The following is a 72089-nucleotide window of genomic DNA, read 5'->3' on the forward strand; positions in this document are numbered from 1 at the left end:
GATGATAAGGAAGATTATGATGCATTTGAGAAAATCCCAACTTTTACCTATCCTGAAAATAGAGTAGAAGATGATGTGAATATGTCGGAGAACTATATGCATGTAGATCACACGGAAGGGATATACATGTTGTTTAAGATTTAAGAAATCGCGGAAGGTCAAGAAATCATGAGACATATACTCACGTATGTCTAAGTTGTCCACTTCGTACCTAATATTATGATTTTTTGGCCTATTCTTGTTGTTGGTCGAATTTCGGGAACGTTAAATGTGCTTTTAGGCCTACATGGCAAAAGAGGGAATGCAGTGGGGTGGTGGTGGTTGTGGAAGTGTTACAAATGTGGAGAGTCGGGTCACATGGCATTCGAATACCCATATGGTGCTCTCCACATTTATAACATTTCCAACACCACCGCCGCTACCACCTAATTGGCATTCCAATGCCATGTGACATGACTCTCCACATTTGTAACTAGCTAATAGATTATTATTAGGTTTGCATTAGTTGGTCGAATTTCAGGAACATTAAATGTGATTTTAGGCCTACATGGCAAAGGGGGAATGCAGTGGGGTGGCAGTGGTTGTGGAAGTGTTACAAATGTGGAGAGTCAGGTCACATGGCATTGGAATTGCCATCTGGTGCTCTCCAGTCTCCACAGTTATAACACTTCCAAGACCACCGCCGCTACCACTTAATGGGCATTCCCTTCCCATGTCACCTGAGTCTCCACATTGGCCTCAGTTCCCACCACCTCCGTCGCTACTACCAGATGGACATTCCAATGCCATGTGACCTTACTCTCTGCAATTGTAACTAGCGAATAGATTATTTTTAGGTTTGCATTAGTTAGTCGAATTTCGGGAACATAAAATGTGCTTTTAGGCCTATATAGCAAAGGGGGAATGCAGTGGGGTCGCAGTGGTTGTGAAATTGTTACAAATGCGGGGAGTGAGGTCACATGGCATTGTAATTCCCATGTGGTGCTCCCCACATTTGTAACATTTCTATGACCACTGCCGCTACCACCTAGTGGTCATTCCCTTGCCATGTGACATGTTTCTCCACATTGGCCTCAGTTCCCACCACCTCTGCCGTTACTACAAGATGTACATTCCCTTTCCATATGACCTCACTCTCCGCATTTGTAACTAGTGTGTAGATTTTTAGGTTTGCATTTGTTGTTAGTCGAGAACGCCAATGTGCTTTAAGACCTATTTCGGCCTTTTCCCTTCCAATTTGTAGTTTTCGAGTCATTTAACCCCAAATTCGCTTTGAATATGATGATATGAGGTATTATATAACTAATAAGTAGATTTTTAGGTTTGCATTAGTTGTTGGTCGAGTTTCGGGAACATCAATGTGATTTTAAGCCTATGTCGGCCTTTTCCCTTCCAAGTTGTAGTTTTCGAGTCATTTAACCCAAAATTCACTTTGAACATGATAATATGAGTTATTACATAACTATTGTGTAGATTTTTAGGTTTGCATTAGTGGTTGGTCAATTTTCGAGAACGTAAATGTCATTTTAGGCCTATTTCGGCCTTTTACCGTCCAATTTGTACTTCTCGAGCCATTTAACCCCAAATTCTTTTTGAACTTGATAATATGAGGCATAATATAACTATTGTGTACATTTTTAGGCTTGCATTAGTTGTTAGTCGAATTTTGGAAACGTAAATGTGATTTTAGGCCTATTTTGGCCTTTTCACGTCCAAGTACTAGACTTTGAGTCATTTAACTCCAATTTTTATTTAATATAACTATATAAGGTATAATATAACTAGTATGTATATTTTAACCTTCAATTTATTGTTGGTTGCATTTCGGGAAGGTATATGTAACTTCCTAAATTATTAACTACGGTAAATGATTGAAGTCTTATAGTATGTGTTTTATTCCTTGGTTGTTTTGAAAGGTTTATATGAATAGAAGTTTGAAGTGCTTCACCATGGAGGAATTAAATGAAGTTCGAGATAGGTTGATGATTTGCCTTTGTGACGATTGCTTATGAACATTTTGGGAGGATTTTGTGATATTATTTTCCTAATAATATGTATTTTGTCAATTTTATGTACACTTTATACATTATTTGAATTTATTTTTAAAATTATTTACAATTTACTTTTTCATTGCATTATTTCGATATTTTTAAAGGGCGGTGGTCGGCGGGGGAGGGGGCAGGTGGGCGGGCAGGGGTGTAGGGAGGTGGTTAGGTGGGTGTGGGCAAGGGTAGGGGGAGGTGGTCAGGTGGGTGGACAGGGGTGTGGGCAATTGTCAGGTGGGTGTGGGCTAGCGGCAGTAGAGGGTACTAGGGGGTATGGAAGGTGGTCTAGGGTCGGCAGGTGGGTCGACAGGGGTGTGAGGAGGTGGGTGGGTAGGGGTGTAAGGAGGTGGGCAGGTGGGTGTGGGCTGGAGGCAGTAGAGGAGTGTTGGGGGTATGGGGTGGGTAGGTGTTGGGAAGTGGGCATGGGTGTATGGCGGGCAGTGGGGAGGTGGTCAAGTGGGTGTGGGATGGGGGAAGCAGGAGTGTTGGGGGGTGGGAGGTGGTCTGGGGTGGGCAGGTGGGTAGGCAGCGCTGTGGGGAGGTGGGTAGCTGTGCGCAAGGTTGTGGGGAGGTGGGGCAGCAAAGTGTGCTGTGGCCTTTTTAAAAAAAAAAAATTAAAAGGGTTGCGGTTTTGGGAATAAACCGCAACCGTTCTATTTTTGTAGGACTGCGGTTTATGAACTAACGCAACCCTTTTGGAAATGAAGGGTTGCGGTTTATTTTAAGCCGCGACCCTTCAAGTACTGAAGGGTTGCGATTTGGTTAAAACCTGCAGTCCTTGCTTTTGGGTGAAGGGCTGCTAGAGCAAGGGCTAATTACCAAATACGCAGACCTTAGGGTTGTTTTGACCGCAACACTTGCATATTTTTCCACTAGTGGCTCCTATTTCTTCCTCGTCAACCTCATTATATCCTAGTTATGTTTCTTTAGCACTTACATCTGGTGTGGCTGCTCGGAGCTCATTCATCCATGAATTTTCAAGCGTTGGTAGAATACAGTGGATGGTATAACCATCCAACCTAGTGCTCTCTACATCGTTTAGGTGCAATACAAATTTCCCGGTGTTAGAGATGGTTATCATTTTTTGATCACCAGAAATAGTCAAAGCACCCTAATCAATAAGAAGTTTTACCTTTTGATGTAGAGTAAAGGCTACTGCTCTATTTTCATGTAGCCATGGTCTTCCGAATAAGAGGTTGAAACATGCTTGAATGTCAATGACCATTAATTCCATCGAATAAGAGGCTACTTCTCTCTTAGCTTTATCATATGCTCTGACCACCTGGTTGGATGGTACCATATCTTCTTTTGAATACCTGAGTCTTGTTAGCACACGCTGAGGGCAAACATTGGTTGTGGAGCCGTTGTCGATCATCACAATAGGTATCTCCCATCCATTACAACGTACAATGATGTGCAACGAATTATTGTGGTTGATATTATCAGGGAGATCATTGTCTGTGGACATGAGAGTTTGATCTAAACTGTGAAACATTAGCATTTACTTCTTTCATGTGCTTGATACCATCATCTTCCTTGCTACTATCCTTTGTCATTAGCTCTTTGCCCTTTTGCTTCCTTCTCAATATCTCCAAAGGATTTTCATCCTCCAAATAGGATTGCTTAAAATGGCGACCTGCTCTAGTCGAATGAGATATATCCACGAACTCCTCATCACTGAGATCATAATCCAAGGTTCCACACATGTCAGAGAATGGATCCTTGTCGAGAGTAAAAGTAGAGTATTTACAAGGCATCATTGTTTACTTTTTCTTGAGTGGAATAGTCATAGACCAAATACTTGTAACCTGCAGCTATTAGCGTTTCATACATTTATGGAGCTGTCTTGCAGATTAGTTGGAGAGGATCGCATCGATATGAAGCAGCAGAGATGACATTAATGGCAAATGAGGGCTTATGATTATTAAGGGGTTTTTTTATGATGTTGGGCCGAGAATCATTTGGTTTGCTGGAAATGTATCGCAAAGAGAGTTTTACATCATCCACAAGGTTTTGAATTTGATGCTTTAGAGCAGTGTAGTTTTCAATATTATGCCCCGGCCGCGGGCTATGATGTTATTCACAATTTAGGTTTGGGTCATAACCCAATTAAGGGTTTTTAGAAGGTGGACGTGGATTCAATGGTTGAATGAGATTGAATTTAATTTAGCTCGGATAGGGCTTGGGAATAAGTCATGGTCAAAGGAGTAAAAAGTTCCTTTGTAGTCGTAATTGGAATGTAGAAGATGTGTGCCAATAGCATGGATCGCATTAGTTATCTTAGGAGCTACTGAATCATTGTTTGGAGTTCTTTTGTTATTTCCAACTTTTGCATTATAAGTATTGCCGCTAATAGGTTCATCTTTCTTGATGTCTCACCTTTTCACAGCATCCTTAACTAGAGTTCCCATAGGAATCAAAGCTTTGAAGGTCGGAAAATATTGTTATGCCATATGCTTCTGATAGATAAGAAGAAGGTTCTTCACAACCATTTGTAGTTGTTCCTCCTCATTAGGCCTACTCATCAATTTGGAAGCCTTGTTTCTCCACCGAGTGATGAATGAAGAAAATGTCTCATTAAGGTTTTGAGAAGTGGTCTCCAAATCCTAGTAACATCAATTTCTTCATTATACTTGTATTGGTTTGAAAACTCTCTGTCTATGTCAGGCCAAGTGGATTTTTTTGTGCTTTCAAGGTTGAGGAACCAATATGCTGGAGTACCATCTAAATATTGTTGAAATAGTTGGGCATCAAGGATTTTTCCACTCCCTAGGGACTCATTGCCCCTACATACATTTTCAAGAAATTGGTGGGGCTACCAGTCCCATCAAACATTGTCATATTAGGCATCTTGAAATCATAGGGTAATCATGCCTTCGAGAAAAGAGTTAACCCATTAATATCCATCCATGGTTCAGTCTTAGTCATGCCTTTTAATACTTCTTTAAGCTTGACTAATTCTTCCTCGAGCTTCGTGGGAATTTCTCTCTCATTGTTCAGAGGCTCAAGGTAAAAAGGTGAAGCTATTCCCGACTCCGGAGGACGAGGAGGAGGAGGCATCTGAGCGCTTTGGCGCATTATGCCCAACATAGTTTGCTCAAAACTATCTTGTCGGTCAAGCATAGCCTGGACAAGTCCTCGAAGCTCAGTCATTGGATCAGGTGGAGGGCTAGAGTTCTGTTGGTGCTCGATTTTCAGAATTTCAAACATGTTGCTGAGACGTGTAGCAGAGAATATAACCTGTGTAGACAAGGATGACATTATTACTAACAAAGAACATTCGCTATGGTCAGAATTTCGCTGAATCAACCAAGATCCTGAGCCGGCCTAGGAATTTGTCCAGACTTTGTTTCTTATTTTTTTGTCTTTTTGTTTGCGCAGGCAATGAAAGAAACGATATCTTTGGAAAAAAAATTATTTTACCCCAATTTCAATTATCATCTATACCCATTTAAAAGCGAAATCAAGTTACTATTCCTTAGGAATAATGATTTGATAATTTTACCCTTCACTCTTCACATATCTACTTCCCTTCCCTCCCTTTGCCACGTGTGTCCTTTGGATGCTGCTTTACCTCGTGGCTCCTCCAGCTTCTCTTCCCCTTTCTTTCCTCCTCCTCTCCTGAATTGTTCCTTTCTTTTCAAATTCGTAAGGTTATCGATTGAAGCTTGAATTCGTCTAATCGAAAATGACGATGCAAGCATGAAGTCAAGGGATTGACCCAGCAGTGTTGGACAACATTATCGGACGACTTTTGGAGGTTTAGTTTCTAGGGTTTCCGCCATTGTTATTGATAGATCCAACAACTTTTGCATCGCTTGTCGTGAAATTAAACTTTGATGCACCCACCTAATCTAACTCTTTCTCTTCTCTTTTCCCATCGAGTTCTTCCACCAACCTGATCGCAAAGGTAAATTTCTTCGATTTTTCTCACAATCTTCTGTTTTAGGTTTAATTAATTTGAGATTTTATTTTTTCGATAATAATTTTGGTTGATTTAACTTTAAATATGAAATTTTGGCTTCACATGTAAACCTATATACAAATTCATTATATTTTGTGATCTAATTTTGAGCTTTGCTTTTGACTGATTGATTAAATATTAGGTTGTTTGTACTGAAATTGGCGTGCTTTTAGTTATAATGAATTAGCTAAAGATCTTGATGTATAATTTTTTTTACGTTTTTAATATTATTGAAACTTTTGTTAATTGAGTGTAATAACTGTTTTCCTTGTTTCTGTCAGAACCCATAAACATAGATGATTTAGAGAATTTTTTAAGAGGAAGGCGTGGATGCTTTTCATACCGTTGTCGATGACGGGAGCATCTAGGAGGTTGTTTCTTTCTTCCACTTTTAAATATGTTTCTTTTTATTTTCTCACCTTTTTTTATTAAGTTACTTGTCGTTAATTGTTAACTTAGATGAATTCAAATGAAATGATATAAGATTTGTTGTTATTAGTTATGGGTTAATCTATAATTTAGAGCTCCTTGTAATATGGTGTAGGTGGCAGAGTAATTGACGATTGTGCATGAAGATGTGTTTGGGAGGTGACTATCAATCAATTCAGAAATTAAAGCAAGTGAACCCGATGTCTTATACTCTTGTAAGAAAGGTAATTTGGCATTTCTAATCATGTTTTTGTGTGTTGATTAGGCTTTAGATCATTGCAAATTACATTTGAGGGAGAATTTAGGGCAATAGGTGAAGCGTATATGCTATGTGACTTTAATTTGTATCATGTACATGTCCATTTATTGATGTTTTTGGCAGGATGAAATTTACATGAGCTATGATGGTCTCGAAATGTGCTTCTTTAATAATAGTGGGTAATATATTGACATTCTTATCTATTATGAAAGCAAATCGTAAAGGAGCGAGGATCAATATATGTTTGTAGTTTCACTAGCTATTTATGGTGGGGTTAGTTGTAAAAATAATAAGTAGGCTAAATACTTTGTTATTGAATAAGAAAGCCCTTGTGACTAGAATAGTTTATGGGATCTGAAATCTTTGTTTAGAACAATGTTTTTTATTTTCTTTTTAAAATTTGTACAATAAGAAAGCCCTTTCAAGGTCTTTGAACTCGATCTTTTTGTTTGTAGAGAAAGTCATAATGGCGAATGATGTAGATCGAATTGGATCCCAAGTCTTAAGCACTATCTTCCAAGACTTTAACCAACTAAACTAGTTGACATCTACCATTCGACTTGACTAATTTACGAAATATCCTAGCAAAGTACATTGTTCCTAGAAAAATAATTTTAGATTGCTACTTCATGAATTATTGGGCTATTTATTTTTTTCGATTTGGTCCTAGAAAAATAGATATAGATTGCTCTTTATTAGGGCATGTTCTCTTCGGCATAAAACAGCTGAACTGAACTAAATTGAATTGAACTGAACTGAACTGAAGTCAAGTGAATTGAACTGAACTGGACTGAATTGAACTGAACTAAAATGATTAGTGATATGTGAGAGTAAAAGTATTGTCCAGAGCTGAAGTGAACTGAGTTGAACTGAACTGAACTGAAAATAAGCTGGGGAGAACAGGCCCTAAGTATAGAATTTTTCGATTTGATAATTAGTTCTCTAGGTAGGGTGACCATATTTTGATGCTTATGACGGGTCTCCACTCGTCTATACGTTGATTTTTTAGTTTGTACTAGTAACTAGATTTATCTTGATGCAGACCTAGTATATGTTTTGCTCTTTATTTCTATTATATAAGGGAAGGGGAGAGCTATAGTGTCCCCCAATAAGTTTACTTAATTACCCCTTAGTAAATCAACTACTCTACCAAAAAAAGATGAAAGAAAATCAAACTTAAATATAATATAAAAAAATTAACAAAGAAAAGTATATCAATCATATATTTGATCAATCAATACACAATCAAGTAGTAAATCAAAAAGGGAAATATAATCAATTAACAAAGTCAAATGATTTAATTAAAACAAAATACTTTGTTGATATAAGAAATCCTTAATAAATTTGTGTAACATTCTTTTATCGCTCATCAGTTTTAATTTTAAAAATCTTAAAGAAAGTATAAATAAAATAAATAATAAAAGACAGGTTTGGTTAAGTGATATAGGCTTAATCAACAAAATTAGCTAGCCCAAAAACATGTTTAATTTCCAAAATTTACCTTTGTTTATGTCCAAAAAAAAGTTATAAATTATGTTCAAAAAAAATGATGCACGCATCGCATGCAAAAATTGCTAGTAATTTTTTAATTGCATGCAAATTATGAGAATATGCGGTTTAATTTTATCATAAATTTAGATAAACTCAAACGTGCATTCTCTTAATAAGCTCATTCATTCTAACTCTAACCCGACACTATCCCTAGATATCTCGTACCAACCAAGTTGTCCCTTGTCTTTTCTTTTTGTTTCCCTTTCAATCTCAAACTACAACATACAATTTAAAGAAAGGAACCAGACAAACTTGCAAAATGAATCAAACTAGTCACTAGATGAATTAAACTAATCATTATATGAGTTAAAAGATGTGATTATTAAATAGATTTTTTTTTTCTTTTTTTTTTTATAAGGAGAACACACTTAGACTAACCCCCTAATCTGGGGGCCAGCCTAAAACATCCTTTCGGATGATGAGGGAAAAATCCAAACAATATGGCGGGAACCAGTACAATAAGGAGGGGTAGGCATGAGCCTTTCTAGCCATGAAGTCAGCAGCCGTGTTAGCTTCGCGGAAGCAGTGCCGGAACTGACAGTCCTGAAACCATCGTGTAGCCACACCTGCATCTTTCACAATGTTAGAAATTTCCCACGGAATACGCCAATCATTCTTCATAGAATTAATAACAGTTAAGTTGTCTCCTTCAATAATAATATTAGAAATAGCTCCTTTAACTCCTTCTCTAAGAGCCCAAGCTTCAGCTTGCAAAATAGAAATATGGGGCCCCAAAGACTTGGACTCATCAAATTAAACTAGTAATTATATTTAAAGATAAAATATTCTCTTTTTAATATTTAATTTATGTTGTTGCCTTATTTTTAAATTAGATGTACTCTGTAGTGAGGACCAACTTTTAGTTGCAAGTAGGACCGAGTGTAGGTGAGACGTAATATCAAATCAAATATCAATCTGTACCTCTGGCCGATTTTGTACTTTGACGAGGTAAATATAATACGATTCTTAGGCTTAGGCCTTAGCATATCCAATCAATAAAATTCAAATGCTTGATCCCCAAGGCTTAAGTAAACTCAAAATCTCCTTAAAAACAAAAAAGAAATTCAAAATAAGCACTCTTTCTCCTTTTTATATATTTATATTTTATTTTCTTCAATAACTCTCGTAGAGTTTATGTAATAGCCAAATATTTCATTTGACCAATATCTTGATTCTTTGACTAATTATAACTTCTTCAATTTAATATGAATATGCTAATCTATAATAATTAATGAAATGTGTGAGGTACGCATATTAGATTTGCATGGAGCAGTATATATAGAGCAAAAACCAAAGAAGCCAACGAAAACATAGAGAGAACAATTGTTTGTTATCATATGTTATATATATAAAACAAAGTTGTAGTTCAGGCAAAAAAATGGGACAAGAATGGTGGGCGTGACTTAGAGCATTCACTCTTCACTGGGAATTCTTCCGATAATTGTAAAGGAGTTTGAGAAAACCTTCTTCGATTTTGGTAAGTTCATGGTTCTTTTTAATAATTATTCTTACTTTTAAAGGTGTATTATTATTATTGTTATTATTATTATTATTATTGGTAGTATTATATATTATTGTAGGGTAGGTTTATTGTATTGGCTGTTTGAGTTATGCTTTGTCCAAAATTGTAAAGATGCATATGCATGGCATAAGCCAGGAATAATTCTTATATATCCATCCCCATCCCATGAAGGCATGAACTCTATGGAGACACTTCATTTCATATATCATTTACACATATATTTATTAGAAGGTGTTGTTAAATAAGTCTTGACTTCTACATGTAATATCCCTTTTGCACCGGTTTCATCACTCTATTTCATTCTCATACGTTCTCTAAAAATCAAAGTAAAATTATAGTTATTATAAGTCTTAAACTTACCGCCACAAATATAAATATCAATAAGGACTTTAATCCAATATAGTCTCATACTTATCGTGTCTCGACAAATAAAAGTAATAAAAATATAAGAAAGAAAAACTGAAAACAATGGACTAAATCGTCAAGTTTCATTATTGTAGTTTTTTTTTTGTTTTCTATAAGTAAGGCCATGATCATAAGTGTGTCCCATCTAACTATCCAAGTATTGCACAAGCACAAAAATGAAATTTATCTCAAAATGTATAGTTCATTGACTTTAATTTATAACTTGAATATTGCTTACAATTTCAAAGTAACGAGGGTATATCTATTGTTTTTCTTCGAAATTTATTATTTAACTCCTTTTAATGAGCTAGAGTTAGTATATTTTTTCCACATATTTTTTTTGGGCTCCTACTGGGGACCTCATGGTAAGATGAAGAGCCTACTAGACCGGAATTTTTAGCAGATTAATCCGGTATGGGTTTGTAGGCTAACAGTTTTAGAGTGGGAGATGGTAAGAGAAAACCCTGATCTCCTAAAGTATTCCTAGTGGGATCGAATCTCCAACTTTGAGGTTGAAAGGATTTTTTCCACATATAGAAATATGACTAGTCTTATGTAGTAGTAGTATTATTTGTGTAAGCTAATGTATTTGAATATATTAAAGTAAAAGGTTGGAGTTCAAATTAATCTATGATGAAAGAATAGGAATAAAATTGTACGTTTTGCCATATATATATATATATATATATATATATATATATATATATATATATATATATATATATATATATATATATATATATTGTTGGAACATTTATAGGGTAATGGGTTTGAAACTCATGAGGGTATGTACTAGAAGAGGAGGAGGTCTAGTATGCAAAAGGCTAGAGTGCATCAAGTGGCAAAACGCATTGATAAACCAAGGGAGACAGAAGACTGGCCGCGAGTCGCGACAACCGTCGCGAGTCGCGACTAGTGGCCCGTCACGAGTCGCGACAGGCGTCGCGGGTCGCGAGCGACCAGCGCCTCGCGACTCGCGAGCTTTTTCGCGAGTCGCGACGTGTCTTCTGCCTTGGAATGCGAAAAGTTGCCTCGACGGTTTTATATCCGTTGTGATGCTTTGTTGATCATTTTAATGACTTTTAAGGTCCTTTAATCAATAGATTAAAGACCTTTGATGAGTGATTAAGATGGGGGTTATGTGATTAACCTCTCTAGTCAATGTGATTAAGATGGGGTTATGTGATTAACCTCCCTAGTCAATGAAAGGTTTATTCTTCCTATATAAACCTTGGGATTCCTATGAGTGAGAGGTTAGAAAAAAATCAGATTTTCTATACTCTCAATACTTCTTGCTTTGCTTAAGAGAAACCTTGCAATCTTCTCTTGAGTGTTCTTACAAACACAAAACACAAGTTCTTGTTGATTCACTTAGAAGATCATCTAAGTGGATTGTTTCTCTCCATTGTATCTCATTAGTTATTTCGTGTTAACCCGGTGATCCTAGAGGGGCGAAATTAAACTAATAGGAAAGCGTAGTTTCCGTGCCTTGGAGTGGATATCCGGTTCTCTATTGATCACATCACTAACAATCTATTAGTTTAATTTTTTCTCTTTTCGGATATGGCTCAACACTCAAGGACATGACTATGAACTTCCAAAAGTTGGATAAGTTTGAGGGGGTGGGCTATCGAGGTGGCAAAAGAAGATGCACTTCTTGTTGACCGCCTTGAATGTGGTGTATTTTTATCAACTCCTATGCCACCACTCCCGGAAGATGGAGAGGAAGAGCCTCTTGAGACTACTAGGAAGAGGATAAAGTGGGAGAATGATGACTACATTTGTCGTGGTCATATTCTCAACTCTCTCACCGACCCGCTTTTTGATCTCTACCAAAATGTGGAGAGTGCAAAGGAACTTTGGGATGCTCTTGAGGCCAAGTACATTTCGGAAGATGCTTCAAGTAAGAAATTCCTTGTTAGTAATTTTAATTCTTTTAAAATGACTAATGATCGGCCTATTATGGAGCAATTCCATGAGGTTCATCATATTTTGAACCAAATAAGATCACATGGTATGGTGATGGATGAGGCAATTGCGGTTGCCTCAATCATTGACAAATTACCAAATTCTTGGAAAGATACAAAACATCTTTTAAAACATAAAAAGGAAGACATGTCCATGGAGCAATTAGGAACTCATCTTCGTATTGAAGAGGGGATCCGGGCTCAAGATGGGGTTAAGGATACTACTCCTAGTATTCCTAAATCTACCGTTAATTTGGTAGAGGTTGGTGGGTCTAGTAAGACCAAGAAATCCAACAACAACAACAACAACAACAATAACAAAACCAATGTTGCAAACAAGAAGAGGAAGACCTCTCTTGTTGGATATGCAATGGTCCTCATCTTAAGAGGGATTGTCCTTCTAACAACAAGAAGAAGACAAAGAACACACAACCTAGTGTTGTTCAAAACCAAGGTAACAATGCACATGTTAATGTAATTGAAGAAATGCATTTTGTTGCTATGATTTCTGAAATTATGTGTGTGCAGGTTGATGATTCTTGGTGGATAGATTCGGGAGCCTCTAGACATGTGTGCAATAACAAGGATTTCTTCAAGTCTTTGAAAGATTTGGATGATGGTCCAATCTTGTATATGGGGAATGATTCTACGGTAAAGGCTAGAGGCATAGGCCAAGTAGAATTGTTGTTAACCTCGGGAAAGACTTTAACTCTCCGGGATGTTGTGTATGTACCGGAAGTTAGGAAGAATCTTGTGTCAGGAGTCTCTTGAATAAGTATGGTTTTAAAGTTGTTTTTGAGTCGGATAAATTTGTACTTTCCAAGGGTGGTATTTTTGTTGGACAAGGTTTCTTTTGTAATGGAATGTTTAAATTTAGTATTGATAATAAAATTGGTACTAGTTCTATTTACATGCTTGATGTTTCTTCTCTATGGCACAATCGTTTATGTCATGTGAATTATCGTAGATTATATGACATGTCTAAAATGGGGTTATACCTCCTTTCGATTTAAAGTTAGAGAAGTGTCACTTGCGTGCTAAATAAAATTACAAAAAATCCTTATCCTAGTGTGACTAGACAAACGGTATTGCTTGAATTGGTGCATAGTGACTTGTGTGACTTTCATAGTTCACCTTCTTTAGGAAATAAAAAATATATTGTAACTTTTATTGATGATTTTTCAAGGTTTTGTTACATATATTTATTATTTACTAAAGATGAAGCACTAGAAAAGTTTAAGACCTTTAAAATCGAAGTGGAACTCCAACTTAATCAAAAGATTAAAAGACTTCGAACGGATAGGGGTGGTGAATATTATAATCCAAGTTATTTTAGTTCCATTGGTGTAATTCATGAAACAACCGCCCCATACTCACCTCAAAGTAATGGTATAGCGGAAAGGAAAAATAGGGTCCTAAAAGAAATGGTTAATACCATGCTTTCTAATTCGGGTCTTAATGACGGTTTTTGGGGTGATGCAATTTTAACTGCATGTTACATCTTAAATCGAGTTCCTAATAAAAGGAATAAGACAACCCCTTATGAACTTTGGTGTAATAAAAAGCCTAATCTCAATTACCTTAAGGTATGGGTTGTAGGGCAATTGTCAAATTGACGGAACCTAAAAGGAAAACTTTAGGTGAAAAAGGAATTGATTGCATTTTTATAGGCTATGCGGTACATAGCAAAGCCTATAGGTTTTATGTCATTGAGCCCAATGACTTTGTCTCTATTCACTCCGTGATAGAGTCAAGGGATGCAATATTTGATGAGACTAGATTCTCATCGATTCCAAGACCAAAGACATGATACCTAGTACTAGTTCCAATGTTGTAGATGACATTTCAAATGATCATGATACTACAACACCGGAAATTAGGAAAAGTAAACGAATTAGAAAAGAGAAATCTTTTGGACCGGATTTTCAACTATATTTAGTTGAAGGGTCAAGGGAGTCAATTTCGACTCAAATTTCATATTGTTACAATATGGAGGAGGATCCTAGGTCCTTTGATGAGGCTATGAAGTCTCATGATTCTGCTTTCTGGAAAGAGGCAGTGAATGATGAAATGGATTCTATAATGGGTAATCACACTTGGATTTTAGCTAATTTACCCCATCAAAAATTTGATGAAGTTGTGTTGTCTAGTGGGTTCAAAATAAATCAGTCCGATAAGTGTGTATATAGCAAATTTGATAATAACGGTAAAGGAGTTATAATTTGCTTATATGTTGATGATATGCTTATTTTTGGGACTGATTTGGAACAAGTGGAAAAGACCAAAGTCTTCCTTTCCTCTAGCTTCTCCATGAAAGATTTGGGTGAAGCGGATGTTATTCTAGGTATTAGAATAATAAGAGGGAAAGGGTCGTTTTCTTTATCACAATCTCATTATATTGAGAAAGTGGTCAAGAGTATAATGAGTCAAATTCGACTCATTTTGCTACTCCTATGGATCCTAGTATTCACTTGGTTCCGAGTAGTGGTACTCCAATTTCACAATTGGAGTATGCAAGCTTAATTGGAAGCTTGATGTATGCTATGACTAGCACTCGGCCGGATATAGCCTTTGCTATTGGCAAGCTCAGTAGGTATACTAGTAATCCTAGTATGTTGCATTGGCAAGCATTGAGAAGAGTGTTAAGGTACTTGAATAAGACCTTGGATTATGTCATAACATACAAAAGAGAACCTTCTATCTTAGAAGGGTACTCGGATGCTAGTTGGATTTCGAATAAGGAAGATTATTCATCCACTAGTGGTTGGGTGTTTCTTCTTGGAGGAGGTGCCATTTCATGGGCATCCAAGAAGCAAACATGTATAACGGATTCCACTATGGCATCGGAATTCATTGCTTTGGCTTCTTGTTGCCAAGAAGCGGAATGGCTAAGGAATGTGTTGAGTGAGGTGGACCTATGGGTGAAACCTATGTCACCTCTTGCTATCCATTGTGATAGTGCATCAACCATAGCTAAAGCATATAGTGAAGTCTACAATGGCAAGTCAAGGCACATTGGAGTTAGACATAGCTATGTGCGGGAAATGATAAGGAATAGTTGTATAACTATTAATTTTGTTCGGTCTAGTTTGAACTTGGCGGATACGTTTACAAAACCGTTGTCAAGGGAACTAGTGAACAAAATGAACAAAGGGATGGGTCTTAAGCCTATTGATCAACCATGGTAAGGAAAACTCTATTTGATGTCTAATACAACGTTAGATCTCAAATTCAAGGAGGATAGTACTTCTCTAAGAGGTTGGGAGCACTTGTTTAATACATCCCGAGGTTAGTGCTTGTTGCTACAATGATAAAGAGGTTGAATTTTATTCTTAATAAATCTTTGATAAGGTGCTCAATTGTAGGAGCATGTCCGGAAAGATTTACCTATGTAAGCTAGAAGTTTGGCCGCTTCATCAAGTCTAAGGCTTGACTTGGAATGCTTATGAATGGATATGGACACCAAGGCTTCATAGGTGTCGGAGGTTTTAAGAACCTAGTTTATGTTTATGTGTATTAGTAACTTCAATAATTTGTAATGGTTATATGATTCAAAGCTCATTATGATCTAAATTATTGTAAAGATTACTTTTACTAAATGGAAATTCAATCGTTAGATATTTCCATGATGCATGAACATGTGTGTTTGCGATTTATAGCAAGTTGAAAAACTTTTCAACATTACCCTATAAATGGGAGGAGGATTGTTGGAACATTTATAGGGTAATGGGTTTGAAACTCATGAGGGTATGTACTAGAAGAGGAGGAGGTCTAGTACGCAAAAGGCTAGAGTGCATCAAGTGGCAAAACGCATTGATAAACCAAGGGAGACAGAAGACTGGCCGCGAGTCGCGACAACCGTCGCGAGTCGCGACCAGTGGCCCGTCGCGAGTCGCGACAGGCGTCGCGGGTCGCGAGCAACCAGCGCCTCGCGACTCGCGAGCTTTTTCGCGAGTCGCGACGTGTCTTCTGCCTTGGAATGCGAAAAGTTGCCTCGACGGTTTTATATCCGTTGTGATGCTTTGTTGATCATTTTAATGACTTTTAAGGTCCTTTAATCATAGATTAAAGACCTTTGATGAGTGATTAGATGGGGGTTATGTGATTAACCTCTCTAGTCAATGTGATTAAGATGGGGGTTATGTGATTAACCTCCCTAGTCAATGAAAGGTTTATTCTTCCTATATAAACCTTGGGATTCCTATGAGTGAGAGGTTAGAAAAAAAATCAGATTTTCTATACTCTCAAATACTTCTTGCTTTGCTTAAGAGAAACCTTGCAATCTTCTCTTGAGTGTTCTTCACAAACACAAAACACAAGTTCTTTGTTGATTCACTTAGAAGATCATCTAAGTGGATTGTTTCTCTCCATTGTATCTCATTAGTTATTTCGTGTTAACCCGGTGATCCTAGAGGGGCGAAATTAAACTAATAGGAAAGCGTAGTTTCCGTGCCTTGGAGTGGGATATCCGGTTCTCTCATTGTATATATATAGAATTGAGTTCATATGAGAATGCATAATTACATGAGAAATGAGAATGAATTTTACGCTCTATAACTCTTATGAATAAGTGATATAAATCTAATGAAAAAGTGATGTAACTCCAAACAAAAGAATATTAGAGAAAAAAAAAACTAAAAAAAAATTTTTTTTTTTTTTGGGTTCAAATTTTTTTATGGGATATAACTCTAATGAACAAGTGTTGTAACTCTAATCCGATCATGTGGTTGAGATTTATTCTCATTTCTCATGTAAGGAGCATTCTCATGTGATCTTGCCTCTATGTATATATATATATATATGCATTAATTCTTCAGAAAGGTGAATTGGTGAAGCATTTTCACTCTACATATTTTCATAATTTGACATGCTAACAAAGTTTGAGCAATGTAAATTTTAATAGAGGACTAAGATTAAATATGTAATCTCGAAACATATTTTCCTATATACTTCTTTCATTCTCATTTAGGTCATTGTCTAGACAAATATCAACTAGGATCAAGTCATTCTTGGGCTGTGTGGTTTAGCCTCATTTATTCATTTTTACCTTTCTCTATTTTTTTAATTTAATATATAATTCTTGTATAATTGCGTATGTCACCGTCACACGTCACTTGCTAATTTTGCTATCTCTAATAACTTATTCTTTTGTCAATGGTTATTTCCACAATCGACCTTTCAACTTGAGTTGGTGATAATATTTGATCCTTGCTTACATTTGTGCTTAGCTCATGTAAATGACCAACTTAAGCATATAATAATGTTCTTGACCAAATCATTTTCAGTTAACAAATATTTATTAGGTTTCATATTTTGAATTTTTATTTGAATAAGATCGACGTTGGATCCGCAAGTGCATATCGCATTCATTCCACCTCCTCTTTTCAATGGGCACCAGATTAAACCATAAACGCATTAAGGTAAAAGTGACCCATCCAAACTTCATCTCAAATTGATCAACAATCAATCAGACCCAATATTCATTGATCCAAGACCATAAATGTGCAACTCAAACATGTCTCAAATCCAAAATTACCTACCAGAGAATACCTCCTAACCTGAAATTGATTGAACTGAATTCAAAAGAATTCCAATGACTTGCGACCCAACATTACTGGAACTGAATCCAAACATGAAGGGTATATTGACCATTCATGACAGAATTCAAATGTGACATGACCTCGAGATGATCCAACAAAAACTCAACCCAGGGGTATAAGAATTAACACCTATAAAGCACATAGATGTTTCCTACAAGTTCTATCTTGTTCTAATGCTTGTTTGCTTTGGCACGCACAATAAACCATGCATCACCATTATTTTCTCGAAACTCCATCTCAAAAAGGTTATGGGTTCAAAACTCATCCATCCCTTTTTTCTAAGTGGAATATTGAGCAGTAGGTATGAGGGAGGCATGTGATGCTATCAGTGGCGGATCTTGGAACTTTAGTTATTCGGGGCCAAAAACTATTTACATATATGGAGACGCTATTTTAAAGTTAGACAATACAACGTTTTTTTTTGTATAGATGTATGATATTTATTTAATTTTTAGATAGTTTTCAACTTTGCAAAAAGATGAAATAGGAATGTTAAAAATTTAAAGTTTTAAATGTCATAAAGTTTAACATGTATATAAAAAAATAAAGATAAAAATAAAAATAAATAAATTATAAAACAGAGCTTAAAGAAGAAAAGAAAATGTTGCCGAAAAAAAGAGAAAAGCAATACTAAGCATCATGAGCAAGTGAACAAAGGAAATAACATCAACATGATTTGACTGAGTGAGTGACAAGCCTTTTGTGGGTCCCCTACTCCCCCTTCACCATTTCCTCTTTCTACATTTCTCTCTCACGGTAAATTGCCGCCTACTATCTATCATACAGTAATATTTTGGGATTTTATTCGGGGATAGGCAAAATAGCAAATGTATTGTTTTCTCAAAATCTTTCAGGGGCCAAGCCCAGTCCTACCCCTTGAAAGATCGACCTCTAGTGATGCATCCACACTTCAAATGCAATAGGCTCTCGTGTAAGGGGCGTTGTTGTTCTAGTATGAACACTGAAACAACTACAAGAGGGGGATGAATTGTACTTGAGGAAAAATCAAATTGAAAATGTGGAATGAATTTAACGTAAAGTTAATTAAGAGAAAAGACAAGCGAGATTTTAAAATTGGAAAAAAAAAAACCTTGACCCCAAGGGATTTTAACTCAACTTTCTTTACTAAAATAGGCCAAAAGAATCTCTCTTTACAACCTAATAAGGACCTTCTTTGTTCCTTTAGGATCTTGTTCTCAGTCACTCAATTTCCCCTGAACTGATGACACTCACTTTGACTTCACTCAAAGTCTTCTCTTTTCTCTCTTTCTTTTTCTCTTTTTATCTCAAGGATATATTATAATTTTTCCCTCACCCATACACTTAGAGTATTACAAGAAAATGTAGAAGAAAAATACAGAAAAACTTTCTCAAAACAATAAGTATCTTTTATGCTCGAAAGTTATATTTTTTCCTCAAATAAATTCTCTCTTTTATAAATAATGCTTCAAATCTCCTTGTCATGTGCTTATTAACTTCCACTTTCTCCATGATGTGCACTTGTAATAGAGGGAAGATCATGGCGTGATTTTTGCTCCACTTGTTCCACCAATTTTGCAACAACTATCAACTTCCACCACTATTCGTTAGTGTGGAAATGCAGCTAGATTGTTGGAGAGCTTACAGCAGTTAGTTGCACATTCATAGCAAGTGGTTCAATTAGTTAGCGAACTTCAAGCAAGTATTTCCTCCTTTTATGCATCACTCGCTCCAATCGAGTTTTGCTCAATAGTGTTATGCTTGCTCTAACTGTTTTTCAAGCCACAATAACAACAACAACATATCTAATATCTATAAGAATCTTTGATACAAAGATTCTTTAGTTAATAGATCATTAAACATACCTTATAATAGTACTCAAAGTGTATTAGACATAATATTTTGACTTAGATTATAAAATCTTTCTCTACAAGATATATTAAATAAACATGACAATTTTTTTGTGTTTTATAATTTTCTAAAACAAAATCATATTACCACCTAAGTATTTTGCATCATCAAAACATGGAATACAACAATATTCCCTCTTTTTTATGATGGCGAATATAAGGTATAAACTAAAATAAAGAAAAAAAAATAGACAATAGCAAAAGAACTAAGAGCTATGGGATTTAATAAAATATGAAACCTATCATGCACAAAATCGAAAACAAAAATAATAAAACTATTAATAAAATAAATCTAATATAATATCCTAATCAACCTAAAGCATTTATGACAATAGAGACTAAGTAAAAAAAAAAATACTTAACCAAGAAAACATAAGATTAGAATGTTTATATTTTATGTGCCACAACTCATTTTCCCTTTTTGTCATCATCAAAATCAATAAAGAACTCAGTAGGATGCATAGAGCACAACACATAAATAGGATCAAGGCTTAGCAGCTCAAACATGTTATCTAATAATACTAGCCATCCGAGCAGTGTAATGAGCATATTGAGATTGGAGCAATGCATAATAATAAAAGATGCACAAGATGAGTTCAAGAAAAAAAATAATGAGGATATAAAAAGATAAAGGAAATAAGCAAAATAGAAACATATAGGAAAGCAAAATAAGCATCAAAACAGGATGTGCAAAGCACAACCACAAAGTATAAAAACAAATTAAGAAAAAGTCACCATTATTTTAATACGGCCCAAAAAAATAAATATTCACTAGTGGAAAAATGAAGAAGGGCTGCGCTGATAAAGGCATGTAGGGCTGTGCTTTTTGACAGAAGCCCTTTCAATAGCAGCCTTTCACTTTTTTAGTAGGGCTGTGCTAGACAAGCGCAGCCCTTCACAAGGAAGGGCTGCGTTTTTTAGGTAAAAGTGCAACCCTTCAAGCTTAGAAGGGCTGCGCTTTTTAGGTAAAAGCGCAGCCCTTCCTACCAAAAAAAAATAAAACAAAAATTTTTTTTTTTGGACATTTTTTTTACTATTAATCTCACATTTTCTGAATTTTAACATTTGCATTAAACTTTAAAGTAAACCATCCAAATCCAGAAGAGAAGAAATTATAGATCTACAATGCAACTAAAACCAAATATACAGAAGAGAAGAAATTATAGATCTAGAATGCAACTAAACCCAAAACAAAAGAAAAGAACGAAAAGGAACAAAAACTAATATACAGAAGAGAAGAAATTATAGATCTGAAAAGACAAGAACATTAATCAAAACAAAGATTAAGAAATTATAGATCTGAAAATACAAGAACTACCTACAAACGTTAACCTAATAATGTTTAAATACATAAAACAAAACCCTAATACATAATTAAGGAAAAAAAAATTATGAAATACTTAAAATGGCTATTTGGAGCCTTAAACGAACTCAGATGGCTTAAAAAGCCTAAACGTCACAGCTGTGTGTTTGACTCGTTTGCCCGTTCCGCTTCCGAAAAGGTATCACAATAGGCAATCAGACTCCATCGGTATGATTAGTGCAAATCATTTCAGGGTTTTTATCGCAACGTTTCTGAGAGTTTTTGAGAGAGAAGAGAAGATGAGAGAGAAGGCGGAAAGGGAGGAGGGACGTGAGAGAAAGAGGAAAAGGGAGGAGGGACGTGAGAGAGGAGAGAGAATGAGGGATAATATATTTGACGAAGCCCGCTTAATATTTGAAGCTCGCGAATTTTTTATTTCAAATTTTTTTAAGAAGGGCTGCGCTTTTCTTCAAAAGCGCAGCCCTACATAGTAGAAGGGTTGCGCTTTTTTAAAAAGCGCAGCCCTTCACTTAGTAGGGCTGCGCTTTTAGGAAAAGCGCAACCCTTCCTGCGCATCCCTTTCTTTTTTTTCCTCTAATGATTGTTTGATGAGATTAAGAGAAAGGCAAGGGAGATAGGGGATTAGGGTTTGGGACGGATAGAGAAAGAAGAGACAACATGTATATCAATCTGGGAAACTCTTACTTCAACACCTTGGACTCGGGCATGTAGGAGAGCTAGAGACTCCTATATTGAATGCAGTATCCCATGACGACTAGTGGTGGAGATTATGTGATAGTCAGCTGCCTGGGATCCGGAAGGAGCTTGATTCTCCTCCAGATTGATATGCACTGCACCCTGTCCCTAATCCATGGGAGCCTTGGTCTCAGCAATGCGTTGGCTTTTGCGGACGGATCTAGAACCCTCAGTACTGACCTCCTACTCCAACTTCCTCTTGGACCCAACCTCTCTCTTCCACTTTGTTTTAGCTCCCTTAAAGGCCAATTTCCCACCCATATTCTTTAACGAAAACCTTGAAAGGATATCCTTGGTCAAGTAATTATCTGGTTCAAGATCAAATAATGTACTTAAAGGGAGTTTTATCTGATTTTTCTTGAGTATCACAGAAATAAGGTTGGCATATCCAACCTAGGTGTTATGGGAAATGCATTAACAGAGATTGGAAATCATTAAGGCAAGGAAATAATCTTAATGTTTTTTGCAAGGCAGAACATTAACAAGAGATCCATAAGACTCACTTGAGTTCTTTTGGATGTTCTCGATAAGATGAATCGCCAAACTAGTTATAAAAGAAGTTTGTGGTGAGGGGAAAGGTCTTTTTCATCAAGGGACAAGTCAGAGTCCTTCTTGTCAAAGTATTTTAGAATGGTAGCATTTGATTCACCATTTACATTCAATTTATCCCTTCCCTTGACATAATCCTTGTACCTTTCAACATGTACTTCAAACCATTCGCCCAACAGTTTTTCAGAAAATTTAACTATTTTCCCATTGACCACCCCAATGCACAGACCCTCATTATTATCAAAGCTCGAAACAAACTCACTCATTTCATTTTCATACAAACCCTCATCAAAACTAAGGACTTTGACCCATTTTTGAAATTTAACCATATCAAGAAATTGACTCCATTTGACTTTCTTGCACCAAGAAAAGTCGACACAAAACCCAATGTTATATTTAGGGTACTTCGATTTCTTACCCCTTTTATTAGGAACCAAAACTTTGTTGTCTTACTCTGTTTCAACTACCTCTAAGATATCTTCTTTTTTCAGAGAAATCGCTTCGGGCTCTCCTGAAATTTCATGAGATCCCAAAGAATTAGCGTCGGAGTTAGATGATTCGATTTCACTGGCATTGTAGTCTACCAATGGAAAATATTTTCCGATTGAGAAGTTTTGTGTATCATCGGATGTCTTTCGTTTGGAAGTCATTTTTGGTGAGGTGAAGAAGATGAATTTGAGGTTGAGAGGATTTAGAAGAGCGAATAAGGTGGTTTTGCAGAGGTGTTGGTTTTGGGGTTAAAATTAGTGAAAATTGGTGTGTGAATGTGGGTTGATGTGATGGGTTTTTATGTGGGTGGATATTTTGAGGAATAGTAAAAGAAGTAAATACGGCTTTTCCTTTTCCCTTCTCTAAATCCTTTGAATTTATCAATTATGGGTTCGTACATGCACGCTGGTGAAACGTTGCTTAATTAAATTTTCGAAATTTGTTTGTGGGGGATTAATGAAGAGGGATAATTAATATTTGATAGAGTGGACGAAAAAAGATTAAAAAAATAGAAATGAGAGGAATAATAAGAAAGAAAAATGAAGAAAATGTGAACTTGTGCATGTTACATTTCTAAGCTATATGTACGTTGCCCTTACTATTTTGTGCTCAAGTATATGAATGAACAATAAGGGGAGTATTATGAAGACAAGATGTGAGTCCTTTACCATGATGTGTAATATACACTAGTGGAAAAAAACGGAAGGGCTGCGGTTTTTGGCCAGCATCCTTTTCTATAGCAGCCCTTCACTAAAAGTGAAGGGTTGCGTTTTTAAACCGCAGCCCTTCACAATGAAGGGCTGCGGTTGATGCCCAAAAACGCAGCCCTTCCATATTGGAAGGGCTGCGGTTTTGTGCCTAAAACGCAGTCCTTCTTTATACAAAAGGCTGCGTTTTTGACACAAAACCGCAGCCCTTTCGACCCATAAAATAATAAAAAAATGTTTTTTTTTTGACATTTTTTTACTATTAAATATATCAAAAAATTACAACAAGAACAGTTGAAATTTATAGATCTAAAAATGAAAAAAAAAACGAAAATGAAAAAAATAACGAAAAATGAAAAAAAGGAACGGAAATGAAAAAAAAATAACGAAAATGAAAATGAACCAAAATGGAAAAAAGTGGAACAGGAAATGAAAAAAAAAAGGAACGAAAGTGAAAAACAAAAATCAAACACACAAATTTAGAATGACAAAAATACATAATACTCAAACGAAAATGAAAATTAAAATTAAAATCAAAAGTTACAAACACACAAATTCAGAATGCCAGAAAATGAAAAAAAAGGAACAAAAACGAAAATGAAAATTAAACAAAACTCAAACTCAAACCTGGATCTGAAAAAAAAAAAACTCAAAAATTACAATCAAGTGATCTCCATCGCTCCTGCTCTTGCAGCTGTTGCTGTTGGTGCTGTCGGAGAAGCGGCGGTAATCTCCAGGCGGTGGAACAAACGGCAGCGATTATTGTTGGAAACGGAAGTTGTCGTTTCAGATGTTGTTGTTGTTGCGATTGTTGTTGGTGCAATTGTACCAAAGTTTGAGAAGAAAATAAACAAGGCGCCGTGTTGGCCTTGTTGCTCCTATTTTCACCTGCTGTTGTTCGACGGCGAGACACATTTTGAAGGAGATTAAGAGGAAAACAAGCATTAGGATGAATATTATCAGGGTGAGTTAAAAGGCTCAATTGAGATCTGACAATAGTGTTGAAGGCAAGTAAAGGAGGGTGAGAGAGAAGGGAGAAACTCTTGACTGGTAATGGGAATTCAGTCAATTCACGGCAGTATTCATTAGGGTGAAGAAGATCCGTATTTTTAGGTTAGAATTTGAAGAGAAGAGGAGAGAGAGAAAAAAAAGGGCCAGCAGAGGTGTAAAGGAGGGTGAGAGAGAAGGGAGAAGGAAGAAACGAAAATGAAGCCCGCGAATTCATTTCAACTTTTTTTTAGAAATAAAGCCCATAAAGGGCTGCGTTTTTTTTTTAAAACGCAGCTCTATACGCCATAAAGGGATGCATTTTCAGAAAAAGCAGCCTTCACTAAAAGGGCTGCGGTTTTCTTTAAAAACGCAGCCCTTCCAACGCAACCCTTCCTTTTTTTCCCCTAGTGATATGAACATTTTCACAGCATGTTGCTAGTCAATTATTATACTTTATGAGACTAAGGATTTTTATTTTGTGTAGCACACTCAATGAATTCTAATCATTCCTAGTTCTAGGCGAACTTTCTCAAATTTGTCTCTAGAAAGTGGTTTGGTCAAAATGTCTGCTATTTGATTTTCAGTAGGACAAAACTCAACTTTGACAATACCTTTTTCTACATTGTCTTTGACAAAATGATGCCTAATGTGTATATGTTTGACTCTTGAATGATGAACTGTATGCTTGGAAATGAAAATGGCACTAGTATTATCACAGTAGATGGGAACACACTTAAACTTAATGCCAAAGTCCCTTACATGTTTCTTGATCCAGAGGACCTAGGAAAAGCAAGCATCAGCTACCACATACTTTACTTCTGCAATAGACAAGGCAATTGTATTTTGTTTCTTTGAGCTCCATGAAACCAAGCTTGTTTGTTCCTAGATATTGAACAGTGCTTGATGTGCTTTTGTGGTTAACCAAGTCCCAACATAATCCGCATCCGAATAACTTACAAGATCAAAAATATCACTTCGAGGATAGAATAAACATAAGTCATCACTTCCTTTCACATACCTAAGAATTCTCCTAACTGTCGTTAAGTGAGATTCTTTGGGATTTGAAAGGAAGTGAAGTAAAGTAAGGAGCCAATCATACCTCTATATTGCTTCTCATTTACACACTTACCATTTGTGTCTTCATCTAACCTTTTTCCTATTCCTATAGGAGTGTGGTTGGTTTTTATTGTTCCGATCCATATTTCTTTAGCAGTTCCTTGACATATCTTTGTTGATGGATCATTGTTCCTCTTTCAGTTTACTTGATTTGTAATCCTAAAAATAAGTACAATCCTCCATCATACCCATTTCGAACTCACTACTCATAAGATCTACAAACTCCTTACAAAGAAGATCATTAGTAGCACTGAATATTATATCATCAACATAAATCTGAACTACTAGTATGTTTGTTCCTTTTGATTGAAGGAACATGGTTCTATCAACTTTGCCTTTGATGAAATCATGAGAAAGCAAGAATTTTGACAACCTTTCATACCCAAATCTAGGAGCTTATTTCAACCCATAAAGAGCTTTATCAAGCTTATAGACCTGATTTGGAAGGTCGGGATTTTCAAATCCTAGAGGTTGTTCCACATAGACGTCTTCAAGTAAAAATCCATTTACAAATGCACATTTTACGTCCATTTGGTATAATTTGAATCCCATGAATGTATCAAATCCAATCAAAGTTCTAATTGCTTCTATCCTAGCTACAGGAGCAAAGGTTTCATCGAAATCAATACCTTCTTGTTGATTGTATCCTTTGGTTATAAGTATGGCCTCGTTCCTTACCCCTGTTCCATGCTCATCAAGCTTGTTCCTGGAGACCCATTTAACTCCGATAACTTTCTAGTTCTTTGGTTTATTCTCCAGGAGCCAGACCTTATTCCTTTGGAACTCATTCAATTCCCCTTGCATAGCATTTATCCAATCAACCTCTTTGAGTGCTTTCATATGATCCTTAGGTTCTTTCATACATAAGAAAGCATGAAAAGCACAAAAATTCTTTATTTGGGATCTAGTTTGAGTTCCTTTTTGAATATCGCTTATGATTAATTCTAAGAAATGAGAATTTTTGTGTTTCCAAAGCTTTGGATCAAATCTCCAATTTTATTCTTAAGTTTCTTGAGGTTATTGATTTATGTGAGTTTCTTCAGGTTGAGGTACAACTGTATCTTCCTGAGTTCCTCCTGTTGCTTGTTTTTCGGGAGGATCAGGCACAATGTTCTCTAGATTAGGAACTTTCTTCTTCTCTTTTCTTGCAGGGGTTAGTTCCTCGTCACAATGATTAGACTCTTCTGAGTGAGTCAAACCGATTTCAAAGTCATCATCATGACTTTGCTCCTTCAAAGAGTTAGTTTCATCAAATATAATATGGACACTTTCCTCGACTCACATTGTTCATTTATTGTAAAGATAATAAGCTTTACTAGTTGAGGCGGCATATCCTAGAAATATAACCTCATCCTTTCTAGCATCATACTTCCCTAAGTTGTGTTTTCCACTATTATGTACAAAACATTTATATCCAAAAACTCGAAAGTAAGAAATATTTGGTTTTCTTCCTTTAAGCAGCTCATAATGAGTCTTCAATGTAATTGGTCTTAGCATGACCCTATTGATGATGTAGCATGATGTGTTTACTGCTTCAGCCTAAAAGTTCTTCGGAAGACTACTTGCAATAATTAACGTAGTTCTTGCCATATCCTCCAAGGTCCGATTCTTCCTTTCTGTTGTGGTGTTCTTAAAGCTGAAAATTTTTGATTTAGACCCTCATTGCTGCAAAATTTATCAAACTTGGAGTTCTCAAACTCCTTACATGGTTAGATCGTAGATATTTAATTTGAAACCACTGGTCTATTGAATCTTTTTATCAAATGTTAGAAATTCATTAAATGTTTCATCTTTACTATGAAGAAACATAACCCAAGTGTATCTTGAATAATCATCCACAATAACCAATACATATCTCTTACCTGATCGATTTTGAATGCGTATAGGGCCACATAAGTCCATATGAATAAGTTCCAATGGACTTTGTATGCCTACCATTTTCTTTATTTTGAATGAGGATCTCACTTGCTTCCCTTTTACACGTAGATCACAAACACCATGATTCAAGAACTTAATCGTTGGTAAACCAACTACTAAGTCTTTCCCATTTAATTTGTTCAGTAGGGACAAGCTAGCATGACCGCAACGCTTGTGCCATAATAGGGGATCTTCTTCAATGCTTAAACATGTGAGAATATTCCTAGGAACAAGTTGAGATCGACCATGTAGGTGTTTCCTTTTCTTGTTCCTTCATGTATCTTGGTTCTTGTACTTTTATTGTTAACGACACATGACTCATTAGTAAACTTCACTGTACTCCCTTTATCACACAACTGAGAAATGCTGAGAAAACTATGCTTTAAGCCCTTGACCAAAAATACGTTATATGTGACAATGACTTACCAATCTTTCTTACAGCTACAATATTACCACCTAGGTTGTCTCCGAAGGTCAATGTTCCTCCATGCTATGCTGAGAGTGAAACAAACTTAGATTCATCACTGGTCATCTGCTTGGAACACCCGCTATCGAGGAACCACAGGTTGTTCTCCCTCACTTCATCCTTTATCCAAAGAAACCAGTCAATGATAGGAACCTAATTTTGTTTGGGTTCCTTTTGTGGACTCAAATGATCCTTTTCTATCCAGACTTGTTTTACTAGGTATGTATTTCTTTTTATACGTTCTTCGTTGGTGGAACAGTTAGACACTATGTGTCTACTGTTCCCACAATAGGAACATATCTTGCTACTAGGCAAATCAACATATTTTTTCTTTTTATTTTTCTTCTTGTGATTACAGCCTAATCCATCTCTTCTTTTGTTTTGATACTTCTGTATCCAACTTGAAGCATCAGGTCGTTTGTTCCTAGAGAAACCCCGTTTCTTCTTTAGTACCAGATTTTCACTTAAAACATTTTTCATAATCAGTTTTCACTTAAAACATTAGATTTGGATATGGATCCTCAAGTTTATTACCCAATAGATCCGGGTCAAATATGGATCCATGCCTGAAAAACGAATCTGGATCTAAATCCTAGAGGATTTGTACCAGATCCTACTTGTTGAGATCCCTAGTTGAGCCCATGAAGAACCTACATGTGAGGAGAAGTGTTGTCCCACATTAATGAATTTGTTATTAAGGGGGAGTGTTGGGATGTGTATCCCACATTGAAGAATTATATGAATTATGTGCACTTTATAAAGCAAATTAAAGGTGCTAATCCCCTTATAGCAATATGGTTTTAAGGTGGAACTTCCTTGGTCTTATAAAGTGGATTTGTACTCCCCATGACGAGTGCGGCCCAGGCCCGTTTAACAGGTATAAACTAATCATTCCTACACTAACATCAATAATAATTTATCCCACCACTTCGTAAGTGGCATAATACCAACCCCAACCGCCACTAGTTACCTGCGCCAACTCGTGAAGGGCAAAGACAATTGAACTACCCTTTTCGTCTTCCAAAGAAAATCCTCCTACGAAAAGTGTGTGATAACCTTATTTTATGGAGTAGCAAGAGAAGAATTTTCTTTTCTCACAATTATAATAACCAAAAGTGGTGGGCAATGATGTCAAATTTTTTCTGTCCAAAAATCAGACCCGAAGATGATTATAATAGGGCATACAAAGATTTAATGATCATGGGTTATTGGACACCATTGAAGGGGTGCAGGGGCAGATCCAAAGGAGGGCCTACCCAGGCCTTGGTCCGCCCCATCATGAAAAATCCTAAAAATGATTAAATGTCTCAATAGATGAACAGAAGAATTTCGTAGCGCAGTTTGTTTTAAATTTGGTTTTTGTGTAAGCAGGCCTTAGGTGCACGATTCAAATCCCCTCCTTCCAACAATGTATCTCTTATTTTGTCTGCATGCTCTTGTTTCTAACTGTCATTGTTCTTGGATTTTTGTACTTTGTCACACTCAATCTTTCTCATGCTCTTTGTATCTCTTTTATTAAAGCTTCTAAATTACTATACGAAGCTAATAATTTTCAACTAGGAACTTTACCATTCTCATCATCACAATTCTTATACTCTTCTTTCTTTTTCTACAATTTTATAGTATTATTTAAATGTTATTATATTATAGGCATGTTCTTTTTACTTTAAAAAATAGTTTTCAGGTTTAATAAGTTTTAAGAAGTTTTCACATGGTATAAAATAAGATTTATTATTAAGTTTCAATAAGTTTAGATAAGTCAACTGATCTGGTACAAATAAGGTGAAAAATCCATCATTGTATAGACTTTTATGATTATATATAGAATAGTGGATTTAATAGTTATGTTGCTTCTTTGTTTTTAAGTTTTTCCACTTTACTTTTTTGGGTTTTTATTTTTGTTGTTATTGTTGTTGTTGTGCTCATTCCAGATATGTATTCAAGTGACATTGAGTACTTCATTAATAGAAAAATGGGATAATAGAAAAAATCGATTATAACTTTACATACATATACACGCATATGTGTAATTTGTTATACATACCATATAATTGTGTATAATTTAGAAAAAAAAAACTTATTATTTAGTGGAAACGATATTGTTAGTTAAGTATTTAAGGCTCATCCGATATGAAAATTCTAGATCCGGGACTGAAGCGGGTGATGTGAGCTACAAAAGTCATCTCTTATACGCCATAAATTCTGATTTTATAGCACATCATTAGGAGCTAAAGTTCGTACTAAAAGCTTATTAAGACGATCCAAAATACAACATCTAACTACTAAATAATATATTATATAATCAATATAACTTATTTTTAAAAGAAAAAAAAATTTTGATTAAATAAAAAATATAAAATATAAATTAATTAAAGTTAGAAATATCATCGTTAAAATATATATAGGAATAAGAAGATGTTAATTTAACAGAAAATTATTACTTAAGAGAAACTAATGTGAAAATTAGAAGTGAGATTACATGGTATTACATCTTATGTTTCCTTAAAATTAAATAATTGACTATGTTTTGTTCATATTATATAATAAAATAAACAATAAGTAGTGTCATTATGTATGGTATTATTGCCTTGTCTTAAGATATATTTGAAAAATATAATGTTTATATGATTTTAACTAATATAAAATTCAAAAACTCATGACCTTTGTTTTACTTTGTAAAGCGTACAAGTCAATCTGCTATAATTTTTAAGAAAGTAAGTATACAAGTCAAACTTACTGCAAGTTGAAGGATACTACAGTTGTATCAGTCAATGTTTTTTCTTTTGTAGATTATGAGAAATTACCATATATATTGAAATTTTATTTACTTTAATTTCGGTAAAGAGTTATTAAAAGAGTACCTTACTATGGATGTTGAAATATTTTGAATATAGGCCCGATTTTCCAAATACCAATATATAAGAGGATTATTTTTTATATATGATTTTTTAGGCCTCGTTACTTTTTAAAATTTTAAAATATTATAAAGAATGATAAGTGAATGATTAAAAATATAAAAATAAATTAAAGGGTCAGTAAACTAACATAAGAATCATATTATATTAGTAAAATACTTAAATTTGTACTTTATTTTAGTTGTGATCGTTAATATTTAGGTCAATTTCGGTAAGGATGCATTTTAGTTTGGACATTATCAAGTGACATCACTTCAGTCGAGTCAAATTTGGACTGAGTCTATTTCTAACCTAGACAATTTTTATAAAGTCTTGTCATATCTAGTTTTGGGTTAATGGCGCTCGTCGTTTTTGGGTCCAAACTAATTCGTTCCATTCACTACATATATTTGGAACTCAAATATTTGCCCAGGTTCAAAATCCGCAATATCATTATTATTTGTGTTGTATAGTGGAAGAGATGAGGACTTGAAGTCTACACTAATTGCAAATATATTCTGAAATAAAAGATAATCAAATCATATTTACCAACTTTTAGAAATAAAAAAATTGCCAAACTACACAACATAAGACTAATTTTTATTTGTTTTTACATGCATCACATCACATGCATTCGAGACTAGTTTGTTAGAAAGGAAGCAAATAACTACAAGTCTCTTTCCATTATATTTGAAGTCTCATAAACTAACTCTTGTCTTCAAATGACTTTATACTCCAGGTAACATAATACTAACCCTCTAAGAAACTTGGATTTGGTTGTTGAGCTGGACATGATGAACGATGGAATTGGAGAGGGAACGACTTCCACTTTGGAATCAACACAACAGAATAGTATCACCGAAACTAAGAAGGGAGAGAATGTGAGTAATAACAAAGTTGCGTTCTACAAACTCTTCTCTTTTGCAGATTCAACTGATAAAGCATTGATGATTATTGGCTCCATTGGTGCTATTGCAAATGGTGTTGCTATGCCCTTGATGGCCATCCTTCTGGGTGACCTTGTTAATGCTTTTGGCCAGAATCAAAATACCAACCAAGTGGTCGATGCCGTCTCCCAGGTTAGATTTTCCTTACATATACCTTATGTGTTTTCTAATAGTTGCAACAGTTTGACTTTTCCACTACTTGTTAATACATCACATTGACCATCAATATCTCTATAATAAAAAGTTGAAATCTTATATATAGAGAGAGATTAATCCAACATTTTACATACATAAGTTTCACATAACATATTAGTAAGATTTCATGGTCAAATTAAATATATAAATAGTACAAAACTCAAAATGTTAACTATTAAACAGAAGAAGTATTGTTAAATTATGGTCAATTTCGGTCAAATTTCTCATTCATCATCAGAATATATTTATACAACTTAGTTAGAGACTCCTACTAGGAATAACAATCCTATTCTTAAGAAATATCATATATAGACATTAAAATTGGTTAGCCTAAAAGCGCAAGGCACGTGTCACATTTAAAATATGTTGATGTTTTCTTTCGATCCACCCTTTCTGTTGTAGTGTCTTAGTGCAAGAAGTTTAAAAAATAATTTCCTGTTGCACAAAGTCTGGTTTTAGACAATTAAATTCATTCCATTATCACTGTCCACATGTTTAATTTTCTCTTCAAATTAGCGATCAATTGAAGCCACAAAGTGCATAAACAAATTTCAATTTATTACATAATAAATACGTCCAAACTGTGTGAGAAAATTCATCTACTATCGTTAAAAAATATGAAGCACCACAACTTGACTTAGTTCGATATGAGCCCCATAAATCACAATGAATTAACGCTAAAATCCTACTAGCTCTACTATTACTCTTAGGAAAACTAGTTCTAGGTTGATAGGCACGAAAACATACGTAGCACCCATCATTATTGCAACTACTAACACTAGAATGACTCACACAGATAAATGATGTAAAACTTTCTTCGAAAGGTGACATAAACGTCTATGCCAAATATCAATAGATGTTAGACCATCCACAACATTAATCTGCATCTTGGGAACGCCCTGGAAAAAGAAATTTTCTTCTTCCCGCTCACCTGCTCCAATCAACATCCTCATCCTGCGGTCCTGTAATACACATAATGTTTTAGTAAACTGAACTATACAATTTGCAAAATCTAATAACTGCGGAATAAAAATCAAATTACAATCAAGATTAGACGCAAATAAAACATTATGGAGTGTTAGTTTTCCAATAAGAATCGCATCTCCCTCATGGGTAGCTTCTGCAGAACTATCATCCGGCAAACCCACTAGACATCCTTTTTGCGAGCTGCGCACAACATCGAAAATTTTCCTGTTACATGATGTGTAGCACCTGTATCAATAATCCATAAAGACTCACCGTTCAACCTATCTTTCAGTTTCGGCAAGTTCCGTAGTGATGCCTACGAGTCCTACACTAACTGCATCACGTGGAAGAGGGTTGTGCCTCCCCACCCGATCAGTCGATCAACCAGTCACGGTTCTGTTTGCGCGAGCGGAGGTGCCCCCCAGCCGCCACAACCTTAGCCAGTCCTGCCGCCACGCCAACCATGAGGTCGGTCACCCGACCATTCGGGGTACCCAATTAGTTCAAAGCAACCCAAAACTTTGTGGCCTTCAAGATTATAGTTAGTGCACACCACAATTTCATTAAAATATTGAGTTTTTGGTTTAGATTCCACCATGAACACCAAATTCTCACCCGGCGAAGACAAGGAAGAAGGGCCTGGGCCTTGTAAGTGCTCGACCTGAGAGATAATTTGATAAGCACGAGCCACAGTCGGCATAGGAGTCTGCATGCGCGAGAATATGTGAGTGAAGCAGGCCATAACCATCATCAAGAACAATCAGAAAACAATGCAGACAATCGTCGGAACGTTTTTGTTAGAGGAACCGAAGCAGCGCGCAAGTTGCGCCCCTCCGTCCAAAAGTAGACGCCACTTCCTGTGAGGGAAACTCCTCCCATAATCGAGTCAAACGCCAGAAATACTCCACCAAAGATTCACCTTTTTGTTGTTTGCAATCACTAATCTGGGATTTAATTGACAAATTCGGGTTCCATTAAAAACAGAATAACGTTCTTTCAGATGATACCATAAATCATGAGCGTTTTCAATGTACGATACTAAATAATGCACAGTCGAGGTAATTGTGTTCAACAGGCATGAACACAACATTGAATGAATCGTGCTCCAATCTGCGAGTTTTTCTGCCGTAGTAGGCTGAGCCATCGTGCCATCCAGGAATCCAAGTTTCCATTTTGCGTTCAAAGACATGCGAATCGTGCATACCCACTTATTAAAATTATCCTCCTTTGATTAAATTGGAGTAATAACGTTGCTAGGATTGTCGTTTGAGCCTAGATAATACGCAGGATCGGGTTTGGGGGTTGGGTTAGATTTTTCGATCATGATTACTCGTCGAGATCCACGAGAGTAGGTTCGAAGAGGAGAAGCAATGATGATCGATCAAAGCTTCGAAGATGTCGAGGGTTCAGAAAAACTCGACGCTTGGTTCGAAATTTTATTTTGGTTTTGTGGTTGTTTTTTCGGTTTTGTGGTTTTTCTTAGGCTCTGGATACCATGTTGAATTATTGTCAATTTGAGTCACCTTTCACATTCATCATCAAAACATATTTACAAATATATTTATACACCTTAGTTAGAGAGTCCTAAATAACAATCCTATTTTTAATACATATGATATATAGAGTCCTAACAAGTATATACTTCGGTTTTCTTAAGATATTGTCACCGCTTGGTATATAAGGCTGTTGTGCAATTATGGAATCTTTGAAAAAGATATGTTGTTAATTGAAAAAGAAATGAGGAAGTACTTTGAGATGTCTTGGTAACCTTGAGCCTCGTGTGTACTATAGTTTTTGTTTATGGTAAAAAACTAGGATATTATATTTCGGGAATCGTCTCGAGCTGTACCACCGTCTATTTCGAGCGAGCCTCGTTTAGTCAGCTATAATCCTGCAAAATAAGGAAACCTCCCCTAGGGGGTTCCCCGGGAACGCCCCTCGGATGCTCAAGTAAGCCCCATGAGGCTGGTGAGGCCAAGGAACTCGAGGGATGGTACCTTATCGAGATGAACTGGGGGCTAGTGAGCCCCATGAGCCTCGAGGGGCGTCTTGTACCTCGTTCGAGATGTTTCGAGCGCCAATTAGCCCCGTGTATCTCGAGGGGTATTTTGGACCACGCTCGAGATGTCTTAGGGATAATGGGCCTCATGCATCTCGACGACCATTTTGGACCTCGTTCGAAATGTCTCAGGGGATAATGAGCCCCATGTATCTCGAGGGGCATTTTGGACCTCTCTCGAGATGTCTCAGGGGCCAATGAGTCCCATGTGTCTCGAGGGGCATTTTGGACCTCACTCGAGATGTCTCAGGGGATAATGAGTCCCATGTATCTCGAGGGGTATTTTAAACCTCGCTTGAGATGTCTCAGGGGATACTGCGCCCCATGTACCTCGAGGGGCATTGTCTAGGGGTATAATGAGCCCCATGTATCTCGAGGGGTGTAGGGACACTGTAACACTTGATGGGTGTCGACTCAAGTAGTTGTGGCGACTTGGAGTATAATTCACTCAATCTGGGTGAATTGCCTAAGTGTAGGTCTTTCTGGGGTCTGGTGAGCCCCGTGTATCTCAAGGGGTATCTTCGACCTCGCTCGAGGTGTTCAGGGTCTGGTGAACCCTGTGTACCTCGAGGGGTGTCTTCGACCTCGTTAGCGGTCTTTAGGTCTTGGTGAGCCCCATGTATCTCGAAGGGCTTTTTGGACTTCGCTCGAGGTGCTCAGGGTCTGGTGAGCCCCGTGTACCTCGAGGGGCGTCTTCAACATCGCTCGAGGTCTTTAGGGTCTGGTGAGCCCCGTGTACCTCGAGGGGTGTCTTTTGACTCGCTTGAGGTCTTCAGGGCTTGGTGAGCCCCATGTACCTTGAGGGGCGGCTTTTGACTGCGCTCGAGGTGTTTAGGGTCTGGTAAGTCCCGTGTACCTCGAGGGGTCTCTTCGACCTCGCTCGAGGTCTTGAGGGTTTGGTAAGCCCCGTGTACCTCAAGAGGTGTATTGTGACCTCGCTCGAGGTCTTCAGGGCTTGGTGATCCCCATGTACCTCGAGGGGTGTCTTTAACCTCGCTCGAGGTCTTCAGGGCTTGGTGATTCACATGTACCTCAAGGGGTGTCTTGGACCTCGCTCGAGCTGTTCAGGGCTTGGTGAGCCTCGTGTACCTCAAGGGGTGTCTTTTAACCTCGCTTGAGGTCTTTAGGGTCTGGTGAGCCCCGTGTACCTCGAGGGGTGTCTTTTAACCTCGCTCGAGGTCTTCAGGGCTTGGTGATTCACATGTACCTCGAGGGGTGTCTTGGACCTCGCTCGAGCAGTGCAGGGTCTGGTGAGCCCCGTGTACCTCGAGGTGTGTCTTTGACCTCGGTCGACGTCTTCAGGGTCTGGTGAGCCCCGTGTACCTTGAGAGGTGTATTTTGACCTCGCTCAAGGTCTTCAGGGCTGGGTGAGCCCTATGTACCTCGAGGGGCGTCTTTTGACCTCGTTCGAGGTATTCAAAGTCTAGTGAGCCCCGTGTACCTCGAGGGGTGTGTTCGACTTCACTCGAGGTCTTCAGATCTGGAGAGCCCCATGTACCTTGAGGGGCGTCTTGGAGCAACTGCCATGATTAGGTAGACTTCCCCAACCACGACATGGAGCTAATAAGCCCCAAGATTTCGAGGAGAGTCTAATTGCCTTGTTGGAAGGGCTTTTGTACTTAGGATATATTCTTCAAATAAGATGAATACATGGTTCTTGACCTTAGCGAGGAGCTGATGGCCTAAGGGTTAGCGAGCTGTCATATTGGAGATCCTTACTTAACTTGAACGGGGCCATCTCGAGCTTTTATGAATGTTCGAAGGTTGTATGAGGACCTCTACGAACTACGTTGAGGATGGACATATATGAGCGTTCGAAGGCCTTGATGAAAGGACCTTTGAAAACTATATTCAGTGTGGACATCCATGGGTGTTCAAAGGTCGTATGAGAGGACCTTTACGAACCACGTTGAGGATGGTCATCAATGAGTGTTCGATGGTCCTATGAGAGGACCTTTACGAACTACGTTGAGGATGGTCATCCATGAATGTTCGAAGGCCGATGAGAGGGCCTCTTCGAACTACATTTTTGCATGTTGGTTGACTTGATAGAGCGGTCGACTTCGGTCTTGTATGAATGACGGGAGCACACTTAAGTAGGTCTGACCTTTTGTTTGACGATTCCCATGAGACAGCGCCAACTGTTTCTGGTAAAAAACTAGGATATAATATTTTGAGAGTCGTCTCAAGCTTGTGCCCCCTTCTATTTCGAGCGAGCCTCGTTTGGTCAGCTATAATCCTGCAAAATAAGGAAACCTGCCCCGGGGGTTCCTCGAAAACGCTCCTCCGACGCTCAAGTCAGCAAATGAAATATCTCTATGGAGAGAGGAGGTAGTGAGAAGTTCTCAAGTGGTAGAGATTAGACACCTGAGTTATGGGGATGTGTTCCCTATTTATAGGGAGCTGTTTAAGATGTGAACTGTGTTTATACTGTTAACAGGGGTATTTTCGTCCCTTCAGTAATTATGGGTCTGGCAAGACTATGGACTAATATGTGAGGCTTAGTTTCCGGTGAGGGTATTTTTGCCTTGTCATATATTATTGGGCTCATCATATATGGGCCCAAACAGTTTTCTTGCTTGATAACATTGTCAGATTTGTTAAAATATAAGTATTTTTTTTTTATATAAGGAGAAACATATAATAAAATTAAAGGTTTACAACAATAGGAGGGTGTGCCTCCTGCGAGTCTACAGATTCACGATCAGTAATACTTACATTCAACAATTGTTTTTTGTGCATTAGGAGTTTACTACAACAAGAGGGAGGGGAGTGCAAAAAAAAAAAAATAGTACTTCATATGATAAGATTTTGTTTAGTGTAATCCTAAATGATAAAAGATTTAGGCAATCTGACAACTGATTCCAAGAGCAAAGGAGTACTTTGTTTAAATTGCACGTTTGAAACGTTGAGTACTCTGCATTTCCTTTGGATATGCTTAAAATATGGGTAGATGCTTACCATCCATGATTATTTTCAGGTGTCTCTAAAATTTGCTTACTTGGCTATAGGAGCTGCAGTTGCTGCATTTCTTCGTAAGCATAATGAACTCCATATCTTATGATTACTCTGTCTGTTTGTTTAGTACCTGTTTTAGCCTGACTTTTTATACTATTCACATACTTCATGTGTTTCGTTAAGTTCTTTATTAATTCCCATTGGGATGTTTCAAAAAGCTTTATTTTAAAGGGGATATTACATTATTTGAACAAATAGAAGAAGTACGAGAGAATTTCTAAAAAGTAGGAAATAGATTTCAAAAGGTGAGTTTTTTTGGTTTATGACCACATTCGTATAGGTGGAACTTAAAGAAACGGAGGAAGTATAACTTTGACAATAACTATACACTAATGTACGTAAATAAAAGTTGTAATGTACGATGTTAATTAGAGGTTGATGTATATTTTCATAATAACAATTTTTATAATTCATTGCATGATTAAAGGTTTTATTGGTCAAAATAGCACATTAGATGAAATAAAATAGATATTTAGTACTCGAAAATGGTGGACAATAGTGATAAAATTCAACTTTTCTGTTATATACGGAGTAGATTATCAATATTTCAATAGTCTTTTGTATACTTAGTGGAGTTGCTAGCTAATGAAAACAACACATTATAATGTTTCATCTGGGCAGAGGTGGCATGTTGGATGGTAACAGGAGAAAGACAAGCAGCAAGAATGAGGAACTTATACCTTAAAGCTATACTCAGACAAGATGTCGCCTTCTTTGACAAAGAAATAACCACAGGAGAAGTTATTGGCAGGATGTCTGGCGACACCATTCTCATACAAGATGCCATTGGAGAGAAGGTTATTCCATTAATTTTTGTTAGCAACTATGTAATCTGTACATGATTTACCACCGCATTAAAATGTTTATGGTTTCTCCTCATCTAGGTTGGGCAATTTATTCAACTGATATCCACATTCATCGGCGGATTTGTTGTTGCATTTATCAAAGGATGGCTCCTTACATTGGTTATGTTGTCTGTCATACCCTTTCTTGTAGCTGCTGGTGCCTTTATGACCATATTCATTTCAAGGATGGCTACAAAGGGGCAAACTGCATATGCAAAGGCCGCAATTGTTGTAGAGCAAACTATAGGTTCCATCAGAACTGTGAGTTCCAATCATAGTTTCTTTGTTGCCTTATCTTTGTGTCTAAGAGAGTATTTGGTTGGATGGAAAACATTTTCCTAGAACAGTTTGTAAATGGAGAAAAGTAGACCTCTCTAATCTTACTTTCTTTTCTCTCCTCCCATCTATCCTCTTCTGTTACTGTTTTCCTTGCAAACTTACCAAGCACAACCTAAGTGATGACGGATATAAAGAGTCTATTAACTTTTCCTTCAGGTGGCATCATTTACGGGAGAGAAACAAGCAATTGCAAAGTTTAATAAAGCAATTTTAGGTGCCTATAAAGCTGGTATTCATGAAGGAGTAACTTCAGGAGTTGGATTAGGTGTAATGACTTTTGTTATCTTTAGCAGCTACGCCTTAGCCATTTGGTTTGGCTCAAGGATGATTCTCCGAGGGCATTATACTGGTGGCACCGTCATTAATGTCATTGTTGGCGTCATCATTGGTTCTATGTGAGTCCACTTTATGAATTCTTTCATGTCTTAACTCACATGTCATGTGAATGACAAGACAGCAAGAAATGAATTAGATAGAATCATGTTATTAATAGAAAGATCGAAAAGCTAAATGGAGATCTTATTCTCAAATTCCCATGTTGCATAGTCACATGTATGCTGGAAATGATCATCCAAATAGCCTCAGTCTTATTTGTATGGTGCTCTAAACGGAGATGACATTTCTACATCAACCATCATATGTTAAACTATTCAGAGTAGCATATTTGAACATTTTTTTCATTGTATCAAACAAGTTTGGTTTTATTGATGTAGGTCACTAGGGCAAGCATCTCCCAGCATGACTGCATTTGCAGCAGGGCAAGCGGCAGCATACAAAATGTTTGAGACCATCAATAGAAAACCAGAGATCGATCCTTTCGATCCAAATGGAAAAGAACTAGATGACATTCATGGAGACATTGAATTAAGAGATGTTTTTTTTAGTTACCCAACAAGACTTGATGAACAAATCTTTAGTGGATTTTCTCTAAGCATTTCAAGTGGCACAACTGCAGCTCTGGTTGGACAAAGTGGGAGTGGTAAATCGACAGTTATTAGTCTTATAGAGAGATTTTATGATCCACAGGCTGGTGAGGTTTTGATTGATGGAATCAATATAAAAGAATTTCAACTAAGATGGATTAGGCAAAAGATTGGGTTGGTTAGTCAAGAGCCTGTACTGTTTGGTTCATCAATAAAAGACAACATTGCATATGGAAAAGATGGTGCCACAATTGAGGAGATAAAAGCAGCAGCTGAGCTTGCAAATGCAGCTAAGTTTATTGATAAGTTGCCTCAGGTTCTACCTTTTTCTACAATTCTTTTCCATTTCTACTAATGGTTACTCCATCAGTCCCTAATCATTTTATTTGGTTCTTCGTGGTTCCAAGACACATGTTTGACCATTAATATAGTTATTTATATATTAATACGTTAAAAATGTTGAATTTTAACAAAAACTACACATTAGGATGAATCTTACAAGTTTCCTGATACTACTGTTATTCCTATTATATATGTAGTAATTTACCATCATAATTGGTGAACATTGGCAATTTGACTCCAAAAGATAGAGCAAACAATTAGGGACGGAAGAAGTATTGCTATCAAGTAAACATATTAGTGTCATATTCATTACTCGGGGTGACCAAAAGAAAGCTAACTGCAGGGACTTGATACATTGGTTGGTGAGCATGGAACCCAACTGTCTGGAGGACAGAAGCAGCGGGTGGCCATAGCAAGGGCCATTCTGAAAGATCCACGGATCTTGCTTTTGGATGAAGCTACAAGTGCACTTGATGCAGAATCTGAGAAGATTGTTCAAGAAGCATTAGACAGGATAATGGTAAATCGAACCACAGTTATTGTTGCCCATCGTTTGAGTACAGTAAGGAATGCGAATATGATTGCAGTCATTCATCAAGGAAAGGTGGTTGAGCAAGGCAAGCTTCTTGTTTATCAATACAATATATAGTACTTCATATCGTTTTGTTCTTGTTCAAACATGAATTTCGGATGATATTAAGATATATAAATATGTAGCGTTAATAGTAGAAGCTGCCTTGACACTATCCTTACAATTCTGCAAATAAATTAGGTTTACACTCTGAATTACTCAAAGATCCTGAAGGAGCATACTCTCAACTTATACATCTGCAAGAAATAAGAAAAGAGTCTGGAGAAGCTAAAGATGCTAGAGAAATTAGGAGCCAATTGAGTCTAAGAAGATCATCCTTAAGATCATCAAGCCAGGGATCCTCAGGGAGGATTAGCAGCGCTCGTGACTCATTCAAAGCAGTAGCTGGACTACTAACAGCGGACCCTTTAGAAAGCATCACTCCATTACCTGCTGCTGAAGAACAATCACAAGTTTCAATCAAGCGTCTTGCCTCTCTTAACAAACCTGAAACTCCAATACTTGTGCTTGGATGCATATCTGCAGTGGCAAGTGGTGCAATCTTTCCCGTATTCAGTATAATTTTTGCCAGTGCAATTGAAATGTTTTACAAGCCCGCTCATATTTTGAGACAGGATTCAAGGTTTTGGGCCTTAATGTTTGTAGTGATAGGATTTGCAGCACTGATATCTTATCCCGCTAGAAGCTACTTCTTTGCTTTAGCTGGCTGCAAGTTGATCAGAAGGGTCAGAACAATATGCTTTGAGAAAGTACTCCACATGGAGATTGGATGGTTTGATGAGCCTGACAACTCAAGTGGTGCCATTGGTGCACGGCTATCTGCTGATGCTGCTAGTGTACGTGCTTTAGTTGGAGACACCTTGGGTTTGCTCATCCAAAATATATCATCTGCAATAACTGGTTTGCTGATTGCTTTCCTTGCAAACTGGATTTTAGCATTCATTGTCCTAGTATTAATCCCGCTGGTAGGACTCAGTGGTTATATCCAAATAAAGTTCATGCAAGGTTTTAGTGAAGATGCTAAGGTATATAATTCTTTTTATGCCAAATTAAACATCATCTTTTTTATCGCTAACAGCCCATTGGTAGCTGACAATAGGTAGTGGTAATGGTAAATTGGTAATGTATTTATATGTAATTTTCTAAAAATAAATAAAAAAAAAAGTCTGAAGCTAATGCCTAATTGCCTATTGGTGTTGGAACTTCATTTCCATTCTCCAACAGACATTTCTCATAAGTTCCCAATGCAGTTCAATACTAACTATAAAGCAGTATTGGATGGTAATTAAAATTTAGGAAGATTAGAGGTATTGGTTGATGGACATGCATTACCCTGAATATCGAGATGAGACTTCTTTCAGATAATCCAGCTATAAGTTTATAACCATTTATTATCTCCTACCAAACTGGCAGTAAGGGCTTAGACTGTTGAATGAAATTTCTTCTTCAATTACTTGTTCTGTTTTTACAGAAGAAGTATGAGGAAGCTAGTCAAGTAGCTAATGATGCTGTTGGGAGTATAAGAACAGTTGCTTCTTTCTGTGCTGAGGAAAAGATAATGAGACTATATGAGAAGAGATGTGAAGGCCCTATTATTGCCGGTACAAAGCGAGGACTGGTTAGTGGAGCAGGGTTTGGCTTAGGCTTTGCTTTCCTCTTTGGTGTATATGGCATTAGTTTCTATGCAGGAGCCCGACTTGTTGGTGCAGGACAAACAACTTTCAGTGATGTATTTAAGGTAATTCAAAGCAGTAATATACCCAATCCGGGGTGAGTATATATGTGACATATTTTGGTTACTGCTACAGGTTTTCTTTGCACTAGCCATGGCAGCAGTAGGAATATCACAAACAAGCTCCTTGGCTCCGGATACTAGCAAAGCCAAGAGTGCCACTGCTTCTGTATTCGCAATTCTTGATCGTAAGTCTAAGGTTAACCCAAGTGATGAATCTGGGATGACATTAGAACATGTCAAGGGTGAAATTGAACTTCGACATGTGAACTTTACATATCCTACTAGACCCAACGTTCAAATTTTTCAGGACTTTTGCTTGACAATTCATGCTGGAAAGGTGATTCTTTACAAAAAAAAATACACAGTTTAAATTATAGAAGTTCAACATTTTTTAAGACCATATTTTAACTTTTCAGACACTGGCTCTTGTTGGAGAAAGTGGGAGTGGAAAATCAACTGTGATTTCCCTGTTGCAAAGATTCTATGATCCAGATTCAGGTTGTATTACTCTAGATAGGACTGAAATACAGCAGCTACAGTTGAAATGGTTAAGGCAACAAATGGGACTTGTAAGCCAAGAGCCTGTTCTTTTCAATGACACGATACGTGCTAACATCGCATATGGAAAGGCTGGCAACGCCACCGAGGATGAAATAATAGCTTCTGCAAAGCTTGCAAATGCTCACAATTTCATCTCTAGCTTGCAACAGGTAGGGATGTCTCTCACTATATCTTCCTAGTAGATTTAACTCTACATATTGTTTGTTTTTGTTTCGATATGGAAAAAGTTTAACGGAGAAATCTTAGCAAGTGAATCAGATGGAGGAATTGTTCACCTGCCAAATGTTCACAGTTCACTAGTGAATGGTTCTCCATGAACTTCACTCCTTTAGCATACACAAAAATCAAGTTCTAATATGGAAAATATTGTAGGGCTATGATACAGTTGTAGGTGAAAGAGGAGTTCAGTTATCAGGTGGACAAAAACAACGAGTTGCAATTGCTCGGGCTATAGTAAAGGACCCCAGAATACTACTGTTGGATGAAGCTACAAGTGCGCTCGATGCTGAATCCGAGAAAGTTGTACAAGACGCATTGGATCAAGTCATAGTGAATCGCACTACAATTGTTGTTGCTCATAGGCTATCCACCATAAAGAATGCTGATATGATTGCAGTGGTTAAAAATGGGGGTGTTGCAGAGAAAGGAAAGCATGAAACTCTAATGCATATCAAGGATGGAATTTATGCTTCCTTGGTGGCGCTTCACATTAGTGCATCCTCCTAGTCCCATTGCCTCCAATTGCAAATGCTTTCCTCTGTTTTAGATAGTGTTGTTCTTGTAAATCAATGAAGAAAACAGAAAAGTATGTTAAATTTGATTCTTATGGAGAAATTTATGTTCTTGTGAAAGTCATGTAAATTTTAACGACAAAGCTCCAATTATAAGTAGATTAATAAACATGTTATAGCAATAAACAAGCAAAAATTCACCACAAATGTTAAATTCTTCAATTGTAATTTAATTATGACCACCAACATGATTCTTAACCACAATAATTATGGAATTCAACAACTATTGAAGTATAACTAGTGTGTTTCTTGCGATGCCCCGAGTTGTTTTATTTCGTAAATTTTTGTCTTGTGAGAAAAAAAAATTGACGTTATAAAAAAATACAAGAAATTGGAGTAAGATTTTATGTCTATAGTAGTCAATTATCATTATCATTAATGTATCTGGTATCTAACTACTTGTGTAAGTCTCTTAATAAGATATAACTAGTTTTTTTGCCCAGACGATGCCTCGGGTCAGTTACAGTAAACAAATATGTTATTATTTTCAAATTTCATAATTTATTTTGTTGCTTTTCGTATATTTGTCCATTAAGAAATTGAAAAATTCATGTCACGACGTGATAAGTAAAGAAAATTGAAAGGTTTGAGTTTGAAAACAATGCCTTAATGGTCTGTTTTGATAATAGCATTTCAATTCAAATGATGGAATTGGTCCAAATATTGTGTTTGGATAATCTAAGTATTTGGATTTGTATTTGCTCCTATTTCATGCCTTTAAAAATACAAGCTCATTTTTTAGGATTTGAAATCCCTTTTCAAATCCACATATTTGAAATCTAGCCACACCATCTCTTCACCCTGTCAATCTTTCATTATTTCTATTTTATTTCCCCTTTCTCTCCTAGTCCAAGATCACCATTAAAGCTCTAGTAAGCTTTGACTTGTAGCTAAAAATTACTGATGAATTGAAGATGGCGATGAAACAGATTAAAAGGAGAAGGAAATCAGTAGATGAGAAATTTTATTTTTGTTTACAAAGATAGAAAAATTGAAAGTTGCAAGATTCTTCTTTTGTTGGGATAGATAATCAATTGATTAGAGAGAGAAAAAAAATTATTTTTTGGGAAAGTGGAAGGAGGAAAGAACTCAATGAAATATAGGAGCTAAGGAGGAGAGAGATGACAAAAAGTGTGGTTTTTTTTCATTTTTTATGAAATGATGAATTTAAAATTATTGTTTTTCCCAAATAGAAGATTAAGATTTGAATGTGAGGATTTGAAATTAATTATTTAAAATTAAGCATTTGAAATTAATTTACACTACCTAAATGGAATTGTGATAAGAGAATATGACATCAATATTTTCTTATAACTTACATAATAAGAGTGTTAGAGATGTATATACTTGTTTAAGTCTTTTTAGTTAATTATAATTATTACAAGACTTCATCATGTTTTATTTGAAACATTAGACAACAAAGTCATAATGTATTGATGGTTAAGCTTTTACTTTCATTTCAAAGGTCATGTGTTCGATACCTTGCACTTACACATTTTTTAGTTAATTATCTTTATTATATAAGGGAAGGGGGAGCAATGGTGTCCTCTTTTGAAATACCTATTTTGCCCCCTTCCCTTTCTAAATTACAAAAGTATTGTCAAAATCAAAATGGGTACTCAAAGAAAACTACCGAAAATTAATTTACAACACTCACTCACAAATCACATAAAAGAAGAAACTTTACAAATCACTCATACAATTGAGAAAATCACGTTATAAAAAATATGCAAATCACTCAAATAATCAGGAAACTTTATTAAACTTAAAATTAACATACAAACTAAAACTAATAACAGAACGTCAATACATACAAAAACATTTACAAAAATTTACTTACAAATCACTATTCTCAAGAACCATTCACAATTAATGGTGGGCCATGATAAAAAAAATAGAGGTGTATTTGTAGTGAAATCGGAATTTAGAAGTTAGACAAGGAAAAAAATTATTTACTTTTTTATAGTGTTTCCTATATATAATAAAAATTTTCAAAAACATGTTAAATCACTGAAATTAACGATTTTTATTATTTCAAAAAAAAAAAAACAACGATTTTTGTTATTTCAAAAAAAAAAACACCGATTTTTGTTATTTCATGTTAAAAGTATAATTTTCTAGATTTAAAATATATTTATGAGTTTGATTTAATTTCTAGATTTCAGAAAATAAAATGTTCACGATAAAAGTATAATTTTCATGATAAAAGTGTAATTTTTGAGTACATGATAAAAGTATAAAATTCTAGATTTTATACCATTTAACTTTAATTCATTTTCATTTTAATTTCATTTTCAGAAAAAAAAAGTGAAATTAAGTACAAAATTATAAAATTCTAGATTTTTTTTAAAAAAATAGTGAAATTAAGCACCATTTTCAGAAAAAAAAAAAAAAGGTCTTTTATACAATTTAACTTTAATTCATTTTCATTTTAATTTCAAAAAAAATCCAATTTCAAACTCTGACAGAAAATTAAATTTAAGTTTGTGAAATCATAATTTATATGTTAGGCAAGGGGGAAAAATTTATACTATTCGGATTATATTTTGGAAACATTGATTTATAATTTTCGGATTAAAACAAACATTACATTTTCTGGCGAATTACCTTTCCTTCAGATAAAATCTACTGTTGCATGCTTAATACTTGAAATAGTTAATTTGATGCGCTGGGTAGTGGTGGTGGTGACGTCGAACATCTTGCCGAGTTCGCCGGATTTCTTGATGTCGCCACCAGTGTAGGGTACGGCACGAGCAACCATTGTTGGTGGGCGTTCTTTGGGTTGGGAATCGGGCCGGCCCGTAACGTAGAGCCCATTGCTGAGCTTGTGAGATTGGGTACGACTTCCCCATGAATTAAAAAGAAAGAGGAGAGAGAAAATGAGAGGTGAATGAAAATGGTGGAAAGTTACTAGAAGTGAGAGTGATGAGGGTGGGTAAGGTGAGGGTGAGGAAAGGAGAAGAAAGAAGAGTTCTTTTTTTTTTGTTGTTGTTGTTGTTGAGTTGGGAGTCCGGTGAATGGTGATAGAGATGGATGTATGGTGTGGTAAGTTTTGAGTAAGCTAATAAATTAATAGAGATGTTTAGGCCTACCTAGAAGGAAAGCTAATAGTGGGTAAATTACTTTTTAGGCCTACCTAGAAGGAAAGCTAATAGTGGGTAAGTTTTGGGTAAGCTAATAAATTAATGCTTATCAAAGGAATGAGACTCAAGTGGAGGACAACCCTTAGCAACTTGCTGTCAGTGGAAGCCAAATGTACTTACCTAATATCAAAATAGAGATGTTTTTATACTGAGATAGTCTAACATAATAGGTGACTTTTTATATTAGTTAGTCAAGCTTCCAAGTGATCCTGTGACCTTGAATGATATTCATAACTTATGTAGATTTTTTTGGCATATACATCACTTATGTAGAGAAGGATACCTATGTGCTTTCATTCAACTCTTTCTGAATGATCCCTTGATCATTTTTTTTTTATAATAGTTAGTAGTACTTAATATATATTAGCTGTTTTGCACGTACAAGATGAAATTAGTAGTATATAATAGTTAGTAGTACTTAATATATGTTAGTTGTTTTGCACATACAAGATAAAATTAGTAGTATATAATAGTTAGTAGTACCTTTCAAAAATTCTAATGTACTTAATTCAATAATAATAATAACAACAACAACAACAACAACAATAATAATAATAATAATAATAATAATAATAATAATAATAATAATAATAATAATAATAATAATAATAATAATAATAATAATAATAATAATATATAATAATAATAATAATAATAATAATAATAATATAATAATAAAATAATAATATTATGCCTAAAATATTTGTTTACTACTTCATAATAATAGTTATGCCTAAAAATGAACTTACATACAACTCAGGGGCGGTTCTTGGCCCATGCAATAACGGCGACTGCTAGGGCCCTAAAAAGCAGGGGGCCCAAATATATATTGTTGTATTGATTTTATTGACAAAAGGAAGCGTTTAGAGTAGTAGTAAGACCGCGTACATAATGAACATCAGGTAAGCGGTTCGAATCCGCTTAACCTACAGTAATAAATTTTTGCTTTTTGAAAAATTAAAAAGCTGTCCATAACAACAATAAGCGTGAGTTCTATTCTTTAATGAAAGTATTAAACCCACTAATTCCTCTTCTTATTCCTATAACAGAAGTCATCTACAAGAAGTCATCCAATTAATAGCTCCCATTCTCCCAAATTTTTAATGTTTAATTACTACATTAATGGCTCCCATTCTCTTATGTACCTTTAAGGCTTAACAAGTACTTAATCTGGTCGATGACCTTGAAGGAAAAAAGCAGCGCTCGACCACAATAATGTTTTTGGTAATTTTCGTTCTATTTTTTCCAATTTATTCTATATAATAATAATAATAATAATAATAATAATAATAATAATAATAATAATAATAATAATAATAATAATAATAATAATAATAATAACAATAATAATAATAATAATAATAATAATAATAACAATAATAATAACAATAATAATAATAATAAAAAATAATAATAATAATACTACTAATAATAATAATAATACTACTAATAATAATAATAAATAATATATAATAATAATAATAATAATAATAATAATAATAATAATAATAATACTAATACAATATAATTAATAATATAATAATAATAATAATAATAATAATAATAATAATAAAATAATAATATAATAATTAATAATAATAATAATAATAATAATAATAATAATAATAATAATAATAATAATAATAATAGTTATGCCTAAAAATGTTTGTTTACTACTTCATAATAATAGTTATGCCTAAAAATGAACTAAGATACAAACTTAATAATATTTAACAAAATGGTTATAAAATAATGGAGCTGAAGTGAACTGAACTGAACTGAACTGATTGGAGCTGAACTAAACTGAACCAAAAATAAGCTGGGGAGAACAGACCCTAAAGATAACGTCGGTTATGGACTTTGTCAATTAAGATTTAAAGGCTTGAATTTATGAGGATGGAGGTTGATTAGAAATTTAGGCTTTAATTTGGGTTGTCTCTTTATGTAGATTTTAAGTTAGGATAAAGGACAAAGTGAAAGGAAAATGACAATAGAGTTATTTTAATTTTTTTATAGGTGGTTTTTTTTTATAATTTCTAATATGGATGATAAACTGATAATAGTTGAAGAGAATTCAATCTCGATTTATGGGTTAACGTGTAATAATAGCTTACTTTCTGTTTGTTTCTCTAGGATGTGATCTTCTTCTAGCCATGAAAGATGGCTAATTAGTTCAAGTTAATCTCTTTTTTAAAAAGTAGTGCTTCATGTCTACTCTTATGTTTAGACTATACTAAAAATATTACATCTGATACGATATAGATTTTAGAATGGACGACTTCGAGTTGCAAATTACTCAAGAACGTAGGATTAGATGGATGGAAAATAAAAGGATACGAAGAAATTCAATGACCCCTGAACAAAGAGATTCTGAAAATGCAAGAAGGCGAGCTAGCGAGAAGTGATACGTAACACCTTTGCACATTCAATTTGACTCACCCACCACTGAAAGACAATGTCAGACTGTGAATCAACGTGATGTACCTACCTCTTCAAATATAAGGATCCTATGGTAGACATCACTAATCACCAAAGTCATGTCACACATGATCATGGAAGAATAATCGTATGTATCTAAACTAGACATAAACATTTGCCTAAACTTCGTTACTTCAATTAATTTATACGATCTCTTACGCAGTGCAACTATTTTGACATTAATGCCCAATGATTCTGGGATTGCAACTGAAAGTAACATGCCGACTCGACACTTCTGTGTTGGTGAAAGTAGCACTTCCAATGTCAATAACACGCCAGGAGCGGCAACTTCTGGAATAAGATTTGGAAGGTCGGGCGACGTGGATATCACAATTGTGCAAGGGATTACCAAGAGAGTAAGGGTTCCCATATTCAGTCTACCTCCAATGACAACATGTCCACACTTCAAGCACACTTTTTAGTTGTGAATCATCAGAATTATGTTGCTTAGCGGGAAGGTCAGATTACCTGAATTCCCTTTGTCATCTGCTCTACTAGGCCTCTATTCTGATCAAGGAGAGGATGGGGAACATTTCAGACTGAACATTCGAAAGTATAATCATGTTTTCGCATTTACTTCAATGGGAGTAGTTATAGATGATGAATTAGCGACCACGTCAAGGTGTGTACACATATCGTGCTCACGGTTCAATTTATCATCGTTTGGTGGATTATTACCTTTGAACTCAAATGATCGTCCTCGATTCCTTCAAATGTACATATATGATACCGAGCATGAAAAATGAGCATCGAATGGCAGAAAATGCAACGTTAAGAGTGATATCATTGATAGGATTAAAAATATTTTGAACGAGCATAATCCTTTTGTCCATACTCCCGACATCTTGCTCAACGAGATGACATACAACAATGCAAGTTTGTCATAAAAGAGCAACCTCCTAACCAACATAATTATTCAATGCCTTCAGCCTCTCAAGTTGCAGCAGTTGTTGTCGAGGTGATGATATTGCCAACTTGAAAGAAAGGGATGTCATGGTAGAGTCCGTCACTGGACGACTCATGTCTATTAAAAGACGGCAGGCTATTACGATCCACTACAATATCCTCTATTATTTCCTTACGGCTCTTACGGTTGGGATTTAAACACCAGATCTTTAACTGGCAAAGATAACATGCGAGAATTTTATTCGTATGTTTCAGGTACATACAATATCACAACCATTCTCCATCCTCAATGTTAATCATTATATTTATTCTAACTGCTTCACCAATTTATACTTGAAATAGATGAGAGAATGTTATGATTCTATAGTCTTAAGAGCTGGTCGGTTAACTCAACAATTTGCTGTGGACAACTGTGTAAAGATGTAAGCATCCAATTTGAGATGGGTTGCACTCAACCAACACATTCGTGCAGATTTGTACAAGGGACTAGAGGATTCATACAATGCCGGAGAACACAATACAGGTATGATTTCACATCATATCGGTAATTATCTACTTTAATATAGACACCTACATTATTTGAACCTTATTTTATGCACTTTCTTACCTACATGTAGCAAAAATGTTGGACAGAGAACTATACTTCCATCATCATTTGTTGGGAGTCGCGAGATATGCATCAGACGTACCAAGATGCAGATGGCTTTGGTGCACATATTTGTAAGCCAGACATATTCCTTACTATGACGTGCAATCCGTCGTGGTCAGAAATAGTAGCAGAATTACTACCGGGCCAACAACCTCATGATCGTCCAGACTTGCTAACAAGGGTATTTCATGCCAGACTCGAGGAGTTAAAAAAGGATGTGTTAGAAAGGAATGTTCTTGGGAAGGTAGTTGCTTATGTATATGTGATTGAATTCCAAAAACGAGGGCTTCCACATGTTCATATGTTACTAATTCTTGACCAAAGTGACAAGCTTGCCACTCCTGATGATTACGATAAAATAGTGAGAGCAGAAATTCCTGACCAACAACAAGAACCAGAGCTCCATAAAAGGATTCTTAAACACATGATTCACAACCCATGTGGTGTCCAGAATCCACGTTCACCATGCATGAAACAAGGGAGTTGTAAGAAGGGTTTCCTAAGTCATTCTCTAATTGTACAAAGCAAGGAAATGACTCATATCCCATCTACCGTCGGCGTCAAGATGCTCCACCTGTACCGTTACGTGAGAATTCACGAGTAACTGTAGATAATCGGTGGGTAGTTCCATATAACCCGTGGTTGTTGAATAAGTATGATTGTCACATTAATGTAGAGATATGCACAGCATTAAGTGTGTCAAATATTTATACAAATACATCCATAAGGGTTCTGATAGAGTTTCCATGGAAGTTCATAAAGGGGATGAGATTGCACAGTTCGTTGATGCAAGATGGATTTGTGCACCTGAAGCTATGTGGAAATTTTACAAATTTCCAATGACTCGGATGAACCCGTCGGTAGACCGTCTGCAAGTTCACTTGCCAAACATGCACCAAGTTAGATTCGAAGGAAACCAGCCTATCGAAAGCATTTTGGCTGACCCAAGGAACTCCAAAACAATGTTGACTGAGTTTTTCAAGATGAATTCAGTAGATCCTGAAGCCAGAAATTACTTATATAGAGAATTTCCAGAAAAATATAGATGGATTAATTCCACGCGAGAGTGGCGCCGAAGGAAAACCATGCAGAGAGTAATTGGTCGATTGTATTCCACGCGAGAGTAATTGGTCGATTGTATGTAGCTTCGCCTCTGGATGTTGAAAGGTTTTACCTAAGAATGTTACTAAACCATGTCAAAGGGCCCCAATCATATGATCATTTAAGGACTGTCAATGGGATACCCCACCCTACCTTTAGAGCTGCAGCTGAGTCCTTAGGTCTTATTGAGAATGATGAAAGCATACGTCAATGTCTTAGAGAAGCATGTCAGGTAAGAATGCCGTCGGCACTGAGACGATTATTTGCAACTATCTTAATATATTGTCAACCATCTGGGTTACGTGCACTATGGGATGAGTTCTTCGCACACTTGGTTGAGGATTATCCGTCTTCGACAACGACAAACAACAATGAAATTCTAACTTACAAGCTTCTTAAAGACTTGGATCGCTTATTACGACCGCTCAGGAAAACAATATCAGACTACAATGAATTGCCAAATTTACCAGAATCTGTGAAAATATTGACGAGTTATCTGAAGTGATGGAGGAGTATTTCTCAGTTCCAGTTCCTACTGAGGATACCGAGTGCATAGGTAAGTTGAATGCTGATCAACGACATGCATATGACACAGTGATGAATGCTATCACTTTAAAAAATGGTGGTGCTTTCTTTGTTGATGGTCCCGGTGGTACTGGAAAAACATATCTGTATCGAGCTATATTAGCTACTATAAAAGGTAGAGGTGAGATAGCTATCCCAACAACAACTTCTGGAATTGCTGCCACATTGTTGCACCAAGGGAGAAGTTCACACTCAACTTTTCAACTACCATTAAAACCAGATAGCTCATCGTCATGCACCTTTACAAAGGGTTCAAAAAGTGGCATTCTTTTAAAACATTCTTCAGTTATTATATGGGATGAGGCACCAATGACACATAGGTATCAGTTTGAAGCAGTTGATCGTTCACTTAAGGATTTAATGGGAAATGACTTGCCATTTGGGGGAAAAATAATTGTGTTTGGTGGGGATTTCAGGCAAGTTCTACCTGTTGTGAGAAATGGAACAAGAGCTCAAATGATTGATGCATCCTTGATAAGGTCTCCACTATGGAACCATATTTCGGTTCTGCAATTGAGAGAAAACATGAGATCTAGACATGACAATGGATTCGCTAATTTCTTACTCTCTATTGGAAATGGCGATGAACCTACCATTTCAGATGATATGATAAAATTGCCGAGTAACATGGTTATCCCTACTGTTGCTGATACCTCGATTGATGGGTTGATTGATCAAATTTTCCCCAATCTAAATGAACACATCGGTGATGGAAATTTTATGGTTGAAAGAGCAATCATCACTCCATTGAACGAAAATGCTGATAGAATCAATGACAAGGTTATCGAACGATTTCTCGGAGAAGGACGAACATACTACTCATTTGATTCAGTGCCTGATGATACAAGAAACCTGTATCAACAAGAGTTCCTAAATTCAATTGTCGCGTCAGGACTGCCTCCACATGTGCTCAAACTGAAACCTGGCGTTCCTCTAATGCTTCTCAGGAATATCGATCCTAAAAATGGTCTTTGTAAGGGAACACGACTACTTTGCCATTCGCTAAAGGATCATTTCATCGATGCTGAGATTTTAACTGGACATGCAAGGGGAAACAGGGTCTTTTTGCCAAGAATTCCGTTGAAAACTGCTGAAGATATTAGGTTACCTTTTGAGATGGTCAGAAAGCAATTCCCTGTAAAGTTGAGTTTTGGTTTAACTATAAACAAGTCTCAAGGGCAAACCATCCCACATGTTGGGATATATCTTCCTGATCATGTATTTAGCCATGGGCAGTTGTATGTTGCACTTTCGCGTGGAATTTCCGAGAACACGACAAAGATTACTGTCGACAATGGAAAGATTAGAGGAAAGGAAGGAGTGTTCACAAAAAATATTGTGTACAAGGAAGTTTTGTTACTTCTACATAGTGTATCTTACATTTAATATTACTTATTACCATATTTGAACGAAATTTAATAAATGTTATGAATTATACTTTCTGATAGTATGTAGTTTACACATGGTTTTAATGCACGCGATGTTTTAGATTTAACAGTATCAATTGAAAGTGATGTTTTATAATATTTGTATGTAATTGTGGTAATTGTTAGGATGGAATATCATTGTACACCCTTTGCTCATTTATTTCCTTGCGGAGTACGAAAATATGATGTGCGAGCACGATTGGTTCATAATTTTGACATCTTCACCTTCACACATCGTGGAGCTTGCAAACAAATTTGGAAAATGCTTTTTGTGGATAGTGAGGTAAATATTATAAATAACTCTTATTATATTGGGAAATTTTCTTTCCATTATTACACCCATAATAATTATTATCATTATTGCTTTATAGGGTGATGGCAATACAGTGTACTGTATTGTCCCCTCATATTGAGAGATTTCTTGGGAGATTTCAAGCAGGCTACATCTATGTGCTCCAATCTGTACAGATAGTGCCTGCTGACTACACAAATGACATTGTTGACGATTCCAGACAGATGTTATTGACTGATGCATCTTATGTCATTCTTGAAGATGAAGATGACCTTGCAATGCCCACTTTTTTTTGCAAGAGAGTGCCGTTATCTCATATATGGCGTCATGTTGATTGCAGTGACAAATTATTCGGTAAAGTCTATTTATTTCCAACCATATACATGTTGTCACTACGAAAACACATATTTAATGCATGGTGAACGTTTCTCAGATGTCGTTGGAATACTCCTTGATGTATCACCGATTCAACCGGTTGGAAACAACTCTTTCAAAAGAGATGTTGCAATAATGGATAACACGTACGTGCACATTCTTTATTTAATATCACAATTTATTATTATAGTGCATTGCTTTTTTTAACTTTATTCTCTCCAGGTGGATCATTATCAAATTAACTGTTTGGAATGATTATGTTCATGTCTTCGGAGATGGACCATTTGACTATGGGAAACAACATTCAATTGTTGTCGCATGTGGGCTTCATCTGAAAAATTACCACGGTATGAATAACATCCCTTTTCATACAACAAAGATATTGCTTTTAAATTTTATATGTATATGGTTGACCAAGATTAATTTTTGGAATCATTTATGTCAACAGGGGTATATCTTACGACCGGCTATTACAGCAGAATATACTTAAATACAGAGAACAAATTTACCAGTTTATTATCTGCATGGTATGCAACATTCAGTTTCACACCAATCAACTAATCAAAAAAAATGTATACGCACCTTTATTATGTATATCAAATTGATTCTCACATACTATAATTCAGGTATGACACCGAGAAACTGGCACAGAAACGGGTTGCGGCTTTCCGCTCATGTCCATTTGCAATGCATTCATCAATTGCAGTTTATAATGCCATTCGTACTCGGATATCTAAATTACCTACTATAACGAGTGTAAATAACTATAAACCTTTTCAATTTGTTTATTAGTGGAATTATCAATACAAAACAAAATAACGAATATTTGTTGTTTTCTATGATAGGTTCATTATTGTCGATTAGTCGCTCATGTGAGGCGTATTGAGTCACAACCTGATGAGATTATTTACGAAGCATGTAATCGTTGTCTAAGAAAAATTGTCATCACCCAAACGGCCTATAAATGTGTACGGTGCAATCTAACAAATGCTGCAACTATTCCAAGTATAAACTTTATAACATTAATCTACATATATTACAAATATTCACAAATCTCTATTAATTGTGTTTTTCCGTTGACAGATTAATGCTTCGACTCATTATTTCTGACAAGAGTGGCAAATGGGAGTAACATTGATGAACGACCTAACTCAACACATGTTGCGGTGTACTCCGACTGAAATCAAATCACTACTTCAACAGGTTTGTCAAGTATTCCAAACTTTTTTTTACGTATCGTTTTACAACTAAAAACTAATATCTCTATTAATTGCAGCCTAATGGAAGAGCAGCAGTTTTCAACAAAGTTATGAAAGTTTTGGATTCAAAGAATACTCATGGTTTTTACATCCACCAAGTAACACCATGGATATTAATCAGTTCCACACCGTTGATTACATATTTGAAGTTGACTGGGCTGATGAGTGTGCGTGGATTTTCAAGAAAATTAGTTAATGTCAACAAAAAAGTAGTTACAAATGCAATTTCAATACTTATACTTATTTATTAAAGTGTTTTTAAATACTATTTGATTGTATTTCAAAGAATCTTATTCACAAAATGGATGTGAACTTAAATACTAAATTGCATTTGCTTTTTGTTTACTACTTAGTAATAATTACGCCTAAAAATGTCATCGCACGCATCGCGTGCATAAAAAGCTAGTGTTCGATACCTTACCACACATAATTATTACAAGAAGGTCACGTGTTCGATACCTTGCACTTAAATAATTTTTTAAAAGTGAGGATCGGAGCACACATAGACATAAAAACATTTGCATATATGTTTTTGAGGAGAGTGTCATGTGGCACATGGCTTTCTTTCGCACACCTTCTAATATATTGTATAGATTACAAGAACTTGTTATATTTTATTTTGAAATACTAACTAATGACGTTATGTTGGATTAATGGTTAACCTCTTACTTTTCATTATAAAGGTCATGTATTCGATACCTTTTAATTACACAACATTATTTTTTTAGTTGAGGGGTTAGTTTGACATGAAATTAGAGCATTTGCATTAGAGACTTAGAGAAGAGTGACACATGACACATGGACATTCTTAGGAACACCTCTTAATATATTTGTATAGATATATTTTCTAATATAGGGATCTAGTAAATACTTCTGTAATTTATTTAGAGAAAAGAACTCATTTATAGATTATTATTTGAAATGCCAAGTCAGACAGGCAACTTCTCCCCCCTTCCCCGTTGGAAGTTTAGGTTGTTTGGCTTTTGAATGAACAAAAGTATTTTCTCCTTTCCCCTCACCCGTTTTCATAAGTGCATTCACTATATGCTCGAGTATACCATATATATAAGAGTTTAACTTCTGTGGACCAATATCCTCACACGTGTGAATTGCCTAAAATAAAATGAACCCCATAACTCATTCTCTCTCCTCAATTTGTACATCCCGCAGCTTTCTCAAAAAAATCCAGAGATTCTCTCTCCATTTCTCGAATCTGCCGCCGCAACCTCGCACAATTTTCTCTCAGATCAAAATATGCAATCTCGCGAAATTTTACGATCAAAATCATCAAACTACACAGAAGATTAGAAAATTATGGAGCAACAATTTAATGCAATTTCAAGAATCTCACAACTTGATCTCAACAACAATATATCCGAGTGTGAATCGAGTCGAAACAACAATGAAGGTATGATTTGCAATTTTAAATTGATAAAGCAAATTAGGTTATTATTCGAAATTACCTTTGCTTGTGCAAGTAAGGATGATTACAAAAAAAATCAAATTATGTATAAATCCAAGCTTCAAATATTAAAGATGATGAAAATGAAAATCACGAAATTATTTTTACAAGTGCTGAAGGTAATTATTTCAAAATTAATTTCTCTTATGTTGATATTTTGTTTTATGCTTCTATTAATAATGTTTTGTAGCATATTTGTTTAAGATTTTGCTTAGTCGTTAAAACTATGCATGTAATGTGATAATGTTTTTTCAATCTCGAAATTGGATGTTTGTGGAAATGATTTATTTCGAGTATGATGTTATACAGTTCTACTATAACTATAACTTCAAAAGCGGTCACTATATATAAATCTAAATATGCACGGATTACAATATATTTTTAGGTGAATGTAGTAACTATATCATGCAAAAAGGTAACTCTATGTTGATAATGTGTTTACTATAAGAAATTTGATTAACATATACTCCTTGACAACACTGACATATATATATATATATATATATATATAGATGTCACTATGACATAAAGAAGGTAACTATATGTCCATATAATTAAGAATAACTAATAAAAACTTTAAGTAAAACATAGTTACTTTTAAAATGATATAGTAACCATTTATAAGTTAATTTGATTATATAATAAAAAGAATATTAATTATCTTAATAATCAAATACTTAATGATAACTACAACTTATGAAAAGGTCTATATATCCTACAATATGAATAACATAAACAAAAATATTAACTTAACTATTTAATGTGCTTCACATTGACAGGAAACGATGTTGATGAAGATATTTCAAGGTAATTAGTAAGGCAAACAAGGGAAACACACTTGATGATATATATGAGTTGAGGAAGCAAAACACGTAAGGATTTAGTGTAAGAAAAGCAAAACAAGTAAGGAAAACAGGGAGTGTAGAAATCACACAAAAAGTTTTTTCTATGCTCTACAGCAGGGCAAAGAAATTCTGGTAAAAGAAAGAAAGTATGTATTAAGGAAGAATAGCCTCAATTGACTGAAGAAAGTTCTTCTAAGAACATTAGAAGGAAAAGTAGAAGAGTTGCCCTAACTAGAACAGGATGTAATGCTCTTATTAAGGCAAAACTAAATGATGAAAGCCAATTTGAAATTGTGCAACATATTCTTCTTGATAATCACCCCCTCACAAGACAATTATGGAATCATCTACATCATTTCAAACGTGCAATGACTGATATGAAAGGTGCGATGCATGATTCGGAATTTAGACCTGCTGAGTCTTTTAGATATATGAGTAATGAAGTTGGAGGAGACGATTTTGTTGGTCATAGCTTGAAAGACCATATGAATTTTTGTTATAAACTAAAAACTAAAGCTATTAAGGGAGGTGATTTGCAAGTAGTCTATGAGAAACTACAAGATGCATATTCTGAAGATCTAAACTTCTTCTTCAGAATTAGATTGGGTAAAAGATGGCGGAGTTTGTAATTTGTTGTGGAGAGATTCGATGATGTTGGATGAATATAAAATCTACGGTGATGTGACTGTATTTGATACAACTTATAGGACAAATAGATACAACCTCATATGTTCACCATTTGTGGGGATAATGACCATTGAAAAAAGGTAATGTTTGCTTGTACATTTCTAGGAGATGAGACAATTGCATCATTTATCTGGTTGTTTGAAACATTCAAGAAAACTATGAGTAACAAATGTCCAGTCACTCAAGATGCAGTGATGGCCAAAGCAATAAAAAAGGTAAACATTTTCTAATTGCAGATATAGTTACTCTTTTTATAACATAGTGATATTTTTGTTCTTTGCCTTTTTTATAATAATAATAAAATTCATATATAGTAACCCTTTTTTGGCATATGATGACCTATTCAATATCTTAATATATAGTGGCATGTTGATTCGAATTTCTAATATAGTGACCTTTTCAAGAATAGTAGTAACCCTTTTGCATTATTATCCTAATTCACTGAACATCAGTATATAGTGACCCTTTTTTCACACATATTGACTTCTTTATAATATAAACAGGTTTATCAAGATGTAATTCATAGACTATAATGCAATAAAAAGATATGGTGTTCTGAAATCTTATTCAACATTAAAAACAGCTTTCAATAAATGTTTGAATGGTTCTCTAAGTGAACAAGAATTTGAGATATATTGGCTTATAATGAGAGCTAAGTACGAGCTGCAAGAACACGAGTGGTTCAAAGGATTATATGAAATTAGACACAAGTGGTCCACAACTTTTACTAAGACTTTTTTTCTGCCAAAATTTTTTCATCATAGAGAAGTGAAAGTACAAATCATGCAGTAGGCTTCAAAGTCAATAGGAAGACAAGTCTCAATGAGTTCTACTACATCTTTCAACAAACAATAAAGAGATGGAGAAAAGTAGAAGAAATGGATGAGTTACATTGCACAATATCATCCCCACGTCAAATTATCCCGTGAGAGCCTTACTTAAACATGCTTCTGATCGGGTATACACACACTCTCTATTCAGAGATTTTGAGAGGAGTTTTACTTGGCAATTGCATCTCAAGCAAAGCTTTTATTCAAGAATGGAAGCATCTTAATATACAAAGTTTACCTGGAAGGAAGAGACGGAACAACACCAGATGTAACTTATGATGAATGCAACCAGAAAATTGAATGTCCATGCAAGAATTTTGAGGAGGCGAGATGGTTATACTTCCACTGTCTCCGTGTTTTGCATATACATTCCATTTAAAAAATTCCAGAACAGTACATATGTATGAGATGGACAAGGTTTGCAAAGTTTGAGGTGTGGACCAAGTGTGAGGCACAACTAAAGGCAACATGTGGATTGAACAACTTTACTTCATGGCGTTTGCATATGGTGAGAAACTACTACATTATTATACTCAAAAGCCATAAAATTGAAGATGCTAGAAAAATAATCGAAGAAAGCTACAAGAATGATTCAAGAGCAATACAAGTAGTAATTCAAACTCAAAAGAATTCTACAAATGTTGAACCAAACACAAGTAGTATAGATGACACTTCACAAGCTGCTCCATTAGACCATGTCCAGGTATTGGATCTTGCTTGTGCCATCACTAAAGGGGTAAAAGGAAAAAAGAGTATTCCGGGAATTTTTGATCACGTGAACAAAGGAAAAAGAAGGAAGCATAGAGAATTTGGTTCATAAACACCAAAACATTTATTCTGATTTATTCATTTGAGTATGAAAATTGTCAAGGATATTATGATTACATTGTGTTTCTAATATTTTCTATATTGTAACCATTTTTTCTACAATAGAAACATTTTTGGTAATCGATCATACTGAATATAAATACTCATAATATTGGGTGTTGATTTTTTTAATGCATAGATACTTACTTTTGTGATAATATATATACGTGACCTTTTTGTATTCGCTCTATAGAACCGTCATCAAAAGGTTAATATATTTTTCAATAGTGGCAACTATATGTATAAAATAGTTATTGTATTTAAATTGGTTGTAACTATATGTATTTTAAAGGTCACTATTTTATAAAAGAGTGTAGATTTAAAAAGGAATAAGTATACTGAAGGAGAACATTAAACAAGAAGTAACTATATGGAAAAAAAAAGTACTATCTTAAAAATAAAAAGAGTTAGTAAATCTAAAAAGAGGCCACTATGTTAGAAAATGAAAAACATATGTTTAAATGATAACTACTAAAGGTGTCAAAAACTGGGCCGACCTACGGGTGAACCCGCATGCGGCCTAGGCCCAACCTGTTCCGAGTCGAGAGTGGTCGGTTGGAAAGCCGACCCATTTTGACCCAGCGGTCACCCGTGCCCAGTTTAACCCGTGGAATTGGTAACCCAATCCGAGTTGGGCCGATCCAGTTTGACCCGTACCCAGTTGCACCCGTGAACAACGACCCAGACTCAACCTATTTCCGACCCAAAATAACCCGCACCCAACTTCACCTGCCAATGACCCAGTTGAACCCACCCAGTTATCACCCAACCCAGATACCACCCAACTCAGTTAGCACCCAACCCAGTTACCACCCAACCCAGTTGTCACCCAACCCAGCTATCACCGACCCAGTTCTGACCCAACCTAGTTATTACCCAACCTAGTTACCACCCGACCCAAGTAAACCCGACCCAACACCATGCTGAACTAATACAATCCGACACTGAGTAAATGAGTGTACTCTTTTTGGTCAATTTATGTAATTTTTTAACAGAAAATATTTCGTAACTATTTTTGGTCAAAGTAATTGACAAATATTATTTATCAAGACATAAATACATAATTAAGATCTCTATCATTTATAACCACCTCGTTTAAATTTGAAACCCCCAATATTCAACCCCTACGGCCCCACGCGGTTGTTTTTTTTTTAAGTTCTTCATTTTACGGTATTTCGACGGTAACCGTAAACCATGTGGTATTATGTAGGGTATTTTAACGGTAAACCGTAAACTAAGTGGTATTATTAATGTTTGATGTTTTGGTATATATGACATAAAAAGTTAAAAGAATTTGCCAAAAGAAAGAGCGTATATTAAAGAAATATCTAATGTATTATGTAATTGATTGTAATAACTTAAATACTTAGTAGTTAATAAGTACTGGAAATAAAATAAAATAAAATCAGAATTAGAGTATTAGACAAACAAAAAGAAAATAAAACCAGAATTGGACAAAAAAAATGCCAAAAAATTTCGTTTCATTACCCCTTTCCAAGTTTCCAACATTCATTACAAAGAAAAATAAAAAGTAGAGCATTACATCATTACCTAATACTTAGCAAGTTAGGTTATTAGTCATTACTAACAATCTAACATAAACAAAAAATTACATAAGTCTACTGATTATAATTTACATGGCACAGCAAGGCAGCAAAAAATTACACCAAAAAATTACATCACATCCAGTGGCCCAGCAAGGCAGCAACTAATACGCTCCTTGGACGATAAGAAAACAGTGTTCTTTGGGGTCCAACTCTCCACTCACACAAGGGCTCATAGGTATCTCATGTCCATCACCAATGAGAGTGTGGTCCCATTCTTTTTGAACCATGAATCGAGTGAAAGCCCCATCCTCACCCTCCCAAAAATCTCCTTGGGTATCTCGAACCCAACCATGTGAACAACACCACCACCAGCCATTTCACCACCACCACCAGCCATTGCACCGCCACCAGCAGCCTCCAAGCGACCACCAGCAGCCTCTAACCCACCACCAACAACCTCTCACTAGGTTTGTCATGAATTTTAACACCAAGTCCTCTACATCTTAGAGATGTCTTACAACCCACTCTCTCATAAATCACCTTACCCTTTCCTTTGTCCATTTTTGCAGTTGATGAACCTGAAATTATAAACTCAAAAAATTCTAATATTAAAAACCAAAGACAAATTTTTGAATGAAATAAGGCAGCCAAAGAATAAATTATCTAAAACAATTGGTAGAAAAAAGCAAAAGAAAAACTCCCAAAAATAAAACATAAAGTATTTAAGTGCCAAAAATAAATTTTCTTTAACAATAAGTAATAGCTCTGAGGTTCACAAGCTGACCTCATCATCGAGCACTCGACTGTACTTGACAACACAACTTCACAACACAAGAAAGCCAGCAAAAGTGACACGGGCATCCATAATTCTTTGTCTTTTTAACACTACCAAAACCAATTTTGACCAATCAAGTGAATATCATGTCCAATACTCCACAAAAGAAGGGTAGCTCCACATCGCGACACTTAGGGAAAAACATGTGTGTAACGTAAAATGTAGCCAAAAACAGTCGCAAACAACCAAAGGGACGTTTTATAAACCAAACCAAACCAAACAACCACAATTAGCCATCCCACCCTTTTCTTCTAGCCTCACTCCGAACCAAATATCATCAATACAAAACATAATTAAATCAATTTAGTCGGGGGTAAAGGTGGAAGACAAGAGAAAGAAAAACTATAGCTCTCTGGTAAACATTTCGCCTCATCATCGAGCACCCGACTCCAATTGACAACACAACTTAATTAACACGACAAGAAAGCCAGCAAAGTGACACAAGCATCAACAATACCAATCAAGTACATATCATGTTCAATCAAGCCAACAAAAGAAATATAGAGATGCATCGTAACACTAAGGGCAAAACATGTGTGTGAAGTTAAATGTAGGCAAAAAAAGTCGCTAACAAGTCAAACCCTAATTATCTTTGCGCAAGGGACATTAATTAATTAAGCAAAAAGACATATAATAAGTAAACCAAACCCAAAAATTATGTTTAGGGCTTTATCATTTAAGGGTTAGTGCCAGGGTTTAGGTCTAGGGTTAGAGTTTTGGTCTAGGTTAGGGTTTGGGTCTAGGGTAAGGGTTTTGGGCTATCATTTAAGGTTTAGGCCTTTAGGGTTAAACCCTTATATGTGATGAATCCTAAACAATAAACCCTAAACAAATAGCTCAAAACACAAACCCACAACATATCAACCCCAACCCATAACACAACAAACTCAACCCAAAATACAAACAAACCCCAAACACAAACAAACCCCAAAACACAACCAACCCAAAAACAAACAGAAACCCAGAAACAAACAGTAAAAGAAACAAACACAAACCCAAAACACAACACAAACCAAAAACACAGCCATCAACCATTTTCAATAGGCCACAACAAAAACCATCAAAAAACAACCATCACCAAAACAACCATCAAACAACAACTATCACCAAAACAACCATCAAACAACCATCACCAAAACAACCATCAAACAACCATCACCAAAACAACCATCAAACAACAAAAGCAACACAGTTTATGGAATTGAATCATAATCAATATCAGTAGGCTCGGTATCCTTAACAACCTCAAGAGACTCCTCATCCTCAACCTTAGAATAACCAAATATCCAATTTTAGTAAGTCACAAGAGCCTCAACATTTTTGGGCAACAAACGTGTGTGATACTTTGTTAAAATTCTGCCCCCCATACTAAATAAAGACTCGAAAGCCACAGATGTAATGGAGATAGCCAACAAATCTCTAGCCATCCGAGACAAAATAGGATAAACACCCACATGGGTTTTCCAATAGGCCAAAACATCAAAGTGGTCATCTTGATCAGCAGGAGCATGTGGGGCATTGAAATATGATTCTATATCATTTTCAACACCCCTACTAGCAGTAACATTGGCACCAAAACTCTAAAATACAGCAAATTAAATAGTATCATCACTAAATTATTACTAAAAAACAATCAGTAATTTTAAGTAATCACATGAATAAAATGATACACATCATAGCCAACCTTTCCAAGGCTGGCCTTCTTAAATGGACGGGCAAGCGATCTTGCAAAACTTGGAGTGGAGGACTCAGAACCAGTAGTCATAGAAGATGTAGTGGAAGAATATTGTAGGTGAGAATAAATAGTAGCATAGTCCATATACAACTCAGTAAAGGCATCAATAGCCTCTTTAACCTTATGATTAAGATCTTCGGGCAAATAAACAGTAGCATACAACTCATGAACAAAGTTTTTTTTTTTTGTAATGGGGATCAAACATGATAGCAATAGTAAGAATGAGAGAATAATTTTCCCAATACTTGTTAAATTTTGCATACATAGGAGCAGCCATAAGACAAATAGAATTAGTTGGGTTTTCTTGAGCATAATACAGAAGAATTTCAATCAAAACAATGTTCTCAACATATAAGTTGGCAGTTGGGGTAATCAAACCAGAAAAAAGATAAGTGATATCATAAAAAGGTTCAAGAAAATCACAAACATTTTGGACATTTTTCCATTCATAATCACTTAAAGAAAAATCTAAACCATGCTCAAGTAAACAATACCTATCTACAGCCTACCTAGCTTCTAAACACCTACGAAGCATAAGAAAAGTAGAATTCCAACGAGTACGAACATCAATCAAAAAACCAGAAAAACAAGTATTACATACTTAACACAATCATCAAACCTCTCTTTCCTAATATTTGAATAAGAAACATATGAAACAACTTGTTGCAACTTCATAACAGTTTTATCCATAAACTTAAAACCAACTTGGACAATCAAATTCAATATATGGGAAGAACATCTAATATGAAAAAATTTACCAGAACAGGGCAACAAATTAGTTATATTCAAGTCCCTAACCATCTCTTGAATCATAACATCATTGGCAGTAGCATTATCACAAGTCAAAGAAAACACTTTATCTCTAATATTCCACTCATCAAACAAATTAAGAGTAAACTTACCTAACTCTTTACCAGTGTGGGAACCAGGAAAATGTCTAAAAACAAGAATTTTAGAATGCAGCACCTAAGAGTTATCAACATAATGACCAGTCAAAACAGTAAGACTAACATTGTTAAGAGCAAACCACAAATCCCAAGTACAACACACTTTTCCATCTAAATTACCTATAGCTATTTTTAATTGAGTTTTAAGAGCAGCAAACTGATTAGTGCAATGCCAAAGCATAGTATTCCTAGAAATATGATTCACATTAGAATTCAAGTAAGAAAGTAATTCTCTATGCTTAGCATGCTTAATAATCAACAATGGATATCCATGACACATAATAGCTTCAGCAAACATACGACATAAAGTGTATTGATCATAATGACCCCCAAGTTGAGCAACTTTTACTTTTTAGTAAGCTTCACATTTTTCTAAGTGTTTATTTTGGTTATTAGTATCTTGTGTTCCCTCAGCACGATAGGTCTTAAAATTACAGCGCTTACATGTAGAAAAAATCTTACCATTTTCGGATTTTAACAAAGTAAAGTGCTACCAAACCTTGGTTGTACGCCTCCCAAACAGGACAGGGTCATGGGTTTGCGGAGAAACAATTTCCACCTCAACAGAAAGGGAATTGGACCCAATAATGGAGTCCAATGTCAATGGATGAACTGAAAAACAAATTAAACACATTTACATTTTGAATACGGCAGAGTCTAGGCATCTAGGACATAGGGTTAGGGTTAGGTCATGTTTAAGATTAGATCAGATTTAAGAGTCAAGGTCAGGTTTAAGAGTGAAGGTCAGGTTTAAGGGTCAAGGATTAGGGTTTAAAGGTAGGTGAGGGTTGGGTTTTAGGGTAGGGTCAGGGTCGGATTTTATCCCTAACATAAACCCTAAATAGTAACCCCTAAACAAACCCTCAACTCAAACCCTAAACCCAAACCCTAAACTCAAACCCTAAACCCAAATCCTAAAATCAAACCCAAAACTCAAACACTAAAGACTAAATAGTCAAACCCTAAACTCAAACCCTAAACATAAACCCAAAACACAAAGCTCAAAACACAAGCCCAATAAAACCCTAAGGCCAGAAAATAAAACCCATAAAAAAGCCTAGAAAATAAAACCCAGAAAATAAAACCCTAAGGCCTAAACAAAACATACCCTAACCACAAACCCTTAACATAATAGCCCAAAACCCAAACCCTTAACATGTCATAAACCCAAAACATAAACCCAAATCAATAAACACAAACCTAAATCAATAAACACGGAAAACCCGAACCCAAAAAACCCAAACCCTAAATAAATCAAACCCTAACAAAAAGGCAGACCTAGAAAATAAGATAGAGATAGAGAAAATGAGAGAGTAATAGAGATTGATCGAAAAATAGGCGAAAAAATCTCAAAGAAGGGAAGAAAATTTGTAAGAGGCGAAGAATTTTAGGGTTTGGAAGGAGAGGAATAGAGGATGAGAGATTGAGAGCCGGAATGAGAGAGAAAATAAGGTGAAGAAATGAGGCGTGTGAGGTTGAAATTAGGTTTATATACTAGGGATTCGGGTGGAGGTTTAGGGTTTGATTTCTGATTCAATCTCAACCGTTGGATTTAATCATTGAGTGGCTAAGATTCATTTTAGTGAGTTAATTTAGGGTTTTAGATTTCTGATTTTAGAGATTAAAGAAATGAAGGTTTAAGGGCTCAGATTTAATATTAGCTAATCAATGGTCTCAAAACATGATCCTTGACATATTTTTTTTACCAATGAACATCAAGAGTGACCAAGCACATGGATTTCAAAATCTCAATGGTTGGATTTACTCTTTCTCAAATCAAATGGTTAAGCTTAAGTCTTAAGAGTTGTTAACTTAAGACAAGTAATGTTTTTTTTCTAGTTTTTATATTTATAATTCTACATTTTTTTTTATACCGAGTGTAATTATAGTATGGATTTGTAAATTTGTTTAGTAATTACTAATTAGTAATATTATAAATTAATAAAAATTACAAACTTTAGAAGTTTAATTACTATTTTTAATTATAAACAAGATCATTAATGTAAAAATTATTATGAATGAATAATGATGTATCGATGTGAAACAGTGTAGAAACTATTAAGTATGAAATATGAATGTATGGTTATTTAAGTAATGAAATAGATGGATTCCTAGTATGACTTTTTATTAAGATCCACAACGACGATACGTATGATTATGTTCCTATACGACGATACGTAGTATAGCAACTTAGTAAGATACTGTCTTTTAAGATCCAAAACTGAAACATCAACGATAAAAGTCGATCAATCTTATGATCATTTGATGGTTTTGACTTTTGATTAATGTCGAAGACAATCAATCTTATGATCATTTCATTAATTAATTTACGCCAATATTGTGAACCTTAACTTAATAAAATTCGATCATGTTCATCCTCTACTAATATAGTGTTTGATTATGTATCATCTTCATATGACATATTGACATATTCGATTACGTGATAAGTGATTAAAGTTGATCATTGTTACTTCACTACTGAGTTGTTCCATGAACGATAAAAGTCTAACTCTTTTTGTTGCTATATAGTGACTGCTTCAGACTTGAGAGTGAGTAAGTCACTAACTAACAAAATGTTTAAGTTTAGTAGTCTATTGACTCTAACACTATAAGTCTATAATCAATAATCAATATGGACTATGGACTATGGAGTATGGACTTATGCCTTAAGCCCTTAACAACTTAAATACTTAATCCTTATGGTTGTTAGTTGTTAGTTGTTAGTTGTTTGTTGTTACTTGTTAGATGTTAGTTGTTACTTGAATACGTATGCAATCATGAATAAGAATAAGTGAATAACCGATAGGTGATACTTAGGCAATAGGCCAATAGCCAATGCCCAATGGTGAATGTCCCAATAATATAAGTATAACTTATAAGTCTACTTTAGTAACATTTCAAATTAGTAATATAAGTATCACACTATTAAGGATTCAATGTATTATTACAAAATTCACAATTACTCAATTACAATTCACAATATTAGTATAATAACTATAATATATATCACTATAAAGTATAATCTATACCACAATATCACAACATCACATGTTATAAGTTTATAACAATCTCGACCAAAATACTTACGCCACGGCGCCGCCGATTTGATATTTTAGATGTTCTTAGAACCAAGTCCTATCGAGATCCGATTGATTCTGTAACACCCCCAAAATCCACACGCGCCTACCACTGCTGCGTCGCATCGACTTTGGGCGCGTTACCGCCGCGATGGAACGCAAGGCATAATAAGAGTTAACGATAACTTAAAATATTGTCTTGAAAACTAAAATGCAGCGGAATTAAATATAAATACAGCTCGGGAATCATCAATGACCCCTTTCATTCAAACCACAAACCATTTACATAAGTCATAGAAAAACCAGTAATACTTATTTTAAAATGCTTTAAATGTAAATACCAAGCCTAGTCCCCGTATGCTCGATAATATGCAGCAGCACCAGCACACCTAGTCTGCTCCCCATTGTAGCATCAATGGTTCATCCCAGTTCATCAAACACATAATAACACACAATTAGCTATGCTGAGTACGTAATGAACCATTGAATACATATAAGCATAAATGATGCACACATGAACAATCTTAAGCATGATGCTACATTATGTTACATCCTTTAACCTTTAATCTTTAATCTTTATTTGGCATCGAACGTGCACCGTCATCTTACTAGAGTCATACGGGCTACTGAATCCTTAATAGGCACTAGGTCTATTAGATGAAATGCAAATACGGTTTTGTTTCGTCTCACACCCATCACCTTAGTATGCATACCTCCAAGATCGAACGGAACCTTCCGCCTACTTGAGTGTCAAAAATATAAGGACACTACTGTCGTCACAGTAGGCCTGCGTAGGAGCGTAGGACAAGTCCCACACTCCCCCCATTGTTCATCACTTGTAGGGAGTCCAGCTACAAGATATTGCCATTATTCATTTTAATATTAACCATTCATTTCATAAACACATAAAGTCATTTACCTGTTCTCTTAGTTACAATGCTCAAATCGTATCTCCTGTAACACCCTTCTGGGGACCACGAGCCCGCTAGTAGATATTGTCCTCTCTAGGCCCTAGCCCGCAAGGTTTTGCTTTGGATTGGGAACGACCCACCCAAAAGGCCTCTACTAGGTTGAGGTATCCACCTCTATATAAAGAAGGCTTTGTTCTCCTCAACTTCCGATGTGGGATGGCTTTTACTCCCTTTCCCACCCCCCTTAAAGGGTGTCTGCGTCCTCGAAGGCACGACAGACCCCACCCCCCTTAAAGGGTGTCTGCGTCCTCGAAGGCACGACAGAACATCGAATCGGGCCATGGCTCTGATACCACCTGTAACACCCCTCTGGGGACCACGGCCCCGCTAGTAGATATTGTCCTCTCTGGGCCCTAGCCCGCAAGGTTTTGCTTTGGAGTGGGAACGACCCACCCAAAAGGCCTCTACTATGTTGAGGTATCCACCTCTAAAGCAAAACCTTGCGGGCTAGGGCCCAGAGAGGACAATATCTACTAGCGGGCTCATGGTCCCCAGAGGGGTGTTACAGGTGGTATCAGAGCCAGGGCCCAATTCGATGTTCTGTCGTGCCTTCGAGGACGCAGACACCCTTTAAGGGGGGGTGGGGTCTGTCGTGCCTTCGAGGACGCAGACACCCTTTAAGGGGGGTGGGGAAAGGGAGTAAAAGCCATCCCACATCGGAAGTTGAGGAGAACAAAGTCTTCTTTATATAGAGGTGGATACTTCAACCTAGTAGAGGCCTTTTGGGTGGGTCGTTCCCACTCCAAAGCAAAACCTTGCGGGCTAGGGCCCAGAGAGGACAATATCTACTAGCGGGCTCGTTGTCCCAGAGGGGTGTTACAGATTCCGACCCAAGTCATTCCGAAATCCGATTTATACAGACCAAGTCATTCCGATAGTCGATTTCTTGAATACTCAATTAATTCTGAAGGTCGATTCATTTCGACCCAATTCATTTCGATATCGATTTCTTCCGACCCAGGTAATTTCGAAAGCCGAATTATTCCGACCCAAGTCATTCCGAAGCCTATTTATTCCGACCCAAGTTATTCCGATATCGATTTCTTCCGACCCAATTAACCCAAAAGCCGATTTCTTTTGACTCAAGTAATTCCAAAAGCCGAATTATTCCGACCCAAGTCATTCTGAAGTCGATTTATTCCGACCCAAGTTATTCCGATATCGATTTATTCCAACCCAAGTAATCCGAAATCCAATTTCTTCCGACCCAAGTCATTTCGAAACCCGATTTAGGCCAACTTCACTTTATTTCATTCCAACCCAAATTCACCCAACCCAGATACCGGCCGACCCAGTCTCACCCGACCTAGTTCCGACCAAGTTACGAGATCCCCTCACACAGTTGAACCCGACCCAAGTTCACCCGACCCACCCAGTTCCGACCCATGACACATTGTCACCCAGATTATTCCGACCTAAATCATTCCGACCCTACTTGGGTCAAGCCAACCTCAGCCAATGACCCAGATTGACACCTCTAGTAACTACACGTGTTAAAAGGGTAACTATATTACATCATGGATCGCATTGTCACACATTAGTACCAACTAGTCAAAAAACTACAATTAACCAGTTTCTATGAAAGAAAATAAACACCTTCCCACTTCTGCCAAGTATAATATAGTGCAACAAAATTCTCCTAATTATAATATTGTACAAAAAATTCTCCTAATCATAATATTGTGCAAAAAACTTCTAGTAAGTTCAATTTCGTGGAATTATAATGTTTTATTTTCTACATTTCCGTTTTCTTCTGCCTTCTTCCTTTTCTCCTCAACTTCCTTCTTCCCTTTCTCCTCATTAGCTTCCTTGGTGTTGATGTTACATTTGGTTCCACCCTTAGTAGCTTCCTTGGGGTCCTTAGTAGATTCCTTGGGGGCCTTATCAACTTTCTTCTTTTTCACTTCACAAGACCAAAGAGAAAATAAGATAACAAATAT

General features: G+C 35.9%; 4 protein-coding genes across 4 annotated transcripts; all 4 read left to right on the plus strand.

Moving 5' to 3' along the window:
- The first annotated feature begins 9563 nt into the window (after positions 1-9563).
- LOC104883699 (ABC transporter B family member 11) lies at positions 9564-44303 on the plus strand. The gene is made up of 13 exons (XM_010668253.3): positions 9564-9725; positions 31558-31897; positions 37966-38020; positions 38625-38800; positions 38888-39109; positions 39344-39582; positions 39901-40426; positions 40796-41069; positions 41225-42069; positions 42516-42782; positions 42853-43116; positions 43196-43489; positions 43713-44303. The coding sequence occupies exons 2-13, from the start codon at positions 31610-31612 to the stop codon at positions 44064-44066; spliced, it is 3804 nt and encodes a 1267-aa protein (XP_010666555.2). The 5' UTR covers positions 9564-9725; positions 31558-31609; the 3' UTR covers positions 44067-44303.
- A 6857-nt stretch (positions 44304-51160) lies between these two features.
- On the plus strand, positions 51161-52434 carry LOC130591129 (uncharacterized). The gene is made up of 3 exons (XM_057394053.1): positions 51161-51181; positions 51276-51883; positions 51984-52434. The coding sequence occupies exons 1-3, from the start codon at positions 51161-51163 to the stop codon at positions 52432-52434; spliced, it is 1080 nt and encodes a 359-aa protein (XP_057250036.1).
- A 478-nt stretch (positions 52435-52912) lies between these two features.
- On the plus strand, positions 52913-54379 carry LOC125496639 (uncharacterized). Its single transcript, XM_048642158.2, has one exon. It carries the CDS (start codon positions 52913-52915, stop codon positions 54377-54379), a length of 1467 nt encoding a protein of 488 aa, XP_048498115.2.
- Positions 54380-55150: 771 nt separating this feature from the next.
- Positions 55151-55891, plus strand: LOC125496640 (uncharacterized). Its single transcript, XM_057393770.1, has 4 exons — positions 55151-55233; positions 55310-55434; positions 55536-55614; positions 55714-55891. The coding sequence occupies exons 1-4, from the start codon at positions 55223-55225 to the stop codon at positions 55877-55879; spliced, it is 381 nt and encodes a 126-aa protein (XP_057249753.1). The 5' UTR covers positions 55151-55222; the 3' UTR covers positions 55880-55891.
- The last annotated feature ends 16198 nt before the right edge of the window (positions 55892-72089 follow it).

Source organism: Beta vulgaris, chromosome 4 (assembly GCF_026745355.1).
Source record: "Beta vulgaris subsp. vulgaris cultivar EL10 chromosome 4, EL10.2, whole genome shotgun sequence".
In the NCBI taxonomy this organism is placed as follows: Eukaryota; Viridiplantae; Streptophyta; class Magnoliopsida; order Caryophyllales; family Amaranthaceae; genus Beta; species Beta vulgaris.

Excerpts from the sequence above, each read along its gene's own strand:
- LOC104883699 (XM_010668253.3), top strand. The coding sequence starts at position 31,610 with ATGATGAACGATGGAATTGGAGAGGGAACGACTTCCACTTTGGAATCA. Across the intron at positions 39,583-39,900 it reads GGCGTCATCATTGGTTCTAT|GTCACTAGGGCAAGCATCTC; the intron begins GTGAGTCCACTT and ends TTATTGATGTAG. Across the intron at positions 43,490-43,712 it reads TCATCTCTAGCTTGCAACAG|GGCTATGATACAGTTGTAGG; the intron begins GTAGGGATGTCT and ends AAAATATTGTAG.
- LOC130591129 (XM_057394053.1), top strand. The coding sequence starts at position 51,161 with ATGCCGGAGAACACAATACAG. Across the intron at positions 51,182-51,275 it reads TGCCGGAGAACACAATACAG|CAAAAATGTTGGACAGAGAA; the intron begins GTATGATTTCAC and ends ACCTACATGTAG. Across the intron at positions 51,884-51,983 it reads GGCGTCAAGATGCTCCACCT|AGATATGCACAGCATTAAGT; the intron begins GTACCGTTACGT and ends ACATTAATGTAG.
- LOC125496639 (XM_048642158.2), top strand. The coding sequence starts at position 52,913 with ATGGAGGAGTATTTCTCAGTTCCAGTTCCTACTGAGGATACCGAGTGC.
- LOC125496640 (XM_057393770.1), top strand. Across the intron at positions 55,435-55,535 it reads TCATCTGAAAAATTACCACG|GGGTATATCTTACGACCGGC; the intron begins GTATGAATAACA and ends TTATGTCAACAG. Across the intron at positions 55,615-55,713 it reads ACCAGTTTATTATCTGCATG|GTATGACACCGAGAAACTGG; the intron begins GTATGCAACATT and ends ACTATAATTCAG.